This window comes from Crocodylus siamensis, chromosome 1 (assembly GCF_052110815.1).
Source record: "Crocodylus siamensis isolate JL-2025a chromosome 1, ASM5211081v1, whole genome shotgun sequence".
Classification (NCBI taxonomy): domain Eukaryota; kingdom Metazoa; phylum Chordata; order Crocodylia; family Crocodylidae; genus Crocodylus; species Crocodylus siamensis.
Window position 1 is genome coordinate 108,260,590 of NC_143395.1, and position 72,089 is coordinate 108,332,678.

The 72,089-nt window shown below is 42.3% G+C and overlaps 1 protein-coding gene across 3 annotated transcripts; it reads left to right on the forward strand.

Annotated features, from left to right (window-relative positions):
* Positions 1 to 2,195: 2,195 nt before the first annotated feature.
* On the forward strand, positions 2,196 to 22,552 carry TNFAIP3 (TNF alpha induced protein 3). Of its 3 annotated transcripts, none has more exons than XM_090040195.1 (9): positions 2,196 to 2,523; positions 8,968 to 9,280; positions 13,546 to 13,736; positions 14,215 to 14,362; positions 14,614 to 14,784; positions 15,536 to 15,716; positions 16,369 to 17,276; positions 18,616 to 18,848; positions 20,392 to 22,552. In XM_090040195.1, exons 2-9 carry the CDS (start codon positions 8,983 to 8,985, stop codon positions 20,674 to 20,676), a joined length of 2,415 nt encoding a protein of 804 aa, XP_089896321.1. In that variant the 5' UTR covers positions 2,196 to 2,523; positions 8,968 to 8,982; the 3' UTR covers positions 20,677 to 22,552. The 3 variants fall into 3 exon arrangements, with proteins under 3 accessions (XP_089896321.1, XP_089896313.1, XP_089896330.1); XM_090040187.1 differs by having other exon boundaries at positions 2,196 to 2,518; XM_090040204.1 differs by lacking the exon at positions 2,196 to 2,523 and adding an exon at positions 2,667 to 3,450.
* The last annotated feature ends 49,537 nt before the right edge of the window (positions 22,553 to 72,089 follow it).

Here is a 72,089-nt window from a genome sequence, read left to right on the forward strand (position 1 = left end):
TAGGAGTGAACTACAAAGATGTAAATGATAACACTACGACTATCCTGTTTCCAAGCACAGCTCTGCTTCAGTGAACACACGGCAGAGAATGAGAGGACAGATGAGTTTATAATACCCACTTCTGAAAGACCCACCTGTTCCGTGAAGCATTATCAGGTTTGGGCCTGATAATGGAGGATGCTGAGCAACACCAGCTCTCAATGAAGTCAATGCAAGTACGAGGTGCTTGGTACCTGAGGCACAATTCAGCATCTCAGAGAAGAATGTCTGTGATCAATTATGTGGTGTGCCAGTGCACTGGATGGTATTTATGCCCTTAGGTTGGAAGCGCTCAGGGCTGGACTCTGCTATCTGTCCAGCACAGACTACTTCCATAATAACAGGAGGTGCTTCACATATTGTGGCTACTGGACTTTTCCATTTAACAGTTGCATTTAATAGTGATATCGTGTTAAACTATCCAGTACTTAATTAACATAACATTGTTTATATGTGTGCCTGACCATTTCCAAACTGTACTCTTCCCTGATACGATAGATCATGATCCTCACATAAGTGGCTGACTTTATATAGACAAGTAAGGAACACACAGGAACTGCAGAGATGGCTTGAGACACATTACAGCACTAAAGGCCCATGTCTGGATCTCTAGCTTCTGGAGTGATGTTGACTATATCAAACCAAAGGCTGCATTTCTGTGCTTCATGAAACAAGGCTTTCTGAGAGGAAAGTCTGAATGCTGAAAAGAGTATAACCACAGGAATAACAGATGATTGAGCGTGGAGACAGACTGAAACAAAAGGTGTGAATGGGTTGAAAAGATTCTGATCTTCATAGTGAGTCTCTGCTGAAAGTAGAAACTCTGTGGGTGACAGGAAGAGAGCGCAGTGGTCTTGGCTCGCTCACCCACATACAGATACACATTCTCCAACAGCTGAGGTCAATACTATGAGCCACCTATCTCCCTGTCTCTATATGTGGACAAGCATGTGACCACACCACCCATGATGATGACTGCTACTGCTACTCAGGGAGAGAAAGGGCCCCTAACAAGTGCCAGGCTAAATGATAGATGGAGCCATGATCATAGCCAACTGATGAGCACCTTGGGTATCAGACAACCTCATTACAACACAGATTTGTGAATAGCCACTTCTGCAGACAAGGCAAGAATCGCAGAACCGTAGGGTAGGAACGGACATCAGGGTCAAGCCTGCTAGGTGTACCACCAATTTTGTAGCAGTACAATGGTGTCAGATAGGGATGTGATTTTATATAACTATACAAGTTCAAGCCCTCACATGGACACAGCCCTATAGAGGCATAAGGATGCCTTCCTGTGGGAGAACGCATTGTACGGCTACAAGTACCATTACACCTGTTGAGCTGCGACGACACTGGCAGGAGGCAGAGCAGCACCATTTCAGGTCTCCGGGTGTCTAGTTAGAGTACAGCTCCTCCAGCTCCATGAGGCCTTTGTGTGCATCAGTAGCTGCAGGCCCAGGACACTTTTTGTTCAAAAGGCATTTTGCATTTAGCCATTAGGCCACACATTCTGATTGAAGGGCATGCCCACATGGCTGTCACAGATAGGATGCCTGGGGCTAAATACAGCAGCAGGAACCACAGCTAGCTGCTGAGCCCACGCTTGGGTTTGCCACACAGAGCTCCCTGGGCTAGCACCAGTGGGGGACACCAAAGGCACAGAGTTTTGCATGATGGCTTGTACTCCCCCCCGCCCCTCCACCTCGCTACAATGCCCCTCCATACACACAGGCAAGGGTCTTTGAGTATCTGTAGTATCTTTTCTTAGACCAACTGAGTAGTTGGGGGCGGGGGGAACAAGTCCTTAGCAAGCTCTGGCCACCCAGAGCCACCCTTCTTCAGGCGTGAGGAGTCTGTGAAGCCTTGCCCCCCAGGCAGAAACCCCCCGTGGCTGCAAAGCAGAGGGGAGGCGAGGGGAGGGGAAGGAAAGTCTGAATGCAGACACCCGGCCTCCCCCCGGACCCAAAACGCCCCGGGCTGACTCACGAGGGGACAACCCGGGGGTGTGGGGCAGGAATTTCTCCTGCCAGCACCAGACAGCAGGGCCCGGGCCCCGGCCTTGGCGCAGGGTGGGGGGAGGGCACGGGCCGGGCGCAGGCGCAGGCGCAGGCGGCGCCCCCTGGCGGGCTCAGGGAGCAGCAGCCGCCGCAGCAGCCGCCGCTCGGGCTGCAGTTGTCACATGTCGGAAAGTCCCCGGCCCCGGGCGTGGAAATCCCCGCGCGCGCGGGGGTTTCTGCTCAGTAAAACAGAAAGGAAAAAACAAGCGGCTCGCTCAGTCTCGCCTGCTCCCCGCCACGCAGCGCCAGCGGCAGCAGGGAGGGGGCGGAGGACAGCAGCAGCGCGGCGCTCCGGCAGCAGCAGCGAGTGGGGCTAGAGGCGGATTGATGGGTCCCGCGCTCCAGCGCGCCGCCCGGGCCTGAGGCGGCTGGCCGAGCCCTCCGCCTGCGGCTGCGCTGTGTCGAGCCGAGCCGAGGTGAGGTGAGGGGAGGGCGCCGCTGCTCCGGGGCTGGTGCGGGCCGGCGCGGGGGAGGGGTCGCCTTTGTCCCTGGAGCGTTCATTGTGTGCGGGGTTTGGGGCGCGGCTCGGCCTCAAGGGGCACGCACCAGGACGGACGCACGGAGAAAAACACCGGGCAGGGACACGCGCAGGACGGACACCCGCAGAAGAAACGGGGCAGACACCTGGCATGGGCACAAAGGAAAAATGCATAGCAGACACAGGATGCGCAGAATGGACAGACGTGCATGAAGGCGGACACCCTCAGAATAAAGAGGACGGACATCTAGGATGGACACAAAGGAAAAACGTGTGGCAGACACAGGACACACAGAATGGACAGGGACACAAATGCAGCAGACATACGCAGGACATGCAGGATGGACACACAGGAAAAACACAGGGCAGATGCAGAATGGACAGGGACACATGTAGGACAGTTATACACATGGGACAGGCACAAGGACAGACACCTGCAGAATAAGCAGGATGGACACCAGGACTGGCATGCACAGGACAGATGCCCAGAATGGACACACAGGAAAAACATGGGACACACAGGAGAGGGAGGCACAGAACAGACATGCAGAATAAACAGGGCGGACACCAGGACAAACCCCCCCAGGATGGACACAAAGATACATAGGAAAAACATGGGACAGACACAGGATGCACAGGATGGACACAGACTGAATAAACAGGATGGACACAGACTGAATAAACAGGATGGACGCAGGGACACACACATGGCCGCCATACACAAAACACAGGACATACACATAGGATGGACAGACAGGATGCACAGAATAGACACAGAGAGAATAAACAGGACGGACATGCACAGAATACACAGGACGTGCAAAATGGGCTCTCGCACCCACACATGCATGTACTCCGCCCAGGCCATCTGTGAGTTATGTAACTCATAACAGCTCATTGAAACGCCCATTGCTCTGGGTGGGTTTTTTTTTAAGGTGGTTCAGAAGGCTTAGATCCCCATCCTGACAGATATGAAAAAGGAGCAGGGCAGGGGTCAGTGTACACTGGAGGTGTCTGAGAAGTGGGTGGGCTATTACAGCATTGGCCACAGTGGGAATCAGTTTTGTGAAGATTCCCTGCTGCTTAAAGTGGGAGGGGTGGAGACACAGGGCAGGCAGAGCTCAGACTAAGATGCCTATAGTCTGTATTAACATGACACAGAGCCTTACAACAGAGGAGTAATTTGTTCCACTCCAGGCAACATTCACATCTCCAAAAGTGAGGAGTATCTGGGGTACTAACTACTCCCTTCATCTGCAGTAAGTTGCTCTTTGCTGGATGCAAACCCACTGTCTTGCTACCTAGTGGCTAGGGATCATAATATGCTGTGGGTCGTCAGCCTGATGCCTGTAGACTGAAATCAGGGGTAGATTATTCTCATGTGTTGTGTGTCCTCAGCCTTGGGGAAGATAGGCTGCCTTTAGCATTTGAGAAAGGTGTTTAGCCATGTTAGTCTGATGTCAGGCAGAACGCAGGGTAGATTTGCATCTTAAAGAATAAATCAGATAAGTAGCATAAGCTTTTGTGAGCTCAAGTTCACTTCATCAGCTGTTGTGTAAGGACAAACACGTTTGATGATCATTCATTCTTACACGAAAGAATCCAGTGTGTAGGGTGGCAGCTGTGCCTCCTCATTAATACAGACCACATCATCACAGGACTGAATAGCACAGATTATAACACCAGATTCATTCCCTTTCACCTCTGCCAACATCATTACTATTACCTGCTTACAGTGCCCCTTTGCTAGCTACCGTTGGAGAGGCAGGTCGATCCGTATGTGTAAGAATGAATGAACACTGACCAGACGTCAGGTCCAGAAAGGCACTCGGACTTGCGGCAGAACTGGTCAGCCTCCCAGGACCTTCTATCGCTGACCTCAGGGTAGCTGTTTTTAAGCAGCACAACTTTAAAAACCAATATGAACAAGAAATTGCAGAGCGAGACATCATCTTCAGACTGGATTGTGTTAAGTGTGGTATAACAGGGACTAAGGATTCTTATCCCATTACCTGGATTAGGTTTTGTGACTCTTTTGTTCCCATGGTTTTATTGCTTGCTTGTTTCCCTCTTTCAGCGTGGCCCCAGTCTCTCTATCCTCCCTCTCTTCCTGCCTTTTGTATTCCAAGCACTCTCCATTTTATACATTGCTCCATGCTTATCCTTCATAGCATTTGATGAAGTGAGCTTGAGATCATGGAAGTTCATGCTATTATATATATTTATTATTTAGTTAGTTTACAAGGTGTAAATCTACCTTATCTTTCATTTGAACCAGCACTATGCTGTGTTCAATGATGGCTGATATGATTGTCACTCATCTGTACACCACTAGTGTTCCCACGATTGCTAGATTGCAACACCGGGGAAGTTTAGAAGAAAACACCTTCTCTGAGCCCATTTCCAATTGCTGTTTAAATGGTTGATCAGGTTTGCGTGATGGGACTGCTGAATCCCTGGCCATGCCAGGCAGTGTTCTACTGAAGTCTTGCAGCGATAGATTAGTGTGTGGGAGCAACCTGCTTAATTGGCCTGAGTGGTTTGTTTGTTTTTAAATGTCCTTGCTATCACTTGTGGTATGGGATCATTTTAAAATCAAAATCTCTCAGCTGAGCACTTGTAATGGAAGTTGCCAAACATTAACTTGTAAAGTGCTTTATAAATACTGGTTAATTAACACTTGCATACAATATGGTAGCAAGAAAGGATAAGAGAACACAGAATAAATAAGAATAAGGGAAATGGAAGCATGACTGTTGAAGTGTGCCTGGCTATGTGCAGTGTTCTGTCATTGCTTTGAAGTGCATTGTCATACTTCATGAAAATGAGATATGTTAACTCGATATAAGCAATGACAATTTGTGGTACTACTGTATTTTGGAAAACAGTGAAAAAAAGTCAGAATTACAGTAATCAGAGGCTTTTTATTAGAAATTTCTCAATAGACAATGAACTGCTGCTTTCTCTTGACTAGCCCACTGGCACTTGGGCCCATCCAGTGGCCTTGGAAGGCTTTTTTTTTCCTGGTTTCTCTAGTATACAGAGGATCGGAGTTAAGCCTTAGAGTTATTACAGCCAACAATCTTTTTTCCTTTGAAACCAGCTCCCTTAAATCTGTTAGGTGAATTATAGCTACTCATTTGTTTCTTATACGCATATGTGTGGAAAGTCAGATTCATCAAGATGCCAGTAGCCTTCTGTGACCTGTTGAATGCCCTCAGCTCCTGTCATTTTTACATTTGTTTATTTTTGTTAAACATTGACATGATAGTATCTAGCTCCTCTGTGACAGCTGCTAATGAACGACACAATATATCTCTTTTCCAAGGAAATTTGTATCATTGTCCCCATTTTGCAGATGGGGCAATGGAGGTCACTTCCAAAAGTGAAGTGACCTGCCCGAAGTCACTCTGGAGACACAGGTACGTCTGAGAATAGGACCCAGGTCTCCCAAAGCACTAGACTGAAATATCTATGCAAGTACATGAATAGGAAAGATTACCCTGCATTAAGACTGTTACATAGGCATTCTCCTCCTTTTCCTAAAGTTCTTACAGATGGCTCAGTTAGAATTGTTTTGAGAACCTGCAGAATTTACTTATCTAGGTGGAAATTTGTTTCCTATTGGTTGTCACATTTAAAAGGGTTTTCTAAATTAATACTAATTGTAAGTTACAAAGACAGTAGCCTCTGTGTATAAGGAGGGTAGGGTGGGGAAAGGATGCCTTTTTAATAATTAGACAAGTAGAATTTACTGTTGAATTATGTATAGATTTAATTAGCATCTGTATAGCTAAGTAGATTGGGTGTTCCATTCTTGCTTAATAGTGGAAAGAACCACTAAGTTTAGGGGCCGTGCCTATACCACTTTAATCATATGAGTTTCCCTTATTTATACATAACAACCTATTAATCAATGAGTCTACTTGCATAAGAATTGCATGGATTGGAGTAGAAGGCAAGGAAATGTAGTACTGACATTGTATCCTAGACTGCTGATAATTTTCTGTAGTATTTATTTTGTATTTCTTTTTCCGTTAGTTAAAAAGTAGCATTACATGGAAAATATTTGTAGCCTGGCTGGTAGAGTAGGCATGATAGAAAAGGAGTTCATTATCTTTTTAATGAATGTATCCAGTGTAGGAACATCCTGTACTGTGCTCATAGTTATATGCAGTCTTTCCTAATAAAAGGTACTTTCTTCAGATATTCTAAGATGGGGTAGGGCAACCTTTATGGCAGATATGCCACAAATTATTTGTGCACCCTTCCCAAGCGCTACTGTAGTTGTATTCCCCTATTTGCTTTGCTTTCTGCTTCTTGCCCTGTGCTCCCTACCTGATCTGCTGCTCTGCTTTCTGTTCCCTGCCCTCTTGCTACTGTGTTCCATGTTTCCTGTCTGATCCACTGCATACCACACATGGAGGCTGCCTGTGCCATGTATGGGGCACATGATTCTGGTTCACCATCCCTGTTCTAAGATGTAAAAGCCACAATTGGCCTGCCATTCCCCACTTTTATGAGTAGAGAAGATTCTCAGCAGAATGAGCTTTCCCTGGTTGATCAGAACTGTAGTGTACTCCTTTTTAGTATCCATTACTTCACTACCTCCTCCCAGGACTCCTCTTCTAAGGGTGCTCAATGGGGGTTTTGCATCAACAGGTTCTTGGAAGGGGATGTAAAGGTAGCTCTAGGCCTAGGTAGCTTGGGGAAGCATTAACTAGGGGAGTCCCTTCTGTATCTGCTACCTGTAGAAGGATTGCACTAGTTGTACCTCTAAGGGGAGAGGGAGGTCCATAGATGTGTGTGGAGGCGGTGGCCCTTCACAAAGCACATTCCTCCTGCTTTAGTAGATTGGGAGCCGCCTTCCTGATTAGTTTATAAGACTACCCTACCTTTTCTTCTACATACCCTGTGGCCTCCAGACTTTTCTTCACTAAAAAGGACAATTTTCTGACAATTAAATGAGGTTCAGCTTTCAGTTGTCTGTAGCTCCTCTATACCTAAAATAGGTTATGTTTAGCCCAAAATTAGTAATGGCTTCAGAAGGCGTTATATTCCTGAATTAGTGGAAAAAGACCTGCTGCATTCTGAAGTGATTAAGATATAGACGCATCTACATTCATAAAAAAGAGTTCATTTTTAAAAATGAATAGTTTTGATTTACTTTCTTTTTTGTTGTCTCCAATCCAACCTTTCTATATGGTCTGTTTCCAATATTCTGTTTAAGCCACTGCTTGTGGGTACTGTGGAGGGAACTGATGAAAGTGTATGCATGTCTATATTATTACTTGTATTATCTGTCTGTTAATGAATGTCTGTATTATTACTTGTTAGTCTGGGAGTCTAATCATGGAGATTCTGTGTCCATGTTTTGCCCTAGCCTAACACTATGAATTGTCTGATTTGTACAGAACAGGTGTGAAGCCTCTGAACCTCAATGAAACACTAGTTTTGTCTGTAGACTTTTGTTCTCCTCAGCTTCTCTAGTGAGGCTAAAGGTGTTGAGGAGGGGACAAATAGGAGTGGGCATTACTTGCCTACAGAGGGAAAATAATGGGGTTTTTGAGCAAAGTGGAAATGGTTCCTCAGATATGTTGATCTACTATTGAGTAATAATGGGCTTCCAGTTTTGCACCCCCACGCACACCTGCACAAACTTGTGTGCAGTAATTTTAGGGTTAAGGAACATTCCTATCACATCCCTCTCTTACTCAATACCAAAAGCTTGTTAGCATTTTTTTCCTTTTTTACCTGGTTATCTTTGGACATAAGATTTTTTAACTAACCTTAAGTGTGGGACAGCTGCTAAGATAATGCATAACTGTTCAAGGTGTCTGAGCACCCTTTTAATATTGTACTGTGTGTCCTAGTGGTTTATGCATGGTCTGCTACTCATCTGCAAATCTGAAGTGGTACATAAACTGCTTTCTCTGGTATGTCATCAAATTGGAAGTTTAAAGGGTACTGAGAATTTTTTGGGTTCACTGGAGATTACACAAGTATCTAATAGATTAGACAAGACTGGTAATGTTAATCTGTCCTTCTCTGCCTCGTTTCTATGTAAACTTCTTTTTTTTTGATGATGATGATGATGCAACTTCCTTGATTCGTTATGAGCAAATTCTCTTCAGTATAAAGAGGAAGGCAGAATTAAAAATGACTGGGATTAGCTCTTCGGAATCAGTACCTGAATAATTCTAAGAGCTTCCTGGGTAGATATTTTATTATTATTTATGTAATTCTCAGAGTAGGTGATGTATTTTTTAAAGGTACAGACACAGTTTCCTGCTGCAAAGAATTTGAATTCTAAGTCTTCATATAAATGAGGTCTCAGTTTATGTACATTTAAGGTGAATAAAATAATTCTTTGTTTTCTCCTTTCAGATTTCTTCTAGGAAAATGACTGGCCAACAAGTTCTTCCTCAAGCTTTATGTCTGAGCAATATGCTGAAGGCTGTGAAGATTAGGGAGAGAACTCCTGAAGATCTTGTCAGACCACCCGATGGAATAATTCATCACTTTAAAACTATGCACAGATACACAATTGAAATGTTCAGAATGTGCCAGTTTTCTCCTCCATTCCGGGAGATACTTCAGAAAGCTCTGATTGACCGAGCCACCCAGGTATCACTGGAACATCAGAGAAAGCTGAATTGGTGCATGGAAGTTAGGAAACTTGTGCCATTAAAGACCAATGGTAAGTTATGCATACTATCATTGCACTGGTATTAGGCTAGGGTAGTGAATATTATCATGTTGCGTTAATGGTATATTAATTTGCATTAACTGATACTAGAAAGTGTACAGTAAAGTACCAGATATGTGTCTGTATCTGTGCCTATGGGGACCGTAAATCAGTTTCCAAGATCCCGATTCCAGATATGTTGGCTCCCTCCGACATGTTGCTGAATAAACCCAAATTCCTTACACAATCAAATGGTGCTTAGGGTGGCATGTATAAATGGGTCAGTCTCCATAAGTTGTATAACAGAAGTTTGTAAATTATTATGACCTCTTAACATTGTAATTTGTAGGCTGTACACAGCTGCTAACGATTTCCTAGTGTTGTAAGTACTGTATCAGTTGGAGCATCTTGGATTTCCAACCTTTAGGAACTATGCTTTCTGGCTGCGGAATCAGTTCCTGATTAAGCTAATACCAAATTGTTTTTGGGTAAACAGGCTGTCTTCCCCCAGCATTTGCACATAACTCCCCTTTGCATTCATGACACTTTTGTGCAAGTATCAGAAGAGTAAGTTACCCCTTGGTTTTAAACAAGACTTGAGGAAAGTAGCATGTAGTATTGCTTGTAATAACTTATGTTTCATTTTAGAGCTTTGGAGATGATTTGTTTGATAGTTTGTGAATGTGTGTCATAGAGCAGAGGCAATAGATTATGGGGACAGAGTGCAAAGATTTGAAGAAGGCACACATTTGAATCGGCTAGCAGTGAGTGCTAGTCTGTATGAGCGTGTGAGCTCCAGAGCATTGCATGTTTTGCAAACATGTTGTTTCTGTGCACACACATTGCCCTTGTCTTCCTGGTTCGTATTTTGTTCTTTCAACTTCTGAGATATGTCATTAACACTAGTCTTGTTACATATGATTCTGTTTTTCAAAGACAACTTTAACCGTAACAATAGAAGTGCAATCTCACAGTAACTAACAGGACTATGAATAATATCTGTATATCTCTGCATGTCAGTATATCTCTGAGATTCATAGAGGCCCCAGTCCTGCAATGGCTTCCACATTTGGTCACTGGCCTTGCCTCTGGACCTCCAAGCACATCAGTGGGGCCACACACTTAGAACTTCTTAGCAGAGCAAGGTTGTAGTGAGCACATACACCACTTCGCCAGCATTAAGAAAGTAATATTCTTGCTAGTGGTGTATTTTCAAACCTTTTCATTATTAACAAATTTCTTGAGGAAAATGTATAATCTATTTGGCTGTCCCTAAAACAACTAAGATCACTTGTCTAGCTGTCACTGACATTGCAGTGCAGCACCACACTAATGACAGTAACACAGCCATCAAGCAGTATGCTTTAAGGGCTGTGTCATGACTGGAGGATGTCATTTCAAAAAACGAATGTAGCATTTTATGGATCTGGAACTGGCTGGCTACACATGTATAGGTGTTCTGTACACGGTGCTGAAAAGTAATTTTTGTTTGGTTTTTGTTTGTTTGTTTGACTTCACTGCTCCCAGATTATGAGGGGCTGAAAAGACTTGGGTGAAGAAGGGATGCCTCTAGTTACCTTTTGTGTTGTGGTGGCTTTGCATAAACTGCAGGACCTTTGCAGGAGAAAAAAGAAAACAGTGTATGCTGGGAGGAATAGATTATCAAAAATAGAGAAAAGGACTTGCAGGAAACAGCCCAGGAAACAATGTTATTTAAGGATTCATGAATAGACTATTTTTTGTTTGTTTTGTATTTGCTTTTTTTTAACGTGGCACCAGAAGAGAACTTTTCAGAAATAATTTGGTTCCTTAATATGTGGATGTAAAGAGAATGTTTTGTTTTTTTTTTTAATTGTCTTTGGTCAGAAGGATTTGCTTTATGGAAACTGCTGCTTTTTCCATGAACATTTTCAAGTTTTGAGAGCAGAGGCAACAAATGATTCTTGCAGGATTTTGCTAATGTGGACTTTACCTAATATGGACATGACTTTTTACAATAATTTCTTGATATCTGGTGATTCACAGTATGTTTGTTTGAGGAGATGTGAATGGAGTAAATGAGGAAGGGAGTAGGAGGTATAAAAATTGAAACCAAGGCAAAAAAAAAAAGATTCCAGCATCTATTGGCTGTGGAGATTTCACTTGTATAATGAATAGACGCTCAATCCAGCTCAGGCAAGCCACACCCACTTGGAAAGTCCAGTGTATACTTCACAATTCAAATGTATACACATCAGAACAAAAAGTACAACTGTTGCTCAATTGCTAGTCAAATAGCACTGGGGAATTCCAAGTGCTGCATAAGGAATTTTATAGTAGTGGTTCTCAATAAAGAACTGAAAATAAGGGTTGCAAGAAAAAAAATCTTATCTTTGCTATAATTTTTGCAGAAGTATCATAATTGCCCTGTTAATTTGTCATAATTTTTTTTGTTTGAAAATAAAACAACTTCCATTTAATCCCATGTAGTATTCTCTGGTTTTCTTGATTTCAAGTTTATTGCTTGTTTTTTGTTCATTTTTTTTTTAATGAGAATTGGTAGGAGAAGTTTAGGAAATCAGAATTGCATTGCAAAGGACCTGAATTTATGCAGCAAAATAGAAAAAGAAGTACTTTTAAGTGGTGGCCTTTGCAAACTGTGGGTACTGCAGTGAATTTAACTCAGATTAAGCCAGAAAGGGAAAAAATAGTTTTGGTGATTTCACAGAATCATAGGAACTCTCAAGAGTCATGTAGCACAGACCTCCTTCATAAATGCAGGGCACACTATTCTTAAACCATCCTAGACAGGCATCCAGCATTTATCCATTTTCAAAAACCTCCAGTAAAAAAGATTAATTGGAAATGCAGTGAACATGATCATAAAGGGTTCTTCTACTGAAACTTCTGTTGTACACAGCAAACTGATAGGTTTAATGATAAACTAAAAATTTCTTGTTGGTATCTTTAGGTTTGTTTGGGTGGTTTTAATTACCACAAGCAAAGCCTCTTAGTGGTTGTTACCCTGCTTCAAATGTTAGAGTGTATGGAAATATAATGTGCTTCCACAGCCTCAGATGACTTCAGTACTCCTACAGTAATGAAAAGGATTAACTCTGAATCTGGGAGGTGTCCAAGAATGATTGTTTTGCATCTCCCTTTCACAGTATCACTGGGGAGAAAGAAAAGGGTATGTGGTTTTAGCTTGGGAATTTTGGCTTCAAAAGATGGGAATTTTGTTCCCAGCTTTTGACATTCTTCCTGTGCTAACCCTCAGGCAAATCACTGCACTAATGAATCCTCAGTTTTCCCATCTGTAAGAGGGGATGATAATCCTCTGGAGCTATGAGATTTAGTTCATTCATATTTGTAAAGTCATTTGATATCCTTGCGTGGAAGAAGCTATGTTAATGAAGATCAAAGTATTGCATTGGTGCCTGTTGTTTTTACTCCATCTTTCAAAAAGAAGCAGTGCTCTGATTTTTTTTGCCATCTTGACATTAAGCAGTATGTTCAATAGTTGGGCAACAGATACCCTAGAAAACTACGAGATCACCCATTACTTACTTCCTTTCTAGGTGGCCTACTCCTTCCACCATTGCTTTCTTCTATGAGACCTCTGTCAGACAGCAAAGCAAAATGCATAGTGTGACTGTGCCATGCACTAGCCACTTGGCCTCCTTTGTTTAGTCTTGGCAGAAGCTCCAGAATTGACATGTACATTTTCAATCCCTGTCTTCTGTTGCTTCTTAAACTAGTATAAACCCCACTTGTTGAGGAGGCAAGGAAATCAACCTAAGTATTTAATTTGTGTAATTAATTCTCACAAGCATTATAGTTTTGTTCAAATTTTTCTTTTATCCTTTGAAGACGAATGGAGTTGTCCATGAAGCATTTGTCAGACAAACAAAAACTTAGTTTATGTAGAATGACTATACTTTTACATCTCCTTTTCAGTCAGTGTTAAATGTAGTGAGCCATATTTACCAAAGTGGGAGCTGGGAAGGTGTCATTTATATCTCCCAGCCACAGCCTGACTCCTGTATTGAGCAGGAAGGCAACTAGTAAGTAGACAGGTGGTGGTGAGGCAGCCTGCCCCCTCTTTAGGTTTAGAGAGGGCAGCTGTAATCTCTTGTCTAAGAGTCTGATTGGTGAGAGTATCTGAGAGGAATGCACAATTGGATCTGAAGCATGTGCAATGGCACATGTTCACTGTGTTTAATGGACTAGCTGCACTTTTTGTGTTAATTCTTGAAACAAGATTTCTTCAAAAAAAATAATCATTATCTTTTCTATAGGTGACGGTAATTGCCTTATGCATGCTGCATCCCAGTATATGTGGGGTATTCAAGATGTTGACCTGGTTTTGAGAAAAACATTGTTTGGTGCACTCAGGGAAATCGATACACGTAACTTCAAGCTCCGTTGGCAGCGAGAGACAATCAAATCCCAGGAATTTGTAGAAACAGGACTACGCTATGACACGAGGGTAAGCTAACTTGGGTTCATGGTGTTGTGTTTGGAAGACTTGGCAGTGTTGGCATGGTTGAGTTGGCTTGGGTTTGGATTCCCCCATAGAATCATAGAAAGGGCTGGAAGGGACCTCCAGAGGTCAACTAGTCCATCTCCCTGCTCAAAGCAGGACCAGCCTCAACTAGATCATCCCAGCCAACGCTTTATCTAGCCAGGTTTTGAAAACCTCCAAGGATGGAGCTTCCACCACCTCTCTGAGTAACCTGTTCCAGTGAGAAAATTCTTCCTAATATCTAACCTAAACTTCCCTTGCTGCAAGGGAACTCCATGGAACTCTCAGGTGAGAAGCAATTATAGCAACAAGTTATAAGAAAGTAAAAAAGGTTGATGGACAACATGAAAAAGTTCTTGATAAGAAAAGGAAAAAGATTAACAGTTTTTGGCTTACATGTCTATGACGCTGCTGCTATAATGGTCACTGAATCTTTCCTCAGAACTGGGAAGAGGAATGGGAGAACCTCATTAAAATGACATCCCCAGAAACATCTATGGTCCGAAATGGGCTTCAGTATAATGCTCTAGAAGAAATCCATATATTTGTCCTTGTTAACATCCTAAGAAGGCCAGTCATTGTTCTTGCTGGTGAGTCCTGTATTCTAGTTTCTTTTGATACCGTAATACTAGAGATCATCTGTGCATTAATGTGTACAGTATACACATCTTTATAAGAAGCATTCTTTTTTTCCTAGCTGGCTTATTCCAAAATTATTTATTTCTTGCAGTTTAGTACCCTGAAGTTTTAAGACCCAAAAACAAAGACATTATGTTTGTGCCATGTTTGAAAGGAATTTGATCTTAGTAACACTCCCTTTTTTTTTTTCTTCCTGAAACAGATAAAATGGTGAGAAGTTTGGAATCTGGTTCAAGCTTTTCCCCTCTACATGTTGGTGGAATTTACTTGCCTCTCCTTTGGCCCACTGAACAATGCTACAAATACCCCATTGTCCTGGGCTATGACAATATGCACTTCACACCACTGGTGTCTCTGAAGGACAGTGGGCCAGGTATTTCTTTTTAAATTATGCTTTTGCTCTGTTTCGGACATTTGCGTGTTTGCTCCCTTCTCTCTTCCTACAGCATTTTTATCCCAACAAAATATAGTCTTGTTTTGAGTCACATTTTAAAATTTACAGTGAAGGTAAATGAAGTCTTTCTGTTCAAATACTTGAGAGAGCCTTTATAACATCTTTAACTGTTCACCTTCTATTGGCTTGGTGTTCCTGATACGTATCTGGCTGAATAGAAACTAATATGTGCGTCATGTGCGACCCAAAGTACCTACTGTTACTAAAGAACAATTTAGTTGCTGACCTAGATGGTACTGAGATGAAGCGTCTCCGTTGCTGCAAAGTATTGATGCTTATTATTACACACTGGCTTTAATCACGTGCCCTGTGTGTATGCATGACCATCTGTCATGGATGGGACAGCATATTCCTAGATCCACGTTAGTGCATTGTCCTATAAGTAAGTATAAGAAACTAAACTACTGTCTCGTCCACATGAAGTACAAATAACTACTAGGACATTGTAAAAGCCTGGCCTGTGGGTGCAGTTAAATTTATGGTGCAAATAGTCCTTAGCTTGTTCCAAGAAGTATTTGTGTTCCATCTGCACTCTTTGGTAAGCAGGATATAATTACAGTGTTTTTTTCCAGGAGAGTACACAGATTGGTGTTACCCTCCTTGCATATTGTATTTCATGGGCATCCTCATTAGTTCTAATAACACATTAATCCGTTTGCTTTTCCCACAGAAATCCGGGCTGTCCCATTGGTCAGTCAAGAGCGAGGCAAGTTTGAAGACTTGAAAGTGCACTTTCTGACAGATGCAGAGGAGAGGGAAAAGGAGCAGCTGCTGAATGACTACTTGCTTGTAATAGAAATTCCAGTGCAAGGCTGGGACCATGGTACAACTCATTTAATTAATGCTGCAAAGTGAGTGTCATTCTTTCCTTCCCCCATCTTGGTTGTTTTAAAGCTAGAAGGATAATGAATCCAGTCTTTCCTTTCCTGCTCAGCAATGTGCATATTTAAATACACCCTTATGCATAGTAAGGTCACATCACTCTCAGTAATAGCATCCCTTTTGTGGGTATTAGCATCCAATTTTTATATACTGACATATGCCAAATAGTGTAGAAGTGGAAATTGTCTCCAGAACGGGCTGGTGGGCCTGTCAGATCCCTGAGTCTGAAATCTGAGTTTGGAGATATTGAATTTAGAGGAATTCTATGAATATTGGCTTTTATTTTTTTAACATCAGTGCACTCCTTAAAAACTAGCAATAATTTTCCTAATAGATAAACACTATGAACCAAGAAGCATTGACACAGATTCTGAGAATAGGATTATAGTGAAATTTAGAGTCAAAAGGGCTCCATTTACCATGACTACACACCTAGTTGTTCAAGTATTATGCTCTAAGCTATAGGTTATCAACATGTATTTTTAAATCAGTAGCATGGATATGTAGTAATTATCTCCCCATCCATCAAATCTGCATTTCTGCCCAGTGTTGCTTATGGTCCCACCACCTTTGCTACTTATCCTGTTTAGCTGCTGACTGGTGTGTTTATCTGGCTTTCAGGTTAGATGAAGGCAACCTCCCCAGGGATATAAATCTTGTGGAAGATTACTTCCAGTTGGTACAGCATGAGTACAAGAAATGGCAGGAAAACACTGAGCCTGTCAGAAGGGAGAACTGCTCCCGGACCAGACAGGACCTGACCTTGTCCCAGCTGTCTCTTGTAGAGATGAAATGTGAAACTCCCAAATGCCCCTTCTTTATGTCTGTGAACACCCAGCCCTATTGCCATGAGTGCTTTGAGCGGAGGCAGAGCTCCAAAACAGCGACTGAAAAACCAAGGGCAGTTGGATCAGGCTCATCTAGGGGGGAGCCTGGAGGATGGACATCTGAAGAGCCAGTGACAGGACCTCGTTCTGCACCACCAAGAGTCCCAAGCATTTTTCTGTACAGTGAAACCACTGCTATGAAATGCAGGACTCCAGACTGTCCTTTCACGTTAAATGTGCAACACAATGGACTCTGTGAACGCTGTTACAACAGTTCCAGAAAGCTTGCTCCTTGTAACAATTTGGACAACCTGAGACCAGCAGACACTGTGACATGTAAAGTGACATGTAAAGTGTGCCTTCAGAAGACACACAGGACTTTTAATGGCCTCTGCAGCAGTTGCCTCAAAAGGACTACAGAGCATTCTTCAAATGGCAGTTCTGGGTTCCCGCCCACATGTCATCAAAGGTCTGCATCTGATCCTGCACAGCTATCACAAAGCTTCCTTCAGCATTCCTGTAGCGTAGCACCCAGCAATAATCTGGAGGATCTGCGTTCAACACTGCTTCCTCAGGCAGGGCATACTTCAGAGGAAAGGAAAGGAAGTAAGCAATGTAGAAAGTCTGGCTGCAAGTTTTTTGGGACTCCTCATAATAAAGGCTTTTGCACACTCTGTTTCTTTGAGTACAGGGAAAACAGAGGTAAGTAGAAAGAATTTTGATTCCATAACATTTTGGCCTCTGTTCCATATCTGTGAAAATGCAGGTGTTAAAGGGTTTAAGAAAAGATGGTATTTTCCTATCAAATGTAGGAAAACACCAGTGATGTGAAGCAACAACATTATTTTGGGAATATTGCAGTGATTAGTGTTCTGTAAACAATGGCAAATGGCTGGGGGGTCGGTTCAAAAGCACGTAGTAAGTATGTCTCAATGCTGCTCACACTGCCTTACAAAATAAAAGTACTGTGGCTATAGTAGTGTGGGATACATTAATAGGTTTACTCTCTTGGACAAGTGTTGCAGTCCCAAAACTGGCCTAAAGCAGCTACATTACTTGCATTTTGGAAAATGCCACATGAGGCACTGAGGAGGTTTGGATATGCCAGCATTGTCCCAAAAGTGCTTCTATTGAAATTGCCTGTAAAATTCCTGTTGATGTTAGTGGGAAGGGAGTTAGAATTTCAAAAAACAGTGAGCATTTTTGAAAATCCTATTAAAAATCCATTTCAGTAATGTTTTGATGCACAAGTAACATTAAAAGATCAGTTGTTATTTTACAAGGAGTATGCTTGGATGAAACTCAGAGGCTTTTAATAAAATTTGTCTTTAACTTATTCTTAGTATTGTGCATTCATGAAGTCACATCTTTATAGGAGCAGTATTCTTTAGATAAATCTTACCTTATAGTCTGGGTTATTACTCCGCTGAACTCTTAGAATAGTAGCTGAAAGGTGGCTATAGAGGGGTATAACCATCTTTGTTCAAGTCCAGCTCATTACTGAGAGTACTGTCTGAGACTTTTTACAGATATTCAAAGTGAGGGAAATTCCCTTGTAGATCAGATAAGGGAGCAGCTGTCATTCACAATATCCATTTTCCAATTATGGCATATGAGCCTTAAAATCCGTATATGTAGATTAGTTAATAAACCAATAACATTTAACCTATTCAGTGGTGGCCATATGTGCTTCCACTTCCTATTTAATATACCACTGAAATTAAAGATAGGATGCATTGAGAGAAACCTGCACTGAAATTTTAACTCTGATTAAATCAGCTGCAGAACTCCTCTTCATTTTAGGATGCTCAGGTTTTCATTCTGGTTCTTCACTGTGAAAGAGGCAAAGTTTCTCTCATCTTAATTTTAAGGTAAAATAATAAGATATGAGTAGCCACAATTATTCTGAGGGCATCAATTCTGAGTACGTGGGGCTAGTTGATTTATTTTAGGGATCGTGAAATTTTGCTCTTTGCTTTTTCTGTCCTCTAAAACATTGGGCTCATTTGAACAACCTTTCTTTTCTTGTATTGTCATGTAGGTGATCCCTCAGTAGTTCATCAGAGAAGATCTACAAGGGGTTCTCCTGCATCTGGCCAAACTGGGACCTCTGCTGCCACGTTCCATAACACAGTTTCCTGTCTGGGCCCTGAGTGTGGCACCCTGGGCAGCACTATGCTTGAAGGGTACTGTCAGAAATGTTTTATTGAAGCACAGAATCAACGATTCCATGAAGCCAGGAGGACGGAAGAGCAGCTAGTGAGACAATCTGAAGTCAGTGTACTTATGGAATTCCTTCCCCCTAGTGTTTAACCCCAAAAGCTTTGCTGTAGTAAATCTCTGTGAAAGAGTTAAAATACATAATAGAAAATCCCCCACATTACTGTGCCTCCATTTTCAGAAAAAGAAACATTTTTGCATAAGCTACTACTTCTGCCAGAATTCAACAGCAAGGAGTTATAGAAGCCTTTCTCTTATATAACGTTACACTTTTACACATGCTCTGGGGGTGGAGGGGACAGTGCTTTAATTAGAGAAGCTCGCAGGAAAAGTTGTTAAGCAGTTTATTAGCATTTTAGACGCTGTGAAACAGTTTAGGTGTTCTGCTTTTAATTGCCATTTTTCAATTAAGTCTCAAGTTTCACAGAGAAAAGTCTCTCAGAGTTGCTCTAATTAAAGCACCACAGCATCTCATGTATCAGCATGCCTGAACTTCAAAATGGCAGCGGGGCACTTGAACTGAAGCTTGTTCGATAAGCTTTAACTCAAGCACCCCTGCCGCCATTTTGAAACACAGACACAGATGCAGAAGATGTGGAGACTCGATTAATTGAGTTGTCTTCAACGCACTGTAGTTACAGTGCATTGGAGCAGCCTCTGCACTCATGTACAGGCACTCGAAGTGATGAACACTACAGAAATATTTTGCAGACAGTGCAGTAAGAGCCATTATCCCATTATCACAAAAAGCCTTCATAGTGCATTCATAGACCAGAACACTTTTCTCTGTGACACTTGATTGAAATTTTAATTGAAATATGGCAATTAAAAGCAGAACAGCGAAACTGTTTAATAGCTTCTAAAATTGCATCACATCTATTGCAACACATCAAGGATAGCATATTTAGGAGTTAATCCTGACACATTCATATTCAGGGTGGCATTACACTGGTTCTCGGTATTGCCTTAGTCCTATTTCTGTTGAATTCCTGTCAGTTCCCTATAAATTCACTGGGTTCATATTCAGGGTGAGATTACACTGGTTCTCAGTATTGCCTTAGCCCTGTTTCTGTTGAATTTCTATCAGTTCTATAAATTCACTGGGTATAGGTTGGCCAGTGCCTTTGAACATTTCTTCCTAAATAACATTCTTGTAATCTTCTTAGCCACTTTGAGAGAAGGAATGCCCACCCCTTTTTAATTGGATAAGAAACAATTGACAGCCATTTCAGGATGCAAGAATTCTATTTTTTTTAAGCTAAAAGTTTTCAGAGAGAAAACATTGCTTAGAAATGAGGTTTTCAAGGTTCTTTGTGATAAATCCTGTCCCAGAAGAGTCTCAGTACTTTGTCCTGCACTGGATTCTCAGAAGCAGCTAGCCTTTTTCCTAGGAAATGAAAATGCCTTACTCATTTGTTTTTAAATACTCTGCTCTGCTTTGAAAGGCAGATTCTCAAAAACCTCTTCTCTAGTGTTCTTTGCTGAAGCTGAGTGGCCCTGAGGTTGTTAAATATACAAAGCAGAGCAGTTCCAAATGCAAGCATAGAGCTGACTTTGCTGCCAGTGTGGCAACTGACACTGTTCTTAACCTTTTCAGAGAACCGGACAGCATAGAGATCTACAGCGAATGATGCTGGGTAGCACCCAAAAACAAAAATGCTCCACAGCTTCTTGTAGAAACAACTTAGCCTGCAGAAGTGATGAGCTGTGTCAGGAATGTCAGCGCGTCAGTCAGCAAGGACAGCCTAGGAGTCCTAGAGAACCAGCTGCAGAAGAGCCTCCAAAACAGCGTTGCCGAGCCCCTGCCTGTGATCATTATGGCAATAACAAGTGCAATGGCTACTGCAATGAATGCTACCAGTTCAAACAAGTCTATGGCTAGAAGAGGAAAGCTGGTAAAGGAAGCAACACCAGCTGGTACCTAGCTGAAATGCTGCTATGTCGAAAACACATAATTATTCTGCCATCTCAAAGTCCACTTGAACAGTTTGAAAATACAGGCATATCTGTATGTGCGACTTTGGGGGGACATTTTTCCAATTTTGTACATATTTATGTCCAATGATGGGAATAAATGCCAACTTACAGAAACGCTGAGACGTGCCATTTGGTTTCCACACAGAATATCCTCCTCTCATGCTGACTTCAAACCTTTCTCCTCTCGGACTTGATAGGAATAATTTTGAACTATTTGAATAAGGTTAACTTGGCCATTTTGCTTGCATCCCCTGCATGTTGTCAGAACTCGTCATGCAAAAGGCAAGGAAATCTGAGTGATGTTTGAGGTGTTCTGCATCATATTTCTCTCAGTGCAAGGCTGGTCTCTCCTTAGAGGTTTTCTCCAGCGGAGGCTGATGGAAGGTTGGTCTGAAATGAGATGGGGATTTTTTAGAAGAAACTTGCTTTTGCTGCTTTGCTTAGTTGCCTTCTTAACTGGTTCCTCAAAAGCAGGGCACCATTTAGGATCATCTATGCAGGTTTACATTTGCACAGCCTTGCAAAAAGAAGTCAGAAATAAAGAACCATTTTGTCTGCCTCAATTAATGAGTTCTTTCCCTTTCCAAAAAAAATCCCCAAATAATAGGGAAGACAGTGGGTAACTCCACTGGCATCATTTACAAACATGGTTAGAGGGAGACCTGAACTCCCCTTCTCATATCCTATTCAACAGAATATCCCCACCACATATGGGAGAAGCTGCCCTGACTTTGCCTTCTGGAGCCAAATTGGCCCTCTTTCTGCTTTGGTGTAGGAAGAATCACCACAGATATCAAAGGGGCATAAATGTCTCTGAACTTCCTTCTCCTTCATTTTTCTGCTGAGCACTTCCTGTGCCATGGCGACTGCCACCAACTCCTGCCTTGGGAAGTTAAGGTGTGTGACAGATCTCAGGACTGAGCCCAGATTAATTCAACACTGCAGTTTTCTCAGATATTTATTGTTCTCCAGGCTGTGACAGCTTGTTCAGATGAAGCAGATTCTTCTGTTTCTGTGTTCTACAGTGGCGGGGTCTACCATTATTGAATATACTCGTGGGATCTGGCCCATGACCTGCAGCTGTGAACCCTTTTACACTTGAAATTTTTTTTAGTTCCCTTCTCTCCCAGAATGCAAAGAAGAATTTTAAAATAGCTACACAATAATAGCCATCTCTGTGGATCACAGCTGCTGTGCATGTTGAATGATTGCATGGTTGTACCTCTCCTCATCTTAAGGTGAGGGAGGAATTCACACTAGCAGATGTGGCCCAGTTTTTGTTGCTGCTGTCTGAGGTGCCCGATCAAGTTCCAAGTTAAAATCTAAACTCCAGTAAAGTCAACTGAGGATTTGCCATAGGGTTCCTTCGGAGAAAGATTTTACTTGGGAGTTCACACCTCCACTTCACAAGCTGCATTTCATTCAGTTAGCAAACTTGCCTTTTGCTGTGTCAGTTGCTCATTACTGTTTCTGTCAGCTTCTCCTACCTCCCATGCTTCAGTGTTTCCACTTCTGTTGCTGCATTTATTTAGGTAAAACAGTCTGATTTGTTTTCCAAATTGAATATTCTGTGTTAAATTCACCTATCATTGGAAAAGTCACATATTGTGAATTTTTAAATAATGTGAAAATGTTTTATTAAGATATTTATATTAAACAGTTGAAATTTGCACATTAAGATTTTTTTTTAAGATATTTACTCTTGTATTGAATTTCACAGTCCTTGGTTAGGACAATGTATACCTGCAAAACAAAGAAACCATATAAAGAAATAAATTATTGAAGGATTTTGCTATTTTACATTCATGAGTGATGGAGAAAGAAGCTATAGTAAGATGCACAGGGATAAATTAAAGAGTATATTACTTCAGCATGTACTTGCATCGAGCACATATTCCAGTGAAATCCTGAATAGGGATCTACATAAGCTGGTGTTCAGGTGCTTCCCTGAATCAGACCATAGAGCTGAGGAGTTGCGGACCTTCTGCACGTTGCAGTGGTCTTGCTGGGAGGACCTTTAATATGCAGACCTGAATGCTATAATCCTGATGGCCAAGCACCTAGTGTTCATGTGGAAATGAGTTTGGGACACGGGGCATGATGCAGGACTGTGCTTGTGGTAAGGAAGGAAAGCAAAGCTGCATTGTGCCTACTATGAGAAAAGCCAAGCCAAGAATTTGTCCTGCACATTTAGAGCCTGACCTTGCTAACAGTGTAGTGCAGATTAATTTTGTTTCTGTGATTAGTTGCATTAGAATATACGACTTGGTCTTGGGAACACTTAACTACTTGCAGATCACAAACAGAGCACAGTTCTTCCTTTACAGGCAAGTCTAACAGTAGCAATACAGACTTTCAAACCTGCAAACTATGACCTGTAAAGTGACTGCCAAAAATACCAGCTACTGCTTTTCATAATCAGTGGCAGAAGGTGTTTACTGTTGCTTGGAACTTCTCAACAGAGGAAGGATGAGTATTTTAGATCAAATGAATTCAATCCACATGACTTTTCTCTACTACTTTCTGGGACCATTACTCATAACTCTAAAGTTTACATGAGGTTCCATATCATTCTGAAGCTCTTATGTAAATGAGTGCACAGTCTGCCTCTTGTGATTTACTTGCCCATGCATTTTTTTGCACCCTGGTATTTCCCTAGCCGCCTTTGGGGCTTATGACTTACTCGTGCTTAGTGGTGTCTTCCACAGTGCTTAATTTTTCTCCTTATTTTCTACCATTTCTAGCCAAGAAACCAGCTTGGCTTTCTTCCTCTTCATGACCACTTGTGGAAAGCTGTGGCATTAAATAAGGCCTGGCTAGGCACAAATTTCTTTTCTCACCATTAAAGTAATGCTTCTGTGAAACAATGGGCAATGAAGCAACATTTCATAGGACACCATATAATTCAATGCAAGAAGTGGTCTCTATGACCTTGGATGGTATGCATCATTATTTCATTTGGTTACAACACTGTCTTACCAGATAACTTCTGTTTACAGGTACTTTTAGCCTATGACTGAATAGATAACTTCTAGTTACATCTACTTTTAACCTAGGACATTTACATGTATTTGAAGCCTAGCCTTCAAAGTGCTGCCCTTTCAGGTAGTGGTGAATGCCAAGGATGCACATAGCTAATGTTTATATTCCAGGGATGCCCCTCAGGATCTATTGTGTGTGTATCACTGTGGTAGGTACTTTGCATATCAGACAAAGAGAGATGGCCCCTTCTTCCCAGTTTAAGGATCAGATGGTAGTTCAGGCTTTCCACAGGAGTATAACATTTGGTATGTTCAACCTCTAAGCCCTAGAACCATGTACTTGTTCCTCCCTCCTCCACTCCCTCACCTTCATCTCCACCCCTCACAATGCTCCAATGCACACAGCATCTGAGTACCAGGGTTATCTGCAAGTGCAGATTAGCATTCCTTGATATCATTCCCATAGTGTTTGGTGTAAGGACCTACAGTTAAGTCATTAGTGGTGTCTAGTCTCAGAAGTAAGAGCAAAATAACATGGAGATGAGATCATCGCATATATCTGAATAGGTTAGTCTAAATTCAAGATTGACCTATTGTCTACATATGCTTGATCTAATCACATCCCATAATAATAATGATTTATATTTTTGTAGTTGTCTTCCCAAAATATCCCTAGGTGTTTTAGAAACTAAAGGTCTCAACATCAAGGAAAACGACTTATAGCCCAGCAGCCTGTAAAATGACATCAGAAAAAAAAATAATGCCCTAGGCTTGTTTCTCCTACTGCAAGATCCAGTAACTTGAGTTACATGGGAATTGGGTTACCTCTTGTACTTCCTGCTCTCTCCAAGTCTTTGCCCTCTCAGGCCTCTAACTGAGTAGCCACAATCTTTCTCAGAATGGAATCATACAATTCACTCTCCACTCTCAGAGTAGGCTGGTAGTTCTCAACCTGTTTAGAGTTGAGGCGGCCTTCAGAAAATACCACCTCTTAGCTTTCACTTGTTTTTTTTTTTTTTTAACGCTAGAAAAATAATAGGGCAATGCCAAGAACTCAGCAAAACCATAACGGGTGTGAATGTTTTTGACACTGGATTCTTTTTTGAAATCTCTGGGTTATTTTATGAGTCCTATAATACTCATACACCTAGCAGTGAAAATATTGCAAGGCACCACATGACACTGTTAAAAGGACCTTGAGGTACCCTGGTTAAGAGTCACTGAATTAGGCCTTAAGCTCCAACTCTTTGACAATAACAATCATGAGCTCAGCTGGATGAACTGTTATGTTCAGCATCTGCAGTTTTCTTCTTTCTGGAGTCAATGATAGTAAGTGTGTGTGTGTGTGTGTGTGTATAGTACAATGATTGCAATATATGTATAATAGTAATGTGTGTGTGTGTGTATACACACACGCACACACACACACACACACACTACTATCATTGACCATTGATCCAATATATTGATGATCTATCTATCTATGATTGATATAGATAATCTATAAGGTGCAACTCTACCTTGCCTTCACCTAGTAGCTAACCATCCTTCTTAAAGAAACTATTATTTATTTAAAACCAAACTATATAAAAGAAAACCAGTCTTCATAAACCTGCCTTTTCCTATAGGTTACTATCTCCTCAGTTTGACAGGAGGCCCAGCTTTCTTAGACTCCCTCCACTGGCTCTCACTGTCTGGACAAACCCTAACAACTGAAATGACCTCACCCTTATCCTCCTCTCCTCCTAGGGGTTGCTGGGGGGTGGGGAGGTTAATCAGTTGCGGGTCCCTTTGATCCAGAGACTTCTAGCATTTGCAAATAAGGCTTGCCTCTTGGAGATAGGATGACAGAGCCTCAAAACTAACAATTTTCCACATTGTCTTCAGGTCTGTACCAAGGTGCTCTTAACTGAGGAGCTATTGCCTTGCCTTCCTCTGTTTGTTATTCCAACAGCCTCTACTGAATTAATGCAATGTAGGCTCCCATGTTAGTCTGAAGTCAGGTGGAAGCCAGGAGACTAACTGGTGCAAAGAAGTGTAAGTTTTAACAGGCAACAGCTACTTCATCATAGCACTCTCCTCAGCATCTGATGAAGTAGGCTGTTGCCTATGAAAGCTTATGCATCTCTGAATGAGTTAGTCTCCAAGGTGCCACCCTGTCCTGCCTTCTGCCTGAATTAAAGAACTATAAACCCACTTTTGGTGCTTTATTCAATTCAGATTCAACAAATGAATTAAATTCATATTCACAGCTATCTGTAACAATTTCCTAATATCCTTTTGAACATATCACTCTATTTTAGGCACCTGGAATTGAGAAAAATGTCTTTATTTATTGCTTTATGGTGGCAGAAGTGTTAGGATAGAGAAGTGGGTTATGCACACAAACAGAAACTGCTTCAAAAAGAGAGCCCAAGGCTTACTACCAAATAACCAACAGCTTGTTTAAAGCACTCAGTTGGGATGTGAGAATCTTAGGGCACAGACAGAAGTTACATTTGTCACACAATCAGCCCCCTGAAAGCACTCTACAGCCATACCCTTACAGAAGTGCAGAACACTTCAAAAGGGCCCGATCACTCAACAGTCTGAACCTTTGTTACATGAGGGTTCAGGAGCACAACCGGGCTGATACAGTCCTGCCCCACCCCACCCCACCCCACACCTCCCCTGCTGTCTTCTGGATGGGAGGGGAAAGAAGGAGAGAAGGGAGTTCAGTCTTGGGTTTGCCCATCCTGAGCTGGAGTATGTAGTAGTGAGTGGATTGGAGCCCAATTCTAGCTTCATACTAGCTGCAAATAAAAACTAAACACAGCAAGACTAAATCTACTGTGCCAGAAGGCTCCTGCATGCCACATGTGAGCCCCAAATGCAACTTGGTTTGGTGGAGAATCTTAACTGCATGATGGCTTAACTGCATGTACTGGTTTCATATTGTGCTAAGATAGGTATGGATACAAATTTTTTGCAAATAAGGGTTTAAGGACTGAGGTATGAGACACACTTTGCTTTGGGGAGAGCCCCAAGTGAGCAGTAATCGTATTTTCTTCTTCAGCCTACATCAGTAGTACACAAACAACGTAATGCCTATACTCCACCCAGAAAGGAAAACCACAGTACCAAACAGCTCCATTTTCGGTTCATGCTATATGGACAAGGCTTCTTACAATAAGTACTATAAAAACACAGATGATTTTTTTTAATCTGTTTTTTGCCTTCCTACAACCCAACGTAATGTAGTAAATGTACTCTAGATAGGAAAAGGTTTGATATATCCATGCAATTTGCACAGCAATTGCTACGTTAGTACACGTTCTCCTTTTTTGATGATAAACACTGGATAATACCAGTATTTGCCAGGTACTCAAGGATTTGCCTTAGCCACACAGGAAGAAAGACAAGACAGCTCAAAAAAGTTCTAAGTAGGCCACAGCTGTATTCATTTACCTGAAAATATTTCTGAGCTGTAAATTATACTGTGCAAATTTTCAATCTCTCCAGGCAGCTACTCATCAGCCCTCTCTTTTTAATCTGATCATAGCTTGTTGTTGAAATTAACCACCCTCCCCTTCTATAAGGGGTACTGCCTTCCCCCAATTATAAGGGTGAAGTGGATATTGATCATAAGTGGTTGTTTCCTCAGTGTTCTAGCTCCCTAATCTCATATTCCTAATCCCAGTTCCCTAAGGGTCCTTCCCCTAAATTAATTTCTCCCCCAGTTTATTATGGAACCCAGGCAACCTCTGGAATCTGTGCTGGGAAAAAAAGAGGTGTCAGCTATTAACTTAGCTGCCAACTCCAGACCCCAGTCTGGTTCCCAGAGAGTCAATAACGCCTCACCTCATACCAGTCAAATGTGTAGCTGTTCCCTTGTCAGATAGGTGTACTGCTATCCCTAAATAGGTTACGTACCCAGTATGAAACACTCTGATAAGCAATCACTGATGCACATAGTCCTACATAAATGTGACTCTCTCTCAACTTGCAAATCATCTGGTTTCGTCAAGCTGATGAGGTTTGTTAGCTCACCACTAATCTCTCCACTGCACAGTCTGACCCCCTTCCTTTTCCTGCTGGCAAGACAAAGACTCCAGGCATAAGGTGGTGAGCCCATATTAACAAGCGGTTGCTGTCAGTCACCTGTTGAATCTTGCTTAATTACTTGTGTGTTGTCAAGATGTATTGCTATAGGAAATATATATTTTTTAAAAGGATCTGTCAAACAGAAACCTGCAATAAGACCTGTAATTTTACTTGGGAGTTTTACGATGACTTCTTTTTGTACCAATGTTAATTTTCAAAAAACTCCATCTGTCTAATATTGAAAGACAACCTACGGCATGTCACCCAGACAACCCCCTCCTCCAGCATGAGCAAACGGAATAACATTACATTAAAAAAGGTCTCTCCCCACCCCCTGATAATTAGCTATGCTGATTTTTGTGTTGTCTCTGTTTTTTATCATTGTACAAACAATGTATGTTAGGCAGGAAGTATGATTTTTCCTGGTGAATTACCACAAAAGTTAAACGTAAGTTTTTCTGTCTGCGTATGGTTTAGAACAGGGGATTCATATGAGCTAATAAAAATGTACATAGTGAGTTGGTCCAATTCCAGCTCTCTGTGGGTTTTCAGGTGGCCTTTAACATAGCGGGACCAATTGCTCTCTCTGTACCACTGATCTAAAACCAAAGTAATGCTATTGAAGTGGGGAATCAACTCCATGTGACATGTTCTTGTACAAAAAGGCAAATTCTTTTCCCCCTGGCTACTCTAGATGTACAACAGTGGAAAAAAGATCAGAATTGGGTCCTGTGGGTTAAAAATTTCACAGCATGATGTCACACAGACAGAATCCCCACTTACTAAAATTAATTACTGTAGGAGTTCTCACTTCCTTTTGTCTGAATGACTAGGGAATTGTATGTTAAAGAGCAGCCTGAAAGACATTTTAGTCCAGATACTCATTATAGTTATAACTTCCTTTGGCTTTGGTAGGGTTACTACAAACTTTCCAGGGTATAAAAGAACTCAGAATGTTGCCTTTTGTTCCTTGTTTTGTTTGCTTCCTTCAATATCTCTTGGACTGAATGTGGGTGTTAATATTAATACAACATTGGCACTTTTTTAGATCCTCATTCTGCAAAATACATGCCTACAAGCATGTGAGTGCCAACTAACGTGTCCCATCCTGCACTGAAGCCTTATCCTCAGACCCTCAAAACTATTGAGTTCAATTGGAGGTGAGCTTCTAAATACGTTCGAAAATCTGGGCCATTTTTCTTCATAAATAACTTTTTTTTATATAACTAACAGCCACATTACTATTTTAACACATTAACTCACATCCCTCCAAACTCATTAGGTACAATGAGGGTGAAACTAATTTTCTATTTAAAAGGAAGAAGATTGTGCAACATTTTATTAATCTATTATTAGTACATTGTCTAGTATAAAAGTATCGTGCTACATGGTTTCTTTCTAAACCTCACAGGTACTTATGCCAGACAATATCAGATTAAGAAAATAGTCATTTCCAAAGAGTTTTACTTTTTTAACATAATAGTCAGTAGATCAACGAATTGTACAAATAAGATTATTTGCCTTAAACTCCTGACCCATGTCCTATGACTGGAAACAAGTAATATCCAGGTGCTTTCAAGCACCCCTGACTCCTGTGCATCACATTCATATTCATCTGTGTGCACTCTGAAAGTTCAAAAATTATTACTTAGACCAGGGGAACAAACTGCATTTAGTCTGAATGTGTCATAGCCCAACCAGATAGTACCATGGCCTACCAAGAGTTGAGTCTGTGTGAATGCCGAGATTAAGTACCTTTTCAAATACGCACCTGAAGACAGGATGTCCATGGACAATATTAAATGTATCCATGCTGTAAATTGTTTTAAATCATTTGCAATATGAATTATTTGGTCTGGCATCAGATTCTTGGTCATTGTCTATCCATCAGAATTTGGCACCCAGCCAAATTGTCATTAGCATAGTTTTTGTGAGCCCCTTTGTTCCTATGGGTTCTTTGTTTGTACAGCACTCTTCCTCCCCCTTCCCTCCACCCTCTCCATTCTGCTTTCCTACCTATTGTCTTGTAATCACTCACTCCAATTTTTACTATTTTCTGTGCTGTCCTTTAACAGTGTCTGACAAAATGACTTTGGGTTCATGAAATCTTGTACTCTATGAGCATGTTTACATGTGCACATTTAATATGCATTAGCCCAATTTAAGGCACATTAAGGGCATGTGTCTGCATGTGTGTGCCCTTAACACACCTTAAAAATGGCAACTTAAGGCTATTCAAGCCTAAATTTGATACCTGCAAAAAGCAACTAGTTAAATAGTCAAATGCCCATTAACGCAGTATGTGTCCACTGACTTGGGACTAACTATAGACCAGTTTCTGATCACTTCCACCAGTAAAAGTATAATGTCTGTACCTGGCCCAAGTGTGCCCATATACCCTCTTGCTCCCTATACAAGGAAGTTTTTCATTTCCCTGTAAAGTGTAGCTTAAATTTAGGAAAGCACCTACTTGGACTTTTCAGTCCTCAAAGCTGAGACCAGCTCCAATAGTAGCTTTCTAGGCCACTAGTACAGATGTTAAAAAAGTCCAAGGTGGAAGCAGTTTGTTTTGTGCTTTACTCTAAGTGCCTGGGTTAGGTCAGGAGCAAACAGAACATATATTCACCCTTGTGAGGCACACAGCCTGCCAGGACTGGCTGAGGCCAGCAAGTTTGGGGTACTTTCACCTGCCTCCCAGCAGCTAGGCCACCCCGGACTGACCAACACAGCCCCTCTCCCAGCTCCACCTTCCCCAGCAGCTGGTTGTCAGTGACAGCTGAGTGGTGGGGGGCAGCCTCCCACAGCTGTGCTGGCTTGGGGTGGGGCAGGGGAAGCTGGGGCCAGACCCACATGGCACATGAGACATGGTAGGGGTCTCTGCCCCTGGTGCTGACTGGCTGCTGCTGATAGCTGCATGGCTCCTAGCCACAACTCCTGCCTGTGCTGCAGCTGTGCTGCCTGTCCCACTGCACCATGGACCTTCCTGGGGCCAGGCTGGACACACACACACATACCCAGGGTGTATAAAGATAGAAAAATGCAGAGCTACAAATGGTCCCTTCCCCCCCCCCCCCCCCACCCTGTGGCTGACAGCTCAGAGCACCCAGGTGTGAGTGGATTTCCAGCACTCCTTCATGTTGTGGGGGCAAGGAGTGGGGGGGGGGGCACAAAGGCACCTGGGATGCATGCAGACTGTGACTTATCTCGAGATGGGAGGGGGTCTGATACAGAAGTTCAATAGACCAGTCTAACCTAAATCACTTAAGTCTGACAATATAACCAGCCAGGTCTATTTAAAATGGGATCAGCCATTTTTAAACTGGTCTTTGTGCAGAGAACATTTACTCAGTTATGGGCATAGACCAGTTTCTGAGCATTTATACCAGTAGAAGTGTAATGTCTGTACCAGGCCTATATGACTAAAGAGAAGAAGGGGGAGAGCAAGAGCCAGCCCTTTTCTTCACATGGAGGGATAATGAAGTTGGGTTGATCTAGATTCTTAGGAGTATGTTTCTTTAGCCTATGCCCCGGTGTCAAAATTGTAGCAGCTGCTTCTCTCTCTTTGCACCAAAGACTTCTGTGGGGTGCCTAGGGAGACGGGCCAAGTTCCACCCGCCTCCTACTGCAACTGATTGCCAGTCCTCTGGAGGAGGAAAGTAGAGAAGACAGCCTGGAGGGGGGAGGGGGGTGAAGGGGATTTTTGCCCTGGCAGGTCTGAAAATCACCTTTTAATCTTCTCATCTCATCAGGAAGTGCCTACAGCAGGGACTAAAACTGCGCTATGGGCAGTAAAACTGAGCAGTTTTAGCAACTGTTATTAACAAACGCCCACTAATGTCTTAATTCTTTGTTGTATCATTCTGGCACAATACATATTGTGGTTTTTTTAAATTGGATTGAGCAGTTATGAATGAAAATGTATACATTTATTTTATTTCTGTCTCACGCTTGATTAAAAAAGGCTCAGAGCTTACAAATAAAAAACAACAGAGAAATCATTAAAAGAAATAAAGAATTAAAATAAAATAATAAATGATAAAACCAACGTCCCAAATAAAAGACCTTCCAGTTAGTCCAGAAATCCATCAACTGGAAGGCTCATTCTGTAGCTCACAAAGGGGATTCTTGAGCAGGAGCTGATTATTTATGAGTTAAACCCTGCCTTTGTGTGTTCTCGCTCAGCTTTCAGATACCTTCACCTCCATAGAGACAGGCATCAAGATAAGATCACCAAATAAATGAGGTGGTAAATTCCACTCTATTTAGATTTACAGTATTTAGTGTTTACAGAGACCTTGAACTGAATTTAAACTTCTGTCATCTTATTCTGTATTCTTTATAACAGATTACCTGCTTGTATTATGAATGCCAACAATCTAGCTATCAATATTGTGGGTTTATCACAATTTACATGAGAACATTTATTTTCATGTTCTATTATTTTCCACTTGTATTTCCATAGTGTAAATGTATTATGTGTTTGCATAATGTAAATGTATGAGGATTTTGATTTATTACATAATTTAAATAACCCTTATTCATCAGGACTTTTCCTGTCCTACTGTTTACAGAGTTTCTTAATATCTTAATAAAAGTAATGTACAAACTGTTTCTAGACATTACGTTAGCAAGCAGTCTAAAAATACTTTCAGTATATAGTTTTAGCCCATCTATAACAAAGAATGATGTTTAGCATGTTAATGAGGTGAAGAGAAATAGAATATAGTGAGTTTTTAGCACATGGAAAGGAATAGGGGTTTAATTTTGTATTAATAGCACTCTGTTTTGAATTGGGTGAAACAGGGACAAGTAGTTGCAATGAAGAAGAGCAAACAACTTTGTTCTCAAGACATATTAGGAAATTCTACAGAAAGCATCCAGGACTGCCTGGAAATCCCCTGGATGTGTCTTCATAATATTTTGGGTTGAATTCTAGGACAAGGAGTGAGAGGGAAAAGTGTAGAAGGATAACTACAGTTACCATATGTTGCAATACATTCTAGAGCAATAAGCTCCAGAGTTTATTGCTGCACATTAATAGCACATGTACACATGCCCAATGTGAACCAAATGTAATTTCATTTACCAAAAAAACAAAAACAGACCCTGATTCTTAAGCATTCTAGGGCTTTGTACAGACATTAAAGTTTTTTGGGGGGCAGGATGGGGGATCCTCTAATTACTTAGTAATTAGATACATGCCAGGAGCCTGAGCTAAGGTGAGTTTGGGGAGGGAAGGACATGATGGGGGTCAGAGGGGGTCTTGAGGGATTGGTAGAGCTAAAAGGGGGATTTGGGGGGAATCAGAGGGACTAATGGTGTCCTTGGGAGGATCAGAAGGCTAGTGGGATTGTGGGGGGGGCATTGGAGGAATAGGGGGTTAGTGGTCCCCCTTGATGTTTCCAACCCACTCTGATTCTGCAAACTGCTCCCAGGGCTGTTTTTTCCAGCATTCACCAGTCTGGGAGCCTCATTAAAGTAAATTGAGGTTGGGCAAGGAGCAGATAGATGTGGGGAGTGGTCGCTTCACAGGCTGGGGGGTTGGCAGAATCAGGGGTCTCTCTTGGGGCCAAACTTAGATTAGCCACGGGAATCAAGGACAATCAAGGACAACAAGAAGTCCTTTTTTAGGTACATAGGGAACAGGAGGAAAACAAATGGGTGCTTGAAGGAGCTGGCTGAAGTAATTGCGAAACCCCTGACAAAACTCTTCCACAACTCATGGCACTTTGGAGAAGTCCCTGAGGACTGGAAGAGGGCCAATGTTGTGCTCATCCACAAGAAAGGCAGGAGGGAGGACCCAGGTAAATATAGGCCAATCAGCCCAACTTCCATCGTAGGGAAAATCCCAAAAAAGTTAATCAAGGAGTCTATCTGCAATAAGCTTGAAGAAGGTAAGATTCTGAATGACAACCAGCATAGCTTCATCAAAGGCAGGTCTTGCCTTACCAACCTGATCTCCTTCTATGACCAGGTAACTCGCCACCTGGACATGAGAGAGCAGGTTGATATTGTATACCTTGACTTCCAAAAGGCCTTTGATCTAGGATCTCATGATGTCCTCACAAGAAGATTAGAGGATTGTGGGCTTAACTCCAAGACAGTCAGGTGGGTGAGAAACTGGCTGCAGGATAGGACTCAGAGAATCTTAGTGAATGGATCTGTGTCATCCTGGAGAGAAGTGGGCAGCGGTGTCCAGCAGAGGTTGGTGCTTGGCCCAGTGCTTTTCAACATTTTTATTAATGATCCGGATGTGGGGGTGAAGAGCTCACTGGCCAAGTTTGTGGATGACACCAAGTGATGGGGAAGCATGGTCACACTTGAAGATAGGCTACAGATACAGGTGGACGTAGACAGGCAGATCAGAATCTACCTAGACATGCAGATCAAAGTTGAGCGGATTGGAATCTGATGAAGTTCAGTGTTGAGAAATGTAAAGTGCTCCACCTTGGGATGAGCGACCTGCAACACACCTACAGGCTTGGTAGCACCAAACTGACTAGCAACATGAATGAAAGGGACTTGGGGGTAATAATAGACCACAGTACGAATATAAGCCGGCAACACAATGCTGTAGCCAGTAGGCCTGTGCAAAGTGGCTAGTATCACTCTGGATTTGGATTCTGCCAACTTGGTGGACAGCGACTCAATTCAGTGATTTGAATCACTGTCCCGAATTGATTTGGCTGAATCTGATTCAGAGATTTGGCCGCAGCCAAATTGGCCAAATCTACAAAATTGGCCTCATCCACTGCCAATAATTGTTTCAACTTTATCAGTCTTCTTTGCTTTTGGAATTTCCCAGGTATTCCAAGAGTTATTTTTTAGAAAAAGAATGCCAGCAATTTAGCTATCTCAAGGACCATTGCATGCAAATTATCCAGTAGATAGCATTTAACATTCTCCTTGGTTGCTTATGGACTAATTATTTTAATATCATGCCAGTATACAGGAACATGGTGAAGTTTTCTTTTCTAATTCTTATTTAACATTCGATCATCTCAACCTCATAATGGGCCTATGGTTATTGTTAAGTTTATACTTGCCAGTCAGAGATTTTTCCCTGAAGTTAGTGCAGTCTTGACAGTGAAAAATTAGAAACTTTTTAATTTGACCCCCGCTAAGGATTTTAATTTTATGACATATTTTTATGATGCAAAGCTGTACAGAAAGGATGACATAACTTCACACAGGGCATTCAAGTCAATTTTTGAATGGCAGGGAATTTCAAGTACTGTCAACCTAAGTCAAAACTAAACTGGTGACCTACAGTCAAAAGTCTCCCTATTTACCATTTACAATGTCTTAAGTCATCTAAATCCTCCACTTACCATGCCTATATGTTTGTAAAGATTCAAGCTTACAATGGGAGCAATGCATGTTAGAGATGAAATTTTAATTACTTAAGCTGAGAAAAATGGTCACTTTAAACATTGTTTTCAAGTTGCTTTCATTACTAGTTCAAAAGTTTTCAGGATAATTTTTTGGTACTGATTTAAAGAAGACAGAAGGCTGGGAAGGGATGCACCTTATAGAGTCTATAATATAGACTAAGGGTGCATCTACATGACATGAGAGTGTGTCTACTGCACAATAAATTAGTCTAATCCATGTAAAGCTGGCTGCTCTGGGGGACAGGAGAGGGGTGGATTCCCAGTTCCTACCTGCTCCCTAGGGCAGCTGGCTTCATTGGTGATGCATGGAGGGTGCAACCAAGTGCATGCGCATCCCCTGAAATCAGCCATGCACCCCCTGGAAGTGCCAGCCTTGAAACTGTAACCCCACCCCCCATTGGCGATCATCCGCTGGTGGACACCCCCCACCTGTCAGTGATCTGATCAGGACAGTTGCTGATGATCCCTGTCCTCCTGTGACAAAGCAGGGTCCCTGACCAGCCACAGTGCTAGTTTCCCCACCTGCCACTGGGCATGCAGTCCACCTGGCTCATCTTCCATGCCTTCTTGTTACTTAATTGAGGTGTTAATTAAGGTGGGAGGCTGCCCATTCTTGCCCCAATGCCAGGGGGCACTATCTGTGGCTCCGTTCCTCCCCTACACGGCAGCCCAAGCCTCACAGATGGCATCCAGATAACACAATGCTCCCAGCCTACAGCCAGACCAAGTTTAGGCCTCATTGTCAGGCCTCAGACATTCCTACCACCCTCCTCTCACTAGGGCCTCACACAGTCCACCCTCTCTCACAGGGTCTTTCATGCCTCAACAACTTGTACTGCCTTGCTCCCTCTTGGAGTGGGCCCCTTAGGCAATAGGCATTAGCTAGCTCATACCTTGCGTGGCAGATGTACCATCTTTTGGGCCTCTCCTGTGACCCTCACCGGTCTAGTGCCTAGTCAATTACCTGACTGGGTCTAAGCTTGCCCTGGCCCTGCCTGGGGCAACTCACACATACTGGGCTCCCAGCCCTCTGGTTTTCCTCCTCACTGGGGCTTCTCATCTCCACCCCACCTCACTGGGGCTCCACACAGCACCCTCACTGGAGCCACCCCCTCACTGGGGCTCCACACATTGCCCTTTCACTGGGGCCTGACACCCCATCCAGCTCAGGTGGCCATGGCCCTGCCCGGCCCTTTGTTCTGGTGTATTACATCCTGTGAGGCTCAGGTGGCCATGGCTGTGCCTGGCCCCCTCTCAGGGTCCCTGCAGCCACAGTACTTGTGAAGAGCCTGAGCACTGCTCCAGGTCCCTCCGCTGACCTGTGCCCTTTCTCAGGACTCCAATGCGCCTGGGTGCCCCCTGAACCAATTGAACCCACCAGGGATGTGGGAGCTGGGGTTAAGCTACCCCAACCCACCTTTAACAAGGGTGGTAACTGGCCTGGTATTTCCTGGAGACTCCCACACCACCAGGAGCCCCACCAGGCTACCCACTCCCAGCAGGGTGCAGTTTTAGGTCATGCCCAAGACCAGGAGCCTCCAAACCATCCCCTACAGCTCCTGTCCTTACCTCCAGGATGTTGCATACAGCCTTGCAGCCAGGCAATATTTCTGCCTGCCTCACCAGCAGGGAACTGCTCTGTTTATATAGGTGGCCAAAGATCTAAAATGGCCACCACAATCAAGTAGCTGCTGGCTGCTTGGCTCAGCTCTTAAAGTGGCAGGCACCAACAGTTCCCTGCCACACACTCCCACCCTCAACCAGCAGGAGACTTGCCCATAGCTACCACATACCCAGGACAGCTCCCAGACAGGGAAGCCCTGCCCAGGTGGAGGCTTGTTGGCAGCTGTGTGCACAGATGAGCAGGGGGCCAAAAGAACTCTGCCCACTGCAGAGGCAGCTCTCTCCCAGCCCTGTGCACATCAGGTCTCCTCCCAATGTGCGCAGGGCCACCAGGAGACAACTGCCACTGCAGCCAGCAGAGCATTCAAGGCCCCATGCTTGCACCTCCCCCTAGCTGCTGCAGGAGGGCAGAGCAGAGTGGGAGCAAATCTGCTTCCAAGAGAGAGCACATGTAAACATGCTCCTGGGTGGGCTTACTCTGCAATATTTTATTGTGCAGTAAGCCTACTTCAAATTAATAGCATGTGTAGATGCACCCTAAATGAATCCAAGGTAGTCTTTAAGGTGCATCTCTACCCTGGTTTCTGCCTGACTTCAAACTAACATGATTAACTCCCTCTCTCTGCTTAAAGAAATAAGAATCCCTTTGTACATAGAACAAAGCTGTGGAATAGTAATACAAACAATATCTGTCTCTATTAAAAAACAGGGAAATAAAGTGCTGGTAGATTAGGCTTTGGTGTTCTGTACTAAATCCATGTCATAGTGAAGTCCTAACCTTTGGAAAAGGTATCAAACAAAAAACAAAATTACTAATTAATTTTTGGTTGTGCATTGTGAGTATTCTATAAGTATTTAGCACACATAGTATAGTAGCCAATCCTGCTCAAAAATGATCTCCTATTGATTGATACAGTCTATTCAGATCCAAAGTGAAACAAGAACAGTGACTTTAGAGTTGCTAAATCTACTGATGGTGTAATGAGACTAAGATTTGCCATAACTTAGTAAACTTTTTGATACAACTAATCCAGTACCTTTCCTTCTAAGGATGGCCTGCACTGTAGCAGTCTATTTCTGGCATTTGTAGTATCACCTTCATACATGGAAATTAAGTTTTTGTTTTTGAAAAAAAAAAAGACCAATAATGCATTTAATCAGTTAAGTAATGCTGTACATAAGGAATAAATGGTATCCTGGAGCCCAGTACAAGTATATCACTTGAAGAATCAGTATCAGCTAACAAGCAGTCATTTTTCTTGTTGCAGTATAACATTATTAGTAAGAGAAATATTAGACCATATTAATAACATTAATAGCTAACATGCAATCAAAGGTCTTTGATAACATTATCATTTGCCAAGTCTTTTGGCTTAAAGAGTGATGAGGAATGTCTCTCTGAAGTCTGAGAGCCGGGAATTTCCAACATATCCTTCAATCTTTTATATTAAGTCTTTTTTAAACTAAGGTTTAGCTAACAACTATATGGTTGGCTAGGACAGACTGCTTCCAAACAAGAGGGAACAGATGGCAGGGACTTTTCTATTTAGTCACAGGTCTACCTTAGGGCAAGGATGTTATTCCATTATTGTTATCTAATCATTCATTTCTGAGTGCAGAAAAGAAAATTCCCAACATCAATTACATGCTAAAAAACAAATCACATCTCCTTAGCAAAATAACATACAGCTCTAATAGTGACCCCCCCCAATGTGATGCAACTGTGCTATGCTAGCAGTATTGCAAAATATCAGATTGTGTTCATCATCTAGGAATAAAATAATTAGCCATGTATTGTGTTTGTTCCCAGGATTTATGATCCTGTTAAAATATATACACTTTTCCTTCACTAAATACAAATATGAGATGAATGTTTCACTTTATATTAATCAATTAGAACCTCATTCAGAAAATACAAAATTAAATGGCACCTTCAATCTGTGAATGTTTTGTGAAAAAAATAACTGCTGGTGTAGGTCTCACTAGGACTGCTTCTGTCTCCCCTATGCAGCATTATAGCAGAATGCTTTTGCATGCTCCTCCTCTGAATACCAAATGAACTTGAAAGGCAAGGGTGATAAAACAAAACCATCTTTAGAAATCACTTTTTTTTTTTTTTAACTATTTCAGTTTAAAAAATACTACTGAATTCTTTAAGGAGGATTGGCATTTTAGCATTACTTCCCATTTCATCTGTTATTGTCAAATAGGTAAATGTGGCTATTTTAATGCCTTGGAAAGAAGCACTTTCAATAGTCTTTTAGAACTAACTTCATAACTACCCTGAAAATCTCCATGTTCTCCCAAATCTCAGTGGAAGGTATATTCTTTGTCTCTCCCCACTGCATTTTCTATGTTAAGAAGAAAGTTAACTATGTCTTTTTGTTTTTGTTTGTTATAGTTGTATGTTATCTACACTTTAAAAAAAAGAAGCTTTTTATTGGAAAAATGCAGTTTGTCAAAATTAGACATTTTCCCAGGAAAGAGCCTGCTTTGGTGATTTTTTTCCAACTTGAAAGTTTATTGAGAGAAGTTTCAAAATAATTGGAATCTTTTGCTACTTTTGAAGTGAAGTATTGTGGTTTTCCCATTTAAGATATTTGAATCTGCACTAAAAATGTTTTAATATTAGAAATGGATAAAAGAAAGACTGGACTTAAATGAACTTCCCATATGATTTTTCAGTATACGATCTCATTATTTTTCATGGAACAAGCAAACCATGCTCCAGTTTAATTTAGGAACTGATGGGAGGGACTATTAACAGTGACTATGGCTATGTCTATATGATAAATTTACCCTGTCCAAAAAGGTGCCCTCAAACATGCCATACCACTACTGGGCAGCCTCCAATGTTGTGGGACAAGTAGCACAAAGGCAGGCTAATTGACACTGTTACTCAGCATGAGAATGTGGCTACAGTGCTCCTGGTTAGGAGGTAGCCCATACTGAGCAGCACAGTATATTTGAGGACACAGGACTAGGCAGTGCACATTTACTTTGTAGACATGGTTTAGGTGAATTGGGTATATAAACTCCCATATCTGTTTGACTGAAGAGAGATGCCATGCTCACTTGGACACTTGAAGATTTCAGCTACTTGAAAATTTTAGTCTTACTGAGTCAGGCTTCTCTTTCTGTTGTTTCTTCAGTGTATGATCCCACATCTTATAGCCAAATTACATGTTATTGATCCCAGTAAGTGCATTACGTTGCTCTTCATACTATTAAACTTAATTCCATTATTAATGCTTCACTCCACGGGGTTATTTACATTTTCCTGTATAATAATCTAGGCCTACCCCATCTTGTTACTACTCCATTTTGGCATCTTCAGATTTCAAAAGCATCCATCCAGTTCCTACACCAAGATTGCTAATGAAAATGAAACAGGATGGGCCCCAAGATTAATCCTTAAGAAACACCTCTAGTCTCCAGTCTGATAACTCCTGTGAAAACTTCAGTTAATAACTTCAGCGTAACATTTAAATGTGACAGGTTGGTGCATGCCACATTGCTAAACCTGGCTCAGAGTAAATGCAAGCAGAATGGTGATGAGAACATCTCGCTGCTAGAGCTGATGACATTTTTTAAACTTTGAAATGTCATATATTTTTTCCATATTTTAATGTTCATGAAAAAGGGGGAAAATATTTAATTTTAAGAATTTTTAATCTGTATATGATTAGCTGAAAATTTTCAGGTTTAAAAATTTCAGCAATAATAAAAACAGGAAAAACTGAAAAATGTTTCTGGTTTTTTCCTTCCCATTTTCTGAGATTTCTCTGCTGTGAGCCATTGCAAGCTTTCATGTGTGTAAACACAAGGTACTATGAGCACCTTGTTTGTAATGCCAAACACCCCACGGAATATTTCATTATCCTTTCCCATTCACCCAGTTCTGTGCCATTAAAGAACTGGGTGAATGGGAAAGGATCATATTTCCAGAGGAAAAAAAAAGATACAAAACAAGTAACACACTTTATTTCAAATGAAAGGAAAAAACAGGTATTGTTTGTGCCAGTATTATTCCTAGATGGAAGTTTAACAAGTGGTAATAAGTGACTTCACTGACCAAACCTTCAGCTTTCTCATTTTGTCTACGCATGGCCTTTGTGCTCACCAAAAGTCAGAAAGAAAACAGAAAACAGAGAGCATTCAGTACTCTCATACACTGAGATAGCAACAATGAGAGAATAACCCAACCCTCCTGGAACAGGTAAAAGCTGGTTTTCCACTAGGGAAGGAGGAAGAATAGCTCCCCGCTCCTACCTTCTGGCCTTAGACAGAGACCAAACATGAACAAACCAAAGGAAAAGGTCATCTTTAAATGTCAACATAAAGAGAAAAGGAAACAATGACATCACAATAAATAATGAGATTAGAAGAAATTAATCTTTCCGATTTATTGGTCTTTTTGACTTGGTCTTTTATTTGTCAGTAGAGGGGAATATTTTTGTCAAGTTTCCTAAAGATGAGGATCTTTTGCTCATTGATGTGATACTTCTTCAGATCAGCGGAGATACTTCTTCCTGTTTCCATCAGGTTGGGTACAGACATTTGGTGAGTTTGCATTAAAAATGGCCACCCAATCTAACTTAGTTCACTCAGGTGTGATCTTACATTAGTTAAATTGATCTAAGGGTGAACTGTACAGAAGTTCAGGACCGTTAGATTGATTAAAAAATGGCCAACTTGATCTAAGTTAACCCTACCATCAAGGTACATCTAACTTAGGTTGGGTCGGCCATTTTTAATATGATCCAACTGTCCTGAATTTCTCTACAGTTCCTAGCGCAGCCCCAAGGCTGGAAAAGCCCAGCCACTGGCCCCAGCCCTGGGGCTGCACTTCTGCTACCTTTTCCTTGGCACCAGGCTATTTTTGGGCCCTTGGCCCCTCCCCCAAACCCCAGGCAGACAAGATACCCTCTGTCTAGATCAGTCAGCGCTGCCCCCCTCCCCCAACTGAACCTGCCAGACCCCACATCCTGCAAGCCATTCCTGGTGCCAGTTTTGCTGGCATTCACCAGTGCTGGGGGCTGAGGAAGTAAATCAAAACAGGGGGAGGGGAAGGCTAGATGGGGCAGGTTGGTTTGCTGGGGGCATGTGAGTTGTTCATCCGGGGTTCAGGGAGGATCAGGAGGCTAAAAATAGCCCATGGGCCTGAGGGGTGAGGGAGAGAGCCCCCCATCCTCTCAAGCCTCCCTGCAGACCCTGCAAGCTCCCCAATCCTGCCAAACCTACCCAGACCCCCATAACCGTCCAAAGATGCTAGTGACCCTTCTAATCCCCCCTGTTGACCCTACTAACACCACCACAATCCTCCAATCTCCTCTGCAGACCCTGTTAGCCTCTCAAATCCCACAACTTCCCAGCTAGCCTCCCATCCCAATTTACTGCAGTTCAGGTGACCATTTTTAACTCAATCTAACCTCCTCAAATATCTGTATGTACCCTTAGTCCTTCAGAAAAATCACTGCACCCCTGATCTGTCAAACTGTTCCCTCCCTCAGCACACACTTTATCAATTTATACCAGTCCCAGCTTCCACAATCCAAAGCAATAGGTACAGAAATACCTATTTGGTTAATCTCTGAATGGTGTTTGCTTACCCAGTTGTCACCTGAACGCAATCAAACACACAAATATCTGCTTCTGTGATAACAAGTCATTAATTTACTCTTTGTGTATTATGTGCCTACCACCCTGAAGAACTTTGGGCAGGAATTTGGCCCTTCTCTAAAAAAATTACCAGAAAATATTTATCAAACAACTGTTTCTGCCAGGTCATCTGGATATCTTGCTAATAAAGTAATTTCTGTGACTGCAGAAAAGATTTCCTGGAGTAAAAATCTTCCATGAATATTAAAGCATCTCCATCTTTTAAAGGTATGTTTAAAAAAAATCCCATCCATTTCTTAGAATTAAATTATCAGCTATCCAAAAAGGAAAAAAAATAAATAAAACCACTTCAGTACCATAATCTTAGTCTGGAATGATTTTTAATTCCTGCAATCAATATGTTTCCCTTTCTTACACATGAGTATGTTTTTTTCTCTCCTACAAGCATTTGATCTTGCCTCCTGTCAGTCAAGTACTACATTCTCAAATGTTCATTCATAAATCTGAGTTTTTCTTTACAGTACTGCAGTTTCAGGGTGTGTCAGTTCAGATCTTTAATCACAACCTCCAGCCCGCTCTGTGTTTTTTTCCAAGCAACACAAAGACATCACCATTACTTTGCTCCAAAATATGTCATGACGATGCAAACTACAGCAAAGGTCACTTGCCTGGGTTTCAGGTCTACAGTCAGAAAACCCAAATGCATGGCTGTCCCCTGACCCACTTCTTTCTTCCCTATGTTCTATTTTAATCCATTTCCCCCACCCCCAAGCCAGTCAGTTGCTTATCCAAATGTCTCTCACCACTTCCTCTTTAACTGCCTGGGCCAGGGACTGCTGACCCGAGAGCAGAACTTCATTCATGGTTCTTTGTCTGAAACTGTGTTTCATCTCCAGCTAAAAGGTCTGGTCTTAAAGCACCTGTCATTAGTTCCACTTACACCCACATCACAGACAGACAGTTCTTTAGGAGTCAACTTCACCGGCTGTTCTTTTCTTCCCTCTTTCCCCACGCAGTACTATTTGCCTCCTTCCCCTTCATATATTTATATTCACACCTGTTAGGGAATGCAGGAATCATACCCCCATTACAAAGGGAATGGAGCAGCAGAGGGAAACAAAACCAAGTTCCACTAAAGGTGGATACACTAATTGCACTAAATCCACTGATTTAGCAGCAGGAGAGAGGGGCCTAAATTCCTTTGTGGATCTTGCTGTTAGAAATGGAATATTGTTAAAAATGGAGTATTGTTAGAAATGCACAGCTTGCATCTTGCACCTGATAAGAAAGAAACACTGCCAAGGACTTTTTTCCTTGCCCAGCCTTGCCACTGCTTTTCTTATACTAAATCGCAGACTCTCCCCCAGCTTCTCCCTAGCCTTTCTCATACAGATTATAGAAGCTGGAATTCAACTGACTGTGTCCTTGAAAGGGGGGGGGGTTTGAACTCTTAGTAACCTATAGTAGTCTCTGAGCATGCTTAATTAGCTGATGCATATTTACCTCTCCGCCCTGCATACTTAAGTAGTTAATTATACTATACATGCGATGCATGTAGTGATGTAACCACATGTATGCTTGTATGAAACGGAAGTGAGCTGTAAGAGTTCCTGTTTCTGCACACGTGCCCAGGAGGAAAAAGATAAATACAGCCTGCAAAATTCCTTGGTGGGTTCAGAGTAATCTAAGTTCTTGACTCTGCTCTGACCCTATTTGCAAATACACCTTTTGTGCCATCTAATGAGTGTGTGTCTGTGATTTTTGTGGCCTCCAGAGAAACGAACCGCTTTAAGCATCATTGCCCTAAAGGATTGGCCCAAGCTTACCCAAAAGCCAGGATTGAAAATAATCCCTGCAAAACTGTAGGTGAGAACCCTAACTGTTAAGCCATACTTCCACCTTCTCTTCACCTCCAAAAGTTACATAGCCACAGGGCTGATCAGAAAGCATATTTAGGAATTCCTAGTCAAGAGATTCCCACAGATCTGAACTGGAATGCAAAACAACCAGGGCCCCAAGTCAGCACAGTTCATCGTGGCATATTGGAGTGGGGAGGAAGGAGAGTGCCTTTAAATATGGCCTCTGCAAAATATCTGGCAAGTATTTTTTTTTTTTTTTTTTTTTTTACTGGGGATGATTCCCAGTGCCTCTTTTAGCTGCTTTTGCTCCTCCACAGCTGTGCCCAGCCTCCTTACTTCTGCTTGGAGAATATGATTTTACTTTTCAATCTCATGCAGTTCACACAGGCCTAGCTCCATCTAGCCATCACTTCACTCGGATATATACTTCTTTTCCCACTCTCACAACATCTGGCAGTTCAGAATTTGAAAACGTAATCATTGTGAAATTTTATATTTCAAGTTATTAAGGAAAAAAATGAAAGCACATCCTTCCCTCCCACCCAGCACTCTGCTTATTGTGTCTCTCCAATTCCATATTTTGCTGTGAACTGATTCGGTTTCATAGCTTAGGATGAACAAGCTATACTGGCTTTATATAGCTACCTGAGCCCTCATGAATCAGAAACATTTTGTGGCTAATCTTTTCCTCCAATGCTACATAGCTTACTCATATGAAGTATTATCTATTGAAACAACTTGTGAAGCACGGTTATATAACATTTGCCATCAGCTTGCATTCCATCCTGTAGTTAATTTGAACAAGACTTTGTGACAGAAAAAAAATGCTTATGGCTGCCTGGGAAGCGAGACATTCTCCTACTTGTTGTTTTTACTGCCTGGGTGGAGACAAGCTATAGTCAGCTGTAAAATTAAGGATAAAGATATGGCTCTCTGGCATTGCTGTCTTTCAAAGTATCTTTGCTTCTGACATCAGTTGGGAATGAGGAGGTGTTTTTTCTGGGAGGTTATTTAAAGAATGCTTGTTTCATAACTACAGTAAGTATACAGTGAATCCAAGTGATTGCCAACCCAGCCCATGTATCTTGATTAGTTTACGTGAGTATCTCTTTTCTGCATAACTGTATCCTCACTGCTTTTACACTCACCTACAGATTGTATGCATCTGGGGGCATTCCCAGGTTTCTTTGTATCGAGATGCTCTAGGTTTGTTTTCATAATTGAATTACAGGAGATCTTGCTAGTCCTTCAAGAGGAACTGTGGGAAATATGGGAGGTATCAGCACTCAGGTGATTTATCTCCCTGCAATCTAGGCATGCTCTAACCCAAGTTTAAAAAAGTGCTAAGGTTTCTTTGTTATTATAGAGATGGAAGGCAGGAAAGAACTTCAAGAGGTTACCTAGTCCAACAGAGGATCAAAGCTGCAACTTTGATATTGATAGCACCACGCTCTGACAAACTGAGCTAACCATCAATACCCCAAACAGGTAAACTAAAAGTACCTTCAAACCAGGGTCAGAAATTTGTATGAAGACAAAAGAGAGGCAAAGACCCAGGTTGGAGTTAACTGTTGAGTAAAGACCCACTCAATTGGCTGTCAAAAGTATTTTTCCTTGAAAAGCCAGAAAACAAATTGGCATTTTTCTACGAAAAAATATTTACATTATATCTCTTTTCTGAAACAATGTTGCAGGCTCCTACATCACTTGGGTGCTTTTAAAAATTGTATCCATGATCCTCTGCTTATCATCACAGCCCTCTCAACTGATACAGAGAATTAAAAATTTATGTTCTAGTACTTTTAAAAAAAAAAATTGTAGGAGACTCCAATAAGCTTCAGAATATAATCACAATAAATCTCCCTCTCTTAATCCCCTTTCTTGTTATTTCAGTGCACATTTATCAGGAGCTTTCAGATGGATTACTGATATAAGAGCTTATAATGGAGAAGTCCACTAAAATGGAATTATTGACTACTTTTAAAGTGTAGAAAACAGACATAAGATTGAATCACTGACCATTTATTCTTACCTACATATTTACCTCCTCTATTTTTCCTGTGATCTCTCAGCATAATCTTCCATGTGTAGAGGAGACTGCAGCAACCTGCTGGTCCCCTTCATTATCTTTTCAAAGCAAAGAGTGGGATGGGAAAAGCAAAACTCAATAGTTACTTTGTAGGTGTTATACATTTGTATAAGGTATTCAGACAGCCTAGCAGTCAACAGTGTATGACTATAGACTGTAGAGATCACTTCAAGTTCTGACCTGCTGAAAAAAAATGGTTCACACTTCTTTCTAAGAATGAGCCAAAGGAATAGCTTACTCCATCCAAACCCATGAGAGATGGATTACTTCTTCAAGATATTTATTTATGGACTGCAATACTCTCAGCTTGAAGAATGAAAATAGCCCAGTCAGTGTCAGTTTTGACCCTGACCGGTTTCACTTTCAAGTTGTAATGCTCTAAAACCAATGCTGCACCGTGTTTGGCTTGTCTGATCTACCGAGAAGCGCTTTCTTTTTGTCAGCACACACAGAAACACATTTCCCATTCACCCCACCCTGCTTTATTTCCAATTTTAAACTATATAGCAGATTTATTTTGGCCTGGAGTTTTGTCAAAACTTAAATTCAGAGTTCAGTTTGACATGGCAATACCTTCTGCCAGACAGCAAAGCCAATGACCGGCAGGTTCCAGTTTTCCTTTAAACCAGGCCAGAGGGCATTCCATCATCACCTGGCAACCAGACTGGCGGTTCTTTGCCAGTGCTAGTCCTCTTGCTCAGGAGGGAAGCAGCATTCCCTTGGACATGCTGAACTGTTATTGAGGTGGTTTTGTTAAGGCTGCCATGGCATGAAAATTGTGGCTTTGTCTGGGAAAGAAGAATAGCTCATTGTGTGTGCAGCACGTACTCTTTGATAGATGTCCATTAAAATCTGGTGGGAGAATTAATGAGGCAGCTGGTTTAGCAATACAAGTCTTATGAGGCCTCACAGCAGCTTTTCATTTGAAAACCTTACTTCCACAGGTATTCTTGGGGGAACAACCAACAGCACTAAACACAGGAAGTATTTACAGCTAAAAATACAGAATAACCAGGGGTATCATGTGTGGTTGAATAAGGGGAAGTTGTTGACCTTAATGTGCCCCAAGTTCTAGCTGAACAATTCTGAATCAGTGTCTGTGTGCATTTTTTTCACTGTTTGTCCCCAAGTAATGTAGGTGTCATAACTCATGAGAACTGAGAGAAATCCTGTACTCTGATGGGAATCTGCAGCTATTACATCAGCTGTATCTTGAATAACAAAAAACCCACAAGGTTGTAATATGCAGTTGCTATGACATACTGATTCACTTACTAAATGTGTTATTAAGTAGATGAAATGAGAGGATAGGCAAAAAGTCTTGCATGGAGACAAGAAACAAAAGCTTTAAAAAGCCACTGTTTTAAAGTACAAAATGTTTGGGCAGAATAATATCCTGTAAAGAGATAGGTTGGTTGACAGGAAAGATGAAGGTGGTACCAACAAATTCAGGTACTGGTTTAATGGCACATTAGCTTCTGTGTAGTAGTGCATGTGTAGACACTGGGCAGAAGGGGGTTACAGGGGGTGGGGAAGGAAAGTTGTCCTCAACTCCAGCACTGCTCAGCAACTGACTCCCTCCAGCACCAGGATGGGGGAGCTCTCTGCCCCCAGTATCTAGCGCCATCCCATCAGCCCTGCTGCTGCCCATGCAGCACATGCCCCAGTTGGCTCCTGCTCCCCACCCCATGGTTGGTGGGAGTCAGCAGCTGAGCAACACCAGGTCTGGGGGGAGAAAAGCAGTGCTGGCGCTGAGGGGGAAATACAGAGGAAAGCAGTGCCAGAACCGGAGCAGGGAGACGGGGGTGGGGGGAAGCAGCACCAGGAACCAGCGCTGCTTCCCCCTCGCATCTCCCCCCTGGTCCTTGGTATTGCTTCCCCCTCACATCTCCCCTTCCCCTTGTTCCCAGTGTTGCTTCCTTCTCATGTCTCCTGCCCCCAGATTCTGGCACTGCTTCCCCCTTGTGTCTCACCCCCCAGTCCCTGGTGCTCCTTAACCCCATGCTCGGGCATGGGGCATTACTCCATGCCAACACCGCCGATGTGGGCTGCAATCCTCAACTCCACAAGGCTGGGAGCTCCCAAACAGCTTCCCCCCTGCTCCCCAGAATCCAAGCCTGACTCCCATGTGCCCCTGCCAGCCCAGGACTGGCACCTGGGGGAGCCTGGAGCTCTCCCTGGCTGCTGCAAGGGAGCAGAGAAGGGCAGCGGGGCAGGAGCAGCCCTGGACTGACAGACTAATTCTACTGTGCATTAGGAGGTCACAGCAAAAACCGTGCTAGTGCTCTAGTTAAAAGTTAGTCTACTGTGCATTAAGTATCACAGAAAGACCGTCTGCCATTGCTACTGCCCTTTAGCTTGGCTATTGCACATTTATTTAGTACAATACCTCATATTAGAGGGACTAAACTTAATGTACAGTAGCAACGGCACATTAATGCACGTGTCTTTACTGCCACAGGGGCATGCGTAGGTGTGCACCCAGGAGTGCTTTTATAAGCCTGAATTTTCTTTGCAGAGAATTAAGGTACATTAATTGTACACGTAGATGCACCCACATTGCATGCACGTGTAAGTTCCATGGGGTGTTTATTTAAAGAACCTTGCCTGCCTGTTCATTAAATGTGGAACTCAGATGTGATAGATCTTTTATTAGACTGAGTAGTTGGAAAACATTTCTTGGCAAGCTTTTGGGCGCAGTCACTCTTCTTTCAGCATGGGGAATGTCTGCTGTTTACAGGTAGTAAATGAAAGACATCATCATCTGATGCTTGGTTGGTGGCTCTTGCAAAAGAAGCTGAAAATCAAAGGCAGTTTCCAAGTAAACATGTGCCCATATGTTAAGATGCTACGAATCACAGCTTATTGCAATTGTCATAACCTTCAGCAGTTTTACCCAGGATTGACTAGGCTGGGTCCCAGAACCATCTTTATATCCCAAGAAGAAATGTCTCATTTTCCTGTCAGAGTAGCTTGTAACAATGTCTTTTCTCCACATTTGCATAAGTCACGGTCCTGTAATTAGAAGTAACTGACAAAGAGGAAAGTCTTGACATTCCTATTCATTTTCTAGTAATGAACTCTTTGGGTTTACTGGCAGTCGGCATAAAGGGACCAACTATTAATAACAAAATCACTATTCTGCATAAGAAAGGTCTCCAGGGTATTCAAGTGTAAATCCTTATTTGCGTCAACTGAAATATACACTGATTTTTATCGCCATGACATTTAAGCAAGAGAAAAGTTTCACCCATTTTTGTAAAGTTTTGCTGTTTAATTTACAATTGCCAGTTTCACATACTGCACTCAGAAAGAAAGGTCTCCTTTTTACCAAAAGACCGAGATGAAGGCACATGTTTGACCAAGCTGAACATCAGCATACAGTAAAATCGTTCAACGCACCATCAGCTGACCTAGTGGTTTCATTTTTAATGCATTATCTGTGCATCTTCTAAATTCACATTGCATTTTAATACCGTGCTGGCTCCCAACCGAAAAGGTGAAACAAAAGTACATTCCCTAGTCTTGAGCTATCAGCAGGAGGTGATGCATGACTCAGAAGATTGTTGTCATGGGTGGTCAAGTACATTAACCACTTACTGGAGATCAGCTGTTTTGTTGGACCATCATTATCCCAGACTCATTTTCCCTCTCCTCTTCCTCTTTATCCCTTGCTTCTTAGCCCCTGGGTGCTGTAGCAATTGTCACCAGTCACGTACCAAAAATAAGCTTAAAAAGCTTATGGGTTCCTCAGTATTTTTCAACTTAAGGAAGTGCTTTAAAATGGATAAAGTTGTTAGACTTGCCTTTGAAACTTGTGATAAACCCACTGTCTGAGTAAAGGAGTGAAAAATAAATGGTAAGAGAATTAGCTATAACAGCACAATGCAATGTAAACAGATTCTGGTTCTTCAAAATTCAAGGCTTCATGTTTTAAATAAGAGTAATTGTGGTTATTAAAGGGAGCAATCAGGGTGATAGAAATGTTGTGGATGAAGTAAGAACTGACTCAAACTTTTTACCCGTCTCTCAAAATGAACCCACAGTAAGTTTGTTTCATGTTTTAAGTGTTCAAGAATTTTTAGGTCATTTCTATTTTTTAATTTACTCAACACTTTCTAGGTCATATGAAAACAGAAGAGCTAATCTACCAGAAATGTGCCCTTAAAGTCAGTAATCTAAATACCTCACTGAGAATGAGAGAAAGTTACAACTTACTGTGGGTGAAAACCTGGCCACACCGTAATCAATGTGACTGCTATTTTCTTCAGTGTCATCAGGATTTTACACTGTGCCTGTGAAAGTGGTTTGGCTATTAGACTAGTGAGAAAAAGCTGATAGTCATGGAAAAAGTAATCAAGGAAGGCCTTTATAACAGACTCACAGATGGAACTGGTTAGAGAAACATCAAGAAAGGCATTCTGTATCAGAAAATATTCTTTCATCAACAAACTCTAGCAAAATTGATAGGACTACAAATTTTCAATTTCAGAGGAAAAAAAGGGAATGTTCTTCCCCAATCAGAATGTTCATTTTTACATTCCATTTTTATGTTATAATCAAAAGTACATGATTTTGTCTAAGTGAAGCCACTTCAATGATCCAAAGTTATTCAGATTTTCTTGGTAAAAATGTTTAAGTGTTCAGGCTTCATATTAATTCAGAATGAAAACACATTTAAAAACATTTCATGAAAAGAATTTCCATTCTTCTCGGTTATTTCACAAGGCAGTTTAGAAGGCACATTTTCATCTTTTGCGTTAATAACTTTATTCCCTAAAAACACACAGCAATGCAAAGCACAAATATAGACACTAATATGCTTTATGGGTTAGGAGCAAAACTTTGAAATAGGAGTGACTATATCTAAGTATGTTAATTTCTATGCAGCCTTCCCTCTAAGCTGTGCAGTATGCATGGTCGCACAGGCGCGCTCATGCTGCACTGTGAGGCATGCTTGCCGCACAGCTTCGAGGGAATGCTGTTTCTATGTGTAAGAATGAATGAAAACTGATCTGACATCAGCTGCAAAAAGACGCAAAAGCCTGTGGCAAAACTTTTCAACCTCCCTGGACACTCCATTGCTGATCTCAGGATTGCTGTTTCAGGAAAAAAATAAATAAATAAAAAACCCATTTGAGTGCAAAACTGTGGAACAAGGACTCCTCCACAAACTGGACTGTGTTAAATATAGTTTAAACAGCATTTGTGGATTCTTATCTTATTACCTGGATTAACTTTTCTGACCTCCTTTGTTCCTAAGGCTTTACTGATCCTTTGCTTTTCTCTCCTAGTACTGCCCCCCTTTCACCCCCATCTCTCTCTCTCCCCCTTCCCTTGTCTTTTGCATTCTAATTTCTCTTTCCTCATACTCTTCTTTCTGCACATCCTTTCACAGCATCTGATGAAGTGACTTTGGGTTCATGAAAGCTTGCGCTCTATACACATAACTTATATAGTTTATAAAGGTGCATATATCTACCCTGTTTTCTGACTGACTTCAGACTAACATAGAATCACAGAAAATAAGGGCTGGAAGGGAACTCTGGAGGTAATCTAGTCCAACCCCCTGATCAAAGCAGGGCCATCTCCAACTAGATCATCCCAGCCAAAGCTCTGTCTAGCCAGGTCTTAAAAACCTTCAGGGCTGGAGAGTCCACAACCTCTCTGGGTAACCTGTTCCAGCGCCTTACAACCCTCCTAGTGAGAAATTGTTCCAAACTAAACTCCCCTTGCTGCAACTTGAGACTGTTGCTCCTTGTTCTGTCCTCTGCCATCCCTAAGAACAGTCTAGCTCCATCCTCTTTTGAACCTCCCTTTAGATAGTTGAAGGCTGCTATTAAATCCCTCTCAATCGTCTCTTCCCTAAGCTAAATGAGCCCAGTTCCCTCAGCTTCTCCTCAGAAATCATATGCCCCCATCCCCCTCACCATTTCTGTTACCCTCTGGTGGACTCTCTCCAATTTGTCCACATCCTTTCTGTAGTGGGGGGCCCAAAACTGAACACAGTACTCCAGATGTGGCCTCACCAGTGCTGAATAAAGGGAAATAATCACTTTCCTTGATTTGCTGGCCACACACCTACTAATGCAGCCCACTATGCTGTTAGACTTCTTGGGAACAAGGGCACCCTGCTGGCTCATATTCAGCTTAGTGTCCACTGTAACCCCTGGCTCCTTTTCGGCAGAGCTGCTTCCCAGCCACTCAGTCCCCAGCCTGTACCAGTGCATGGGATTGTTCTGTCCTAAGTGCAGGACTTTGCACTTGTCCTTGTTGAACCTTATGAGATTTCTTTTGGTCTTCTGGCCCAATCCTCGAATTTGTCTAGGTCACTCTGAATCCTAGCCCTACTCTTCAGCATATCTATAACTTCCCCCAGCTTGGTGTCAACTGCAAACTTGCTGAGTGTGCACTCTATGCCATCTTCCAGGTTGTTGATGAACATATTGAACAAAACCAGCACTGGGACTCACCCCTGGGACACTCCACTTGATAACAGCTGCCAATTAGAACTTGAGTCATTGATTACTACCCTCTGAGCCTGTGATCAAGTCAGTTTTCTATCTACTTCACAGTCCATTCATCCAGCCCATACTTCCTTAGATTGCCTGTGAGAATGTTGTGGGAGGCAGTATCAAAAGCCTTGCTAAAATAAGGTACACCACAACCACTGGTCTCCCCACACCCACAGAATCCATCGTCCCATCATAGAAGGCAATCAGGTTGGTCAGGCATAACTTGCCTTTGGTGAATCCATGCTGACTGTTCCCAATCACCTATTTCTCCTCCAAGTGCTTAGAAATAGATTCCTTGAGGATTGGCTCCATTATTTTTCTATAGACTGAGGTGAGGTGAACCAGTCTGTAGATTCCTGGTTCCTCCTTTTTCCCCTTTCTTAAATACAGGCACTTAATTTACCTTTTTCCAGTCATCTGGGACCTCTCCCAATTGTCACAAGTTTTCAAAGATGATGGCCAGCAGCTGTGTAATCACATCAGCCAACTCCCTCAGCAGCCTGGGATTAATCCCTTCTGGCCACATGGATTTGTACATGTCTAGCTTTTCTAAATAGTCCCTCACCTGTTCTTTTACCACTACTGACTGCTCACCTCCTCCCCAAACTGTGCTGCCAGGTTCTTATAACATGGCTAACTACCTCTCAGTAGTTGATTTGACCTTATTTACAGAGCAGCTTTTTTCCTGAAGGATAGTCAATTTTATTCACAGATTTATCAAAGAATAAATCTATGTGCAATGAGATATAAATACTCCAGACAGCCCATTAAAGAGTTACCGAGCAGTAGCGGACTCAGTCCTGCCATGACATAGGTGTCAGGCCTGGAGACTTCACACAGAACTAGCTATTGCAATACATGTAAGTAGTAGCAAAAAAGGTCTCCAAAAACATTTTGTAGTTTTGCAACACACTACCAAAATGTGGTCTGAAGAAAGATAATTGATTTTGATTTTGTTATTTGCACACTTCTTTATTTTGTTGTTTGTTTTGTGCACTGTGGGGGCAAGATTCCTAATGTAAAATAAACTGGCTACAAATCTGAACTCAGAGCTGACTGACCTTGATAAAGAAGCTGGGTGAGTGACCTGCTTACTTCATGATATTAGTGTCTAGTATTGTTTGTGAACAATAAACTCAGAAGAGTTTTTGTTACTAAGAACTATTGCTTGCCATCTCTTTATTACAGTTAACAAAATCATTAGGAGGAGTATAGCATCACTGATGGCATCCTGATAAAGCATGCACATATAAACCAAGGGAGCTTGATGTGGCAAGTACTATTCTACCCCTGACCACACCTGGTGCAGTTTGACAGTAGCTACCTTTTGATTGTCATGCAGGCACCTTTCTCCTACTCCTGTTCTTCCTCTCAAAGGGTATACCATTGTTTACAGATTTTAATGAAAACTATGTTTCTACTCTATATTTGCACTATCCCCCATTTCCTCCTACATTACACTTCCTATTTATAACTTTTGCTTATTTGAGTTTGAGTCTCTGGGTCCATCTGACAAATTTCTCCATGGAAGGGGTGATTTTTTTGCCCAGAAAAAGAAATCACAATTAGGGATAGCTCCACCCACAGTTTTTGTTTCCATTCTACTCTTCTTTAATATTCACACTTCTAAATGAATCCCACTCTCTTGCTGATGTATACAGCCATCTAGCGGACAACTCATGGAACTTCTGAAGCTGCTTGCATGACAAACTGGTAAGACAGGTAGACAAGGTAGTGTTGAGGTGATGTTTTCTTGCTGTGGTTATCCAGGAAACACATGTCAGGCAAGAATTCTTGTGGGTTGTATCTTTTATTGGACCAACTGCATGGTTGGGATTGACATGGACAAGACTTCAGATACCACAGTACCCTTCCCTAGGCCTCTGGGGCTAAGTACAGACAGTCAAAAAGCCCAAGGCTGAATCTATTCAGTTTTTGCAGGTTAGTCTAAACTGCAGATTAAACTGAGAAAGAACTGGATACACATTTGCTTTTGTTTCAGGCAATGCAATCACATGCCTGCAGCAGGTGTGGCTGATGAACTCAGACTGGTGAGGCAGTAGTGTCCCACAGGAGCAGTGGGGTGTCCCATGGGAGCAGTGGGAGGCGATTTGCAGCCAGCCAGTGCAGGGGGAAGGGGAGCTGGCCGGGGGTGGGGGGAAGGGGGGCAGTTTGCAGTCTCCCCACTACCAGCCAGAGTGCCCAGCTGGCTGCAAACTCCACCCTGCTCTCAGACAGCTGCAACCCCTCACTGTCCCACCCCACCCCAGCTCCCATGAGACTCTCCACTGCCCCACCAGTGTGAATTCACCAGCCGTGCCTGGCCTGCAGTGGCTCAGGCCAGAAGCCAGGGGACATTGGGTGGGGGTGGGGGGGGGGACACACACACTACAGCACAGTTCTCTGGCATGTAGGCAGCATGGGCTGTGTGTTTGCTTCCTCTTCCTGCTGTCCCTGAGGTCTCTGGGATTTGCAGTCAAGACTCATAGCAACCAGACTCTTCCTGCTTCCAGGCACAGGCAGGGGCTGCTTCCAGGTGGGATTTGGAATCCGGGATTTGTACTCCAAAGTCACAGCAAACAGTACGTTTGAGTGGGGGAAGGAGTGTTTAACTCCTTTTCATGGCCCCAGGCCCCAGCTGGGGTTTTCCTGGAAGGGGCAATTCCTACCTTCCCTTGCCCCCTTTGTTTCCCCTACATTACACTTTCCTCCTACATTACACTTCCTATTTATAACAACTTTTGCTTATTTGAGTTTGAGTCTCTGGGTCCATCTGACAAATTTCTCCATGGAAGGGGTGATTTTTTTGCCTAGGAAAGGGCATCACAATTAGGGATAGCACCACCCACAGTTTTTGTTTCCATTCTACTCTTCTTTCATATTCATCCCCCCCCACAACCCTAACCCTTCTCTGCTGGACCACAGAGCACAGCACAGCCCAGCCCAGGGCTGGAAAGTATGTAGGGATGCTGGGGGACTGTGATTCAACTCAAAACAAGAAGGGGCCTGGGATAGACATTTCCTAAACTGGTTTGACTCATATCAGTTAAGTTTGATACTACATTCAACCAGGTTTATCTTAAACCAGCTTCAGCCATTTTGAAACTGGTTTATGTGCACTGAACTTCTGTTCTGTTACAGGTTTAAATCAGTTTCTGATGGCTTAAACTGGTTTGTGTGTAACTTCTGCCCCTAGCCCAAGAGAAAAGCAGACACAGCAGAGCTAAGTAGTAGTTTGAACAAAAGCTTGCGAAAAACTCCACATGTAAATGAAAACAGGATGCAAGATAAATTATCAGATAACCAACAGACTGGAGAGATGTAGTAAAAACCTGATAAAGGAAGGACAAGGCTGCTCAGGAGGGTTATCATCACCTGTGTCAAGTGTCAGGTAGACTACAATAGACCACTGTCTATGTTAAACCCCTTAGAGCACATCTACATATCACCCTACAGCAGTGTAGCAATGTGCTGTGTCACCATATGGCACACTATGGCAATGTAGCAATCATGTGTGTCTATGCATGATCACCAGCTATGTCACTGTAGCAGTGCACTCCCCTGGAAATCTAACCATGTGCTGTGCACAAGGTACAGCAACTGCCCATACTGCACTGTGCTTTAGTACATCAAAAAGGAAGTAATAAAGCACAGTACCATAGCAACATTACTGTATGGCAATGTGTAGATGTGCCATTAGTGTCCAATAGTATTTCTGTTCCCAGTCTGTAAGGGTGTTAGGTACATTTCCTTGGAGTACAAGAACTGTGAGGTCAGGGAGTGAGGGATTTCTCTGTGAAAACTGGTCTCTTTTCTGTGTTCTAATGTCTCTGTCCTCCATCTTTTCCTCAGCAATTATTCATTCTGGTACAGTTTTTGTCTGGTTTTACTCACATAGTCTCCATGAGGGTATTTGGTGCACTGGATAAAGTGTACCACATTCTAGGATAAATGTGTATGGTCCATGGATTCTTATGGTTTTGTTGTGGAGAGCATTGATTGTTGTGGCAGTAGAGATGTGTTGATGGGTCTTGCATTTACTAAGACAGGGCTGGGTCCCATTAGGTGCCTGCTGATCAACATCAAGTTCACTTCTGATGAGTTGGGCAAGGTTTATGGTGGTGTTTGAAGGCCAAGAGCAACAGAGCTAGGAATATTTTTCCCTCAGGGCCTAGTTCCTTTTCAAGGATAGACTGTAGTCATTTGATGATCCTTCATGTAGGTTTGTCGGATGGGAGGTGACAATTAAGGGCATGCAGTCAGTGTGGGGGGGAGGGAAGCAAAGGGGGAGTTGTAGTAGGCTGCTGCAGGGTATTTGGATGGCTCTTTCAAAAGATACAGATCTATTGCTAGGTAAAGGCAGTTTTCAGTTTGGCAAGGTGGGTGTGTGACAGGCTCAAGGACAATTCTAGGGATCTGTTCCAGCATCTGATCTCTTCTAGTGATCACAGTCACCTGCCTGTGCATTCCTGCCTTCCTAACCTCCTATCTCTTTCCTGCCATGACTTGATCTTAAGGTCCTTCTTTTTAACTGGGGAGGCTACCATCATCTTTGATAGAGGCTGGGGTAACCACTTCTTAGGTGCCTTTCTTCTTTGTATACCTCAGGAGCTCTTCTGCCCCAAACTCTACTGGGTGTTTCCTTTTTATGACAGCTCTAGTTGTGCCTTTGGGGCTATAATCGTGGTCTTCATTCTCCCCTTCAGGCATATCGATACTGCTCAGGCATCACTCAGTATTTAGAGGGGGCCCTGACTCCACACTTAGCACCACAGGCCTCAATTCTTTGTTGAGACTTCAACCTTTATAAAACATAAGTCTCTCTCTTAGGTTGTACTCCTAACATCAGGTCTACTGTCCTTGACCCTGGATTCTGGGCCACAGTCCTGTTTCACTCTCTTGGGTTCTGGTTCTGGGCTTGTAGCCCTAGTCTCTTGTAGCCACCCCTGATTAAGCTACTTGCATGCTGTTCCACCCCTGGGGTCCCTGACCCTAGCAAGGGAGCTCTATCCTGGGTACCTTTCCATACTACAACTCAGTCCTTCAGCCTTAAACTTAAGCATAACAGAAATACAAACAGACTGTTCCTCATTCAGGTAAGGTTTTCCCCAACTCTGGGTTTATCCCCATTGCAAGCTATGCTTTCCCCTTACCTGTCTCAGTCTCACTCTTGTAGATAGCTTAGGTCTCTGTGAGCCTGTTTCCTATAGGCAGCTTCCCCAGAAGCTCTTCTCCCTACAGCATGCAGAACAAGCCTCCCTTTCTGGCTCAGGCCCTGGATTTATATGCCTCGAAGCCCTGCCCCTTCCTGTCATGTGGCTCCCAAGCCACACAAAGGAGTTTCCCCTTTGCTTAAAGGTAGGCCTGTGCTTCTCTACTGCAATTCCATACAATCAGCTTACCTTGCTGTCTTGTCTTAAAATAACAGTATTGTAAGTATTCTCTTTATAGCAGGAGCAGTGGTACATGAGAACCTGGATGTAAATTGCTGTATTTTTGGCGTGTTTGGGGTGATTGCTGGTTTTGTGGATGTAAGTGTGATGGTCCATGAGTTTCTATATATAGCAATTTCTAGAGTACCCCCCCAGATGTTGAATTCAGAATTCTAATTATTCCCATGAGTCTTTTAACTGATAATTAGAAAACCTTGCTGGTTGATATAGAAGCTTATGTATACATACACATATTTATATATTCCTGTTTCTGTTCAAATCCAGTGTTCAATTATATTCCAAATGTGAAAAGCTCAATAACTCTGCCTATCAAAATCCATAGGCAATATCTTCTACTGGGTTGGCAGCCTACATTCAGATATTCCCTGTTATTCTTGCTTTTAGCTAGTAAGCTCTCTTTATCAGCTCAGCTGCATTCCTTCTCTCCCTGGCAACAGTAATCACCTAATAGCAGGACTTCCTGCCAAAGCTTCTCAGGACTTCACAGCACTTTTCCAGTCACAACTTCTACTGATACCCCAGTTCATTTGGGTCCTAGAAGAAGATTTTCTATTACAGTCTTACTTGCCACAGCTCAAAGTCTGTATTTTCAGTTTAATATTCCTCATTATTCCCCCAATGTTTCCCTCAGTAAAGTTGCAAAGCCATCTTTCATCCTCTCTCTCTTAGCCCCCCTCTGTGGGTGCTGGTGATGACCCTAAAATTCCAAGGAAAAACAAAACAAGCATGTGAGCCAGAAAGCAAGGGATACTGCTACCCTGCTGACTTGTTGGACTTTCTCCATAGAACCTCAGTGGCCACCAGATCCTTTGACCATTGTTCCTTAGCCAAACTGGTTCTCAGCTGGCTGGATGCTTATTCCCAGTCCTCTTTCAGACCATCTATTTGGGATTTGACCCTCCCTGTAGTTTACTGTAGAACCTTTCTCTCGCCTTTCATTATAGGCCAGCTCCAAGGGCAATATCCCTCTGTCCTTCCATGTATCTCAGCGAAGTTCCTACAGCTCTTTAAGGTATGTCTCCACTGAAATTGAAATAGTGATTGAACATATTGAAGCATAACCTGGCTAATTTGGTATCAATAGTCATCCTAGCACGTAACCAGGGTCCCTCATGAATTTGTACAGTACTCCATGAAATCTATACCACTAAACCCTCACTGCTATTAACTAAACTAAGAGAAGCATGCTTATGCAGTCTATCATCGTCTTTCCTGATTGTAGATATACCTTTGGGAAACTAGGTAATCTCCTCTCAGCTGAGTCAGATAATTGATCCAAACCATCAGATTCCTAGATGATCAGGATCAGCTGTAGGAGAGGAGGTAGGGGTAGGTTGCTGCTCAGTTTCAGATGAGGCTGAGATCAACTTCTTTTTAAAGGACCTCCTGGTCTTTAACTGATTGCATAACACAAATTTATGTTTATATTACTATAGCTCAGCTTAGCTTGTTGCAATTCAAGTATGTACTTGCTGTTTTCTTAAAGGCACATAAAATGTGTGAGGGTTTAAGTATGGTACTTGGGGCTTATTGGACTGAAATGCAACATACCGTTTTCAAGTTTTGAAGTGATTTGCACTATTGCTTGGCCATTCTCACTGTTTTAGAGTTGGAAAGTTACAGCTCAGCTGTCTGAATTGGGCCACTAATAGTATCAATTCTGCCACAATTTTATATTCCTCAAATTCCAAATAACTGCATTAAAAGTTCTGCTGTGTAACTGAAAAACAAGGATGACAAGACAGCAAACAGAATGGCTGGAAATGTACTGCTAGAAGCAGAGAGCTCCTTCTGGCCTGTGTCTTTCTGCAGATAAGCATAGATTAGCAAATCAAACACTCCTGAATCTTCTTTTGAATTTGGTTTTATTCATCTGCTCTAATACCTTAATAGAAGATTTAGAGCCAAGCTGTCTGATCCTGGTGCAGGTATAAAGGATGGAAAAGAACAATAAGCCACACTCACGCTTTGCTTTCAACTTCATACCCCATGCAAACTCTACAAATAATAGCTTTGTGCTCAGGTCAACACTGAAACTATTCTCCCAGAAATATAAGTAGAGCGTAAGGGGAAAAGCTATAGGGCTATCCATTATCTCCTACTAGGCTGCAGAAATGGGCCAGCTGAGGAATGAGAGGAGTATACTGCACTATCTAAAGGGAACTGTAGGGCTAGGGACAGACATCCAAAAAGCCTGAGCCTAAATTGATTCAACCTTTGCAGGTTACTCTAACCTGACTAGGCTGAGCTGGTTTGCAACTGGACAAACATTCTCTCTGGATTGTGGAAATTGAAGCACAGGCCTATAGTGGCTCAGGCTTCCTTCCCTTAGAGCTGAGCTGAGCTGAGGGTGGTATGGCCAGGTGCTGGCAGGACCTCTGATTAGAGAGGTCTTCCTGCACCATCACAGGCTTTTGCCTGCTGGCTGCTCAAGGGGCAGGAGTGTTGCCAGATCCCAGCCCTCTGCTAGCACTCTGAGGCAAGGGGAGGTGTGCAGCACATGCATCTGTTGATGGTATGGAGCTTTTCAATCTTCCTCCCTGCTTCTTTATACTGTCCGCAACAAATTGACAGGCAAGTAAGCCAGCATGGTATTGATAACAGAGTTCATCACACCATCAGCTGAAGTTTATCACCCCATCATAAGAAGAGTTCAAACTCTTCTTAAACAGCTTACCAGGTAACCTCTTGATTACCTCCAAAAAGCCCTAAGCAATCACTGTTCTGTCTGCCTGTCTCAGTGAAATGGGAGACACGCAGACACCTCTCCGCATTAGCTAGCATACCATATGCCTAGGGTCTGTGGGACTGGGGTCTGTATTTTGAGAGATGGGAGAGAGGGGGAATTTCTGCTTGAGTAACGAGCAGAAGGTGGGGGGAGGTAGGGCAGGGGAAAGTCAGGCAGACCCTGCTGTACCTGCAGTCTCTGCTGGAGCTCCAGCCAGGGAACAAAAGGGAGGGACCAGCTGATCTGTGGAGCAGAGAGCTCAGCACCGCCCAGCCTAGACAGCATGCTGGGATGCCGGGGAAGTCTGATTCATCTTAAACCAGGAAGGGGTCTGGGACAGGCATTGCATAAACCAGTTTGATCCAACTCAGTTAAGTCTGATACTACATTCAGCCAGGTTTATCTCAGACTGGTTTCTGCCAATTTCAAACTGGTTTATATGCACTGAATATCTGTTCTGTTATAGGTTTAAACCAGTTTCTGATTACTTAAACCCGTTTATATGTAATGTAGGCCAGGAAGGATGAAAGTGGAGGATCAATGTAACAGAACTCTGTTCCTGCATGCATTGCCTCTGGCCCCCTCTTGCCTCAGCAGTCCCCCTGTTGCAACAATGGGATGAGCACTTGGCAGAGGGGCTGCTTCCTTCAGATTTGGAACAGTTTGGAGCCCCTTGCACAAGGGAACTGCTACTGTACCACTTCTGGCTAGAAACGGCTATGTTGTATTATCTAAGCACTGATGACACCGTTGGTTCTCAACCACATTAGACTCAGGGTGCCCCTCAGAAAATGCCAGCTACTACCTTCCACAGTCCATTCTTTCATAGTCCAGTTTTTTACTATGGAAAAATAATACAGCAATTCTTTTGTTGCAGAGAACTCAGACCACTATCCTGCTTTCCAGCTTTGCTTTTTAAAAGCCAGGAAAAATCTCACACATCTGTTGGTTTTCTATAATCATGAGACATTTGACTGTATTGTGGCCACTATCAGGAAGCTGCAAAATTCCTCCTTTTCCTTTCAATTAAAACTGAGTTTATTAATTTATTATTGGAAAACTATGCAACTCTGAGAGTTTTGCTCAGGAAATGGCTCAAACTGCCTTCTAGCAGCCCAAGCTTTGGGTTTTTGGGGGTTTTTTCGGTTTTTTTAGATGGTGGAGGTTTTTCCTGAAACATCCTGCATTAAAGGTGGTGTTAGCTGACATTGGCAATTTTTAAAATCTAAATGGAAAATTATCAAATGATGAATGAAACGTAATGTGTGGCTTCAAGGATTATAAAATACAGTTGACTCTGCAAAAGAAACAATTTATTTGGAGACACAAATCACTTAAAAGAATTCCTGGAAAAAAAATAGTTTAAGGCCTCGTTTTTTGAGAGAGTACATTATGTTTGGATTTAAGATATGGGAGATATTATATACTATAAGCATTAGAAAGCTTGTATAATGTCACGGTGGGGGTTCCATTGCCTTCAACAGAGCCAGACCTCTACAATAGACTTTAACCAGGCAAAGCTTTTACACTTGGATATTACAATGAGCATATACACAGACTGAAATAGACTGACTTAGGATATCTCATTCACATACCATAAATCTGGACTGTTAGGTGCATCGCTAAGTCCTTCTTATTTCATATTCAGAAAACCTTTTTACCTGTTGCTATTAAACAAGGCAGCTGAGTTCCTCCAGGTGGCACAAGTGCACAGCATGCAGCACAGGCACTCTAAGCATGCTGAGGCAACATGTTTAGGGAAACAATTGGGAAAGAAGCCAGATTTTTAAAATAGAACAATTAAACTGAGAAGAGCTTCAATCCAGTGAGCCAAATTTTACTTTCTCAGTGGTATAAATTCAAAATCTAACCCATTAGTAATTGATTCAAGCAGTCAGATGAAAGGTGGGGAAAGTACAGATTTTTATCATTCCATTTCCTTGGTTCAAATTGCAGCACAATACTTTCTATATCTACTTTTTTCATTTTACTATTTTAAAAGTCAGTAAAAGCACTTCTCAACATAGATTACTTAGTGACAGTGAAATGTACTTTCTACTCTTCCCTTTATAATTGTATAGCTATATTTCAATTAGGAATTGTACAGGAATTTGAGGGAAGAATTGATTCAAAAAACAGTCTTACTATGCTGCGATTCCAACCTCACTGTATTGGCACTAGATAACTCTACATATGCTATAAATGGGTTTTATCTTCTTAAAATCAGAGGTAAGGTGAAATTTTACTGTCTGTCACTGAATGTGGGAAAGGTTGGTTTCTGTCTTTAGAGATTAGGGTTGGAGCCAATGGCCTGAGTGCATCAGCTTGGAAGGGCACAGAGCAAGGGAGAGGGCATATAAAGCAAACTTCCCTCATACAAATACGGTCCTGTTATTGATGTCTTTTAAGTACAGTCATGCCAACTTTCATGATTGTTGGTGTTGCTATATATAAAAAAGAAAAAACTCAGTTTTTCCCATTCCCAAAGCATAGACTTTAAGAACAACACCCAAAATCATGAGAGTTGGCAAGACTATAGGTAGTTAATAGATTCACAGTCTTGTTGGGTTTGTAAGTTCTTCATACTCCACCAGAAACCAGAGCCAGACACAGCTGCCCAGAGCCCAGACAGAAAGGAGGCCCAAAAATGGTGAAAATAATAATTATTATTATCATCATTATCTCTGGTGTAGTGGGGGAGGGCAATACTCAAGTTCACCCAGGGCCACCAGAAGTCTAGGTAAGGTGCTGCCAGAAACATTTCCCCCAGAGAGGAAAGTAGCTCCTTCATTGGAACTTGTGGAGTTTGTTCTGTATGTTTGTCTCTGGGAGCATAACACCTAGTGCTAGATGTGGGAATGCCCTCACCTACTATTAAAAAGCCAATATCCATGGACTAGAACATGCTGGTTATCTAGGCATGAATGTGACAGCTCACAATGAGATGTGATATTCTATTTCAGAAGAAATCCCTATGAAAATCCTTATTTATTTATTAGATCATTCATGGTAAAGAATGTAGAGGTGTAGTGTGCAGGGTGTGTCCCCAGTCCCAGAGAACGAGTGTCCCTTTGAAATGAGCAGTCACGCTCATTTACGGCTGACGGTGCCTGCGTCTAGCCTGACAAGTCTGACAGAACTGCTGCTCGTGCACTTCTTTAACCTTGTCTACAAAATACATTCTCCACTATGCCCCACCCAGCCCATTTTTTCTGCACAGCAAGGTTTTGTTTTTTTTTTTAATTTTGAAAGAAGGATTTACTGACAGTTACTGGAACTAAGTAGAATTGTTTAAAGGAGGAATCTTGGTTGCACTGAAGTCAATGGGAGTTTCACCATTAACCCTAGAGTAGCAAAGCTTTTTACCATAGGGATCCAATGAATTTTGACAGAGAAATTTGTTCCCAATTTCCCTGGTGATGTGATTCAGGTCTCTTAAAAGCTTCATTTAAAAATAAAAATCAGAAACAACCTGTTTTTTGCTGCTTAAAAGATATATCACCAATGACAGACAACATGTCAGATTGGTAAATAGGTGACACTTTTTTGTATACAATGGGTTTTTGCTGTAGTCTCTAAGATTTTGTTGCTAGCTTTGTAAAGATTGAAAGTGACACTTGGCTCAATTTGTCTCGTATTCAGGATTAAGAATACTGTTCTGGAAGTTCCTACTTGTCCATGTACCTAGTATCACTGTGCACATTCCAGAATACATAATAGTCTTTTATGTTTCTCTATGGGAGTCAGAAGACAGGACTAATGGTCTGTAGCCATACCACCCTAAAACTATGATCTCTTCTGTGTGCTCATAATAAACAGGATTGATGTTGAACAGCAGACCTTACTGCAGCAGCCAAGGCTTGCTCGAAACTGTGTTGGTAATTAAAATGATACTTACCACTTTGCAAGAGCTATATTGTGGTTTTAGACATGCCCATTCTTTTTCATGTGATGCAGACTCAATGCTCTTGAAGTCCCTACAGTATTTTTCACAATCATAAGGAAACTGATCTTGATATTTCTGCCAAATTCTAATTTAGATGACTACATTCTGCCAAACTGAGTTCCCCCTTTCTGTTTTAATCAGTCATCTGTCTCCATTGCTGCTAAGACTCTTGCAGTGATATATAGATATTCTTCTCAATGGTTATGCATGGCTGCTATCTACTGCAGATCAAGTGCCATATTGAAATCTCAGGTGATTGTGGTGAAGTGATTCCTACATAAAGTGGTTTGGAATTGTGTGAAATGAAAGTTACTGTGGTATAAACATTTCAGATATTTATTTCTCAAGAGAATTGTAGATACAGAGTTAATTTGTACAGCACTAAATACAGGTCAGCTCTGCTTTCTCTCTCTGAATCCTAGATGTCTCCAGGCTTAACATAATAAAACTTGATTGATGAAACAAGTTGCAGCTCTGCACTGAGATTTTTTTCATGATCTCTACCTTCTTCCTCTAGAGGGGCTGTAAGCCATGGCAGTAGTTTAAAGAAAAAAGACAGGAACTAAACTGAAAATGTTCAACAAACTTATCTTCACTTGAGCATATGAATGTGTCTAGCTGGCTGGAAGACCTGGCAACTTAAGCAGTCTAAAATGCATCAAATATGTAGTCCTGAAAAATTCGTTTACTTCCAAAGTGTTTAGTAATATGAGACTTGCTGAGCAACTCTTTGCTTCTCCCTGCACACATGGATGTAGTTATGCCAGTTTTGCCTGTTCTTCCCTAAGTGAAATCACCTAAAACCGGGTAGGGCAATTCTTCATAAAAATTGGATCCAGCTAAGAGTTGAATTCTGTGGCTGAGCCAATGGAAGTAATACAGATCCTACATAAAAAAACCTGCTTGATTGTTTGGAATGCCCCATGACATTAAAGAGTTAATCAAGGTGCCACCCAGCAATGAATGTGAATCATTTAATAGAGGGAAAGTTTAATAGATCACCATATAGATAGGTGGCCACTGACTACTCTTTCATAAGTCACAGGCTTTAGTGACAAAGTAGAAGAAGGCAGGATAGATTTGAACCTTATAGACTAACTAAATCATAGCACTAGCTTTTGTTAACTGGAGCTCAACTTCATCAGATGCTGCAGAAGAATGAGACAACTATTCACTACCGTGTTTTCTTGCTTCATGGGACCTGTAGAAAACCAACCAGGACTGTATTTGTAACTACCAGGGATCCTGGTTTTCCCTGATTTTAAAATCACAAATTCTCTGATTAAAAAAAAATTATAAATTATCTTATAAAACCCACCAAATCCAATATTAAAATCACTCCTCTCCTCCTGCAACCCCCCGTCCCTCAGTCTTGCTGGTGCCCCTCACCCTCCCAACCCCCCTCCAGTTCCTCTGTGTCCCAGTGGCAGGGAGCCAGCTCCCCCTGTCCCCCAGATGAGCCACCTGCTATTTGCTGGGGCCCTGTGGCCATGCATTGCAGCCCCAAGCTCCAGCCATACAGCAGCCCCAGCCCTAGCCCTGCCCAACTCCTCCCTCCCTTTCTATGGGGACCTCAAAGCCCCACTCACCCCCCCCCCCCTTAAGCTGCTCTCCAGTCTGCCTGGTGGCCATGTGCATATACATTCACATGGCATCCCCTGCTTGCCCACCCTCCTCCCACTCCCTCCCAGCCCCTCACAGGTTTGAACTCTGCCAGCCTACAGAGAGCTCTTTGAAAAATTGCAAAATCTATGAGTTTCTCTGTTAAAATGAGAAATCTCCAGATTCCTCTGGTAAAGGAGGAATCCACATTTTTATGCATTTTCCTGAGGGTAAACAGAGAACCTGGATCCCTAATAATTACTGCCTTGAGAAAGTGACTGATCTGAGATGCATATGGTGCGTAATGAATTTCCACAAAAATTTCCCAGTAAACTTCTGTGACACCATTTTTGATTTTAGGGGCTTCTGAAAGGAAGGTGTACACATATGAGACTTCAGACCTTCCCATCTCCTCTGTACCCTTGAGAGCTAAGAGCAGAGTAAATTATTCAAAAAAGATCAGGTGGGTTATTTTGCTTAATCTTTCAGTAATTCTATGGAAATGCTGGGTTTATCAATGCTAAAGGAGAGGTGGTATAATATTTGGGTCCACTTGCTGGAAAGAAGTTTATTACTTTATCCTAAATTAAATGGGCACTATAGGGTGAAGATTTTTTGTTTATTGTTCTGATAAGATCTTCCTCCTCAAAGGCCTCGTGTAACAAGCGTGAACACAAAGTAAAAATGGTGACTAGGAAAGCATGTTCCAATGTGTACTACACTCATAGTAATAAAACTGCATGACCACTGTAGTGATCACCAAGTTGAATAAATGCAGGCAAACAATTGAATGAGAAGATCCAAACTGAACTTTTTTTGTGGAGCAGTAGGCTAAACTGTACAGACTCTTTGTCTCTAACTAACTAATAGCCACAACCCAGCTGAAGGACCATGTCCCAACTACCAACTCTTGTAAATCAAGAAGTGTTACTAAACAATGACTTTTATCACTACATCCATGGGCTTTCTATGGAGACTATATAAGTATATCAGATTACACAAAGCAGTAGGTACATCTATGCCACTTCCCTAGTACAATGTGCCTGGATGGGGAGTCCCTGTGTCAGTACCCACTGTTGCACTGCACCCACTGTTCCTTGATGGGTTCATCTAGCAGGTATGCTTAGAGCATGCAGACCTACAGAATTAGGCTCATCATAATACAGTAGTGGCTACTAATTCTGCTTAAAATGGAAGAGGTGGTGGTGGTTTCTGCAGACGCAAAGCAAGCTCAATCAGTGCTTGGGGGAAGGGTCTGCCAACCACTATATGGGGGAGGAAGAGAAGTCTTACTTCTCTGGGCTCTGTACAGGAAATGTATCTGCTACTGTTTCTGTTGCTGATGCTGCTAAAACCCCCAAGGTTGGGCCATCACAGAAGGCTCCCAGCCATGGCAGCTTGCTGGTTGCTGATGCAGACAGTCCAGGCAGTAGTAGCAGCTCATTTTGTGGGCATCTTGGGAGCTGCCCTGGGGTCCTATTTTCCCCCACCCCCTTCACCCCAGATAAGCTCCTGGGTACAGGGATGGAGAAGCATGGCTCTGACCCTTCTGGTTGGGACATTCACCTTGTAATCTGGTCTCTCTGGGGTATAATTGGGTCTTTCAATTTAAACAGCCATTGGAGAAAATACCCATAGCCCTTGGAGAAAGGATTGGACTTGTGGTTCCTACTTCCAGATCACTTGGCTATAGAGCCAAGCTCCGTTTGCTTTCTCTCTCTGATCCAGTGGGTAGCAAAAGGTACAGTGGCTTAGTTTTAATAGAAAGGGTGGAGACCGCTTCTGTTCTGGAATCGGCTATACAGAATTCTCCTGGGTTTAAATTCCCTCTGGCAAAGGAGGGACCTGGATTTCCTGCATCCAGAATGGAAGCTTTAATTGCAGGCTGTTGTAAAAGGAGGGAAGACAGTATCCTACTTTTAAAGATGGTTTGCTGCTTGGTTTGAGAGGTTGAGGGTACTTTACCTTTAAAAATGGGTTCTGAGGTGTGGATTTCAAGTAGATGGAGATGCATTTCTTCAGCCTTGAGAGAGGCACCCCAGCCCTGGAGAGGCTGGAACGTAGGACAAGCCCTGCCTTTCATAATTTCCCTACGAGCTAGATCCAGAACATGTCGTTTGGATCATCATTCTGAGGCCCCTAACTGTCCCCCTGCATTTTATAAAGACCCTGGATACCCAACAGTGGGTCTGAATTATTCCACTCGGGGGGCAGAGGGCAGGCAGGAGAGACCACAATTGTGATACTTTAGTCCTTTATTGGATCTTAAAAACAACTACTCAAGGTTACACAGGGAATTGGTGGCAAAGCAGTGAATAAAATCTATGTTCCCAGCAAGCATGCAAATCACTGGACCAGGCCTCCTCCAGGTAGACTGGCACTGGTACCCAAACTAGCTCTGATATTTGCATGCTACAATGAAACCATGGCAGCAACAAGGCAGTAATAAATGTGAACCTTATACGTTCTTCCCTTTGCCTTGGCCAGGCTGTCCTCAGCTAGCAATTAGCCAGAAGTAGGCCAGGAAATATAGGGTGTGGCAGAAGTAACAACTGAAACATTTCAAAGGCCTTTGAAACATTTCCTTTGAAACTGTGCCAAAAGCAGCTGAAGCACTCCAAAACAGGACCTTTTTAAATGAAGTCTGTTACGAAGTATTCAGTTCTTGTTATGTCAGTACAGGAAAAGGGAGACCCATAAATCCTCCAGAGTCCCACAGTGCTCTGCTCTCTACCTCCACCCTTTCCATGGTGAAGTAAGCAAGAGCCAAATGGACAGTAGGGAGTCAGACTGCCAGCAGATTGTGCAGCCACTGATTCCCACCCCCTAGTCTCAGCTGCTCCAGTATTCAGAGGCCTGTCATGCCACCAATGCCAGGGTCTTCCTCCTCTATCTGCTCTATCACTTCACTCTGCGAGAGGAGGAAAGAAAGAAAGGAAGGAGAGGTAGAAGGGATTGGGGCAGGAGAGTCAAAATGCAGGTGGTGGAGAGCTGGGGAGCCCCCACAGCTGCCTCCTACCCCCATTCCTCCAGAGACAACCTCTGGAAAACTGGCTGCATGCAGCTGCTGGAGCTTAAAACATTTCAGGTTGGGGGGACACCACAGAGACCATACATATTTTTCTTGGCTGAAACATTTCCATTTTTAAGCAACTTCCAAGTGTGTTTTCACTTGGAAACATTACAATTGTTACTTCTGTCTGCACCTACAGATGATTTGTTAGCCATCCATCATCCCATGTCACAAACTTAAGTGTTACAACTTACGTCATCAGCAAACTGGGGAAATTATAGCTTCCTGTAGATCTCTTCTACGGCAAATAAAAATGGGCTACAGGATGATTCTTTAGCTTTTTCTAGACCTTATTGGAACTAAATATGCAGATATTATTGCCCATGTAATTCCAAGGAAGACAGGAATTTCAGTCACCTGCTGCATATACATGCTAAGCCTCTAAGCGATGCTGACAGATATTAACAACAAAAAAAAAGAAAAAAGAACAAAGGCAGGACTGGACAAGTTCTTTAATTGTACTTTACAGGCTGAAATGAAATTTGCTGTTAGGAGAAACTGAATAGAGCCAAGTACCAGGAAATGTTCTCAAAGGATGCAAATGGAAGGATTCCAGAACAGGCAGAGTTCTTATTTGAAGAAGCAGGATTATAATCTACTGGTGCAGTACGGAAGTTAAGTAAAAGTGAGAGGACCAATAGGGTTTAATCTGTACAGGGCTGCCATTTGTAACACTGGATTTCTTTCATTTACAGGCATACCTCGTTTTATTGCGCTTCGCGGATATTGCGTTTTTTACAAATTGAAGGTTCGTGGCAACCCTGCGTTGAGCAAGTCTATCAGCGCCATTTTTCCAACAGCATTTGCTCACTTTGCATTTTTTAGCAATAAAGTATTTTTTAATTAAGGTATGTACATTTTTTTTAGACAATGCTATTGCACACTTAATAGACTACAGTATAGTGTAAACATATACACTATATATACTATATACTATAGTAGTTTAGTAGTGTAAACATATACTAAACATATGTATAGTGTAAACATAACTTTTATATGCACTGAGAAACAAAAAAATTCGTGTGACTCACTTTATTGCGATATTCGCTTTATTGCAGTGGTCTGGAACCGAACCCGCAATATCTCCGAGGTATGCCTGTATATCAAGTCAGCTGTGTTACCAGGGAAAATGCACAGTGCATCCAAGAGAGGTTGCAGTTAAATGAGCCTGCCTTGGCAAAACTAATTCTGATTGGAAGAATCAGGCCAAACTGTAAAATTTAGCAAAGAGCATAGTGCCTCAAACTTCCTTACCCACCTCCTCATTAATCCAGCATAGTAACAACTTCACCAATCGGCAGAAAGTTGTCTCCTCATCTTATTACTATGTTTTGTAACCACCACCTACCTCTTCTTTGACTAGGTCCCTGACTTTTTCCAATGCTCTTCTTCTGGGCACCCCATCTCTCTAGTGCCATGCTACATTCTATTTAAATCTCCTCTGAACAGTTCTAGTTGTGTTTGTTATTCCCATTTAAGTTTCCTAACAAGTTCTTCACTGCATTCAATGTGTCAGGGAAGGACTATGAGCGTCTTTAGCTCTAGAGACACAAACAATTCCTTCTTGTCTTGAACACAATCTTGTCTAAATTCTGAGACACCCTTTGGAGAGTTACTTGCATGTCCAATGTTTTGGAAAGAAAGTGGGGAATTAGTCTACAAACCTGCCTCTGTCTAAATTCCAATTTCCATTTTTTCTTACCCAAGCTAGTCAAATAACCTCCTATGCCCATATACAATTAACAGTGATCAGGCTGTAGCAGCTAATCAGAGGAAAGAAAAGGCTTTTGCCCAGTGAAAAGGCAAATACTATATAGAGGTTAAGTAAGTACATGCATAAAACTTTTTATTTTGTGATTCAAAATGTGCAGTAATCTATTGGGCAAATCACTGTTTTCTCTCAGTGCTCCTTGTTGGTCACCTGTTTTCTCTGGTTTTATACTGAGATAATGAGCTCCTTGTGGTAGGCACTATCATGCAAGGCATGTGCCTCTGGCAGGTGGGGGGGCATGGCGGCGGCAGGAGCATGGCAGCGGCGGTGGGAGCGCAGCAGCAGTAAGTGGGGAGCTCCCACAGACACTGCCTGCGCTGTCGGCAATGGGGTAGAGGGGCTGGCAAGCCCAGGGGTCAGCAACCACTCGCAGCTGTCTCTGGCAGCATCAGTGGCAACCAGTGGGAATTGCGGCCTGCCCACAGACACTGACATTGGTGTCGGTGGTGGGGTGGCGAGCGGTGACTGCCCTCGGGCACCGCCGTGTCGGCGGTGGCATTTTGCAGGGGGTGCACCACCACGTGCACCCCCAGGCATTGCCCCTGGTCACTACCTTTCTGTTCAGTTTTTTTTTTTTAT

Coding starts and splice junctions, on each gene's coding strand:
- TNFAIP3 (XM_090040195.1), top strand. CDS start 8,983: ATGACTGGCCAACAAGTTCTTCCTCAAGCTTTATGTCTGAGCAATATG. Junction 14,363..14,613: donor GCCAGTCATTGTTCTTGCTG/GTGAGTCCTGTA, acceptor TTCCTGAAACAG/ATAAAATGGTGAGAAGTTTG. Junction 15,717..16,368: donor CATTTAATTAATGCTGCAAA/GTGAGTGTCATT, acceptor TCTGGCTTTCAG/GTTAGATGAAGGCAACCTCC.